The sequence below is a fragment of the Budorcas taxicolor genome, chromosome 3 (genome assembly GCF_023091745.1).
Source record: "Budorcas taxicolor isolate Tak-1 chromosome 3, Takin1.1, whole genome shotgun sequence".
Classification (NCBI taxonomy): domain Eukaryota; kingdom Metazoa; phylum Chordata; class Mammalia; order Artiodactyla; family Bovidae; genus Budorcas; species Budorcas taxicolor.
This window is the reverse complement of record NC_068912.1, coordinates 21,132,642-21,203,741: the sequence shown is the minus strand read 5'-3', so window position 1 is coordinate 21,203,741 and position 71,100 is coordinate 21,132,642. Positions and strand designations below refer to the sequence as shown.

General features: G+C 42.4%; 6 protein-coding genes and 1 pseudogene across 6 annotated transcripts; 3 read left to right on the top strand and 4 right to left on the bottom strand.

Moving 5' to 3' along the window:
- The first annotated feature begins 11,524 nt into the window (after nucleotides 1-11,524).
- On the top strand, nucleotides 11,525-19,159 carry FCGR1A (Fc gamma receptor Ia). The gene is made up of 6 exons (XM_052637719.1): nucleotides 11,525-11,555; nucleotides 11,953-11,973; nucleotides 12,743-12,997; nucleotides 16,343-16,594; nucleotides 17,700-17,984; nucleotides 18,808-19,159. Exons 1-6 carry the CDS (start codon nucleotides 11,525-11,527, stop codon nucleotides 19,011-19,013), a joined length of 1,050 nt encoding a protein of 349 aa, XP_052493679.1. The 3' UTR covers nucleotides 19,014-19,159.
- An 18,418-nt stretch (nucleotides 19,160-37,577) lies between these two features.
- LOC128044360 (histone H2B type 2-F) lies at nucleotides 37,578-46,235 on the bottom strand. The gene is made up of 2 exons (XM_052636530.1): nucleotides 45,829-46,235; nucleotides 37,578-38,298 (listed from the first exon to the last, which is right to left on the bottom strand). The coding sequence occupies exons 1-2, from the start codon at nucleotides 46,203-46,205 to the stop codon at nucleotides 38,295-38,297; spliced, it is 381 nt and encodes a 126-aa protein (XP_052492490.1). The 5' UTR covers nucleotides 46,206-46,235; the 3' UTR covers nucleotides 37,578-38,294.
- A 1,045-nt stretch (nucleotides 46,236-47,280) lies between these two features.
- On the bottom strand, nucleotides 47,281-47,691 carry LOC128044805 (histone H3). The gene has a single exon (XM_052637242.1). It carries the CDS (start codon nucleotides 47,689-47,691, stop codon nucleotides 47,281-47,283), a length of 411 nt encoding a protein of 136 aa, XP_052493202.1.
- A 9,552-nt stretch (nucleotides 47,692-57,243) lies between these two features.
- On the top strand, nucleotides 57,244-57,555 carry LOC128044948 (histone H4). The gene has a single exon (XM_052637371.1). The coding sequence runs from the start codon at nucleotides 57,244-57,246 to the stop codon at nucleotides 57,553-57,555; it is 312 nt and encodes a 103-aa protein (XP_052493331.1).
- A 7,862-nt stretch (nucleotides 57,556-65,417) lies between these two features.
- Nucleotides 65,418-65,837, bottom strand: LOC128044782 (histone H3). The gene has a single exon (XM_052637203.1). It carries the CDS (start codon nucleotides 65,826-65,828, stop codon nucleotides 65,418-65,420), a length of 411 nt encoding a protein of 136 aa, XP_052493163.1. The 5' UTR covers nucleotides 65,829-65,837.
- Nucleotides 65,838-66,789: 952 nt separating this feature from the next.
- On the bottom strand, nucleotides 66,790-67,326 carry LOC128045433 (histone H2A type 2-A). The gene has a single exon (XM_052637931.1). The coding sequence runs from the start codon at nucleotides 67,291-67,293 to the stop codon at nucleotides 66,901-66,903; it is 393 nt and encodes a 130-aa protein (XP_052493891.1). The 5' UTR covers nucleotides 67,294-67,326; the 3' UTR covers nucleotides 66,790-66,900.
- Nucleotides 67,327-67,560: 234 nt separating this feature from the next.
- Nucleotides 67,561-68,085, top strand: LOC128044391 (histone H2B type 2-E-like; annotated as a pseudogene).
- Nucleotides 68,086-71,100: the final 3,015 nt, after the last annotated feature.

The window sequence follows — 71,100 nt, the reverse complement described above, 5'->3', positions numbered from 1 at the left end:
AAGACAGAATCAAGATAGAAATAGTGAAGAGATAAATTTTGGAGTTGGTCGTCTGAGGCTTTAAAAAAATGTTTTTCCTGAAAGAGTAAAGGTCAGTGTTATGATCATTATAATAATAGTATGTGTCTGCTTTTTGAGGTTGTTGTTCAGTCATTCAGCCATGTCCGATTCTTGGCAACCCCATGGACTGTAGCAGGCCAGGCTTCTTCGTCCTTCATTATCTGTCTGAGTTTGCTCAAACTCGTGTCCATTGAGTCAGTGATGCCATCCAACCATCTTATCCTCTGTTGCCCCACCTTTCCTCTTGTCCTCCATCTTTCCCAGCCTCAGGATATTTTCCAGTGAGTCAGCTCTTAGCATCAGGTGGCCAAAGTATTGGAGCTTCAGCTTCAGTATCAGTCCTTCCAAAGAAGATTCAGGGTTGATTTCCTTTAGGATTGACTAGTTTGATCTCCTTGCAATCCAAAGGACTCTCAGGAGTCTTTTCTGAAATTAATAGGCTTTGATTTATTAGCTGTATGAGGAGTAGATGATTTTATTTTTAGTTCTTTAATCTTTAAAATTATTTATTTTTGTCCATACCAACTGGCATGCTGGGTCTTAGTTCCCTGATCAGAAGTCTAACCCACACCCCTTGCATTGGAACCATGGAGTTTTAACCTCTGGACCACCAGAGAAATCCCAAGAGTAGACTATTTAAAAGAAATATTGATCATTAAAATGTTGGCATTGTGATCTTTTAGTGAAGTTCAAGTAGTATAGAGGTTTCTTTCTTCAGTTGTCCCTGGGGAAATTAAACTGATGAAAGGAACCTGGGGAGCTCCTCACATGTCGGGATTTAGGATTTTTTGAAAGACAGGAGCTGTGACCTGTAATCAAGCTTCTTCTGCTGAGAAGCTAAGCTAGTTCCAGGCTGAGTCATAAACAAGGAAAACAATCATTACCTTGACCTTGAAGAGCTTTGGCTGCCCTCTGCCCAACACCCAAGACACACATATGCTCTGGCCCACATGTTTTCAGTTACCACCTACATCAACCAGATCTACATTTGTTCCCACATCTCTTTCTAAACTACAGACCTATACTTCCAACTCACAACTCCTAATCCACAAGTCGATGCCTCATATGTGTCTCAGAGTCACATATGTTAAAACTCAACATACCAGCGAGTTCCCTGTCAGCATCACATTCTACCCTCTGCCTCAACACTATGGTCAGACCCAGGTACAGCATGTTACATATGTCCCATGTTTCAGCTGATCGCTAAAACAATGCCCAGACCTCTTCCCATCCCTGCCTGGTACATTTACCTTCACCACCATCCAGCCTGTTGCCCATACTAGATCTTGCTATCCTTTTTGGATAAACTCTCTCATCCTCCCAGGACAGAAATTTATTTCCAGTATAATTAACGGTGCTTAAATTTATTGGATTCTCTACAGACTCACCTCTGCTTCATTACTATACCCTTCCTCTATCACCTCTTACCTCATTAGTGTAATTAGATCAAAAAATGCCCTCCCTACAGTTAGTCTAGTCTATTCATTCCCTTTGCCAAACTGCGCTCTGATTGACCATTCCATGGCATAAATCTGGACATTCCACATCAACCAGGACAGTAGCCAAGCAATAGTAGTCCCTCCTCTCTTGACCATTAGGGCCCTGGAGACTGTGGGAGGCTCTGGGAAAAGAACTGCAATAGATCAGCCTCTGGAGATAGTGGGTTCTGGGGTTATGTTGACTCTGAAATATTTACATATTGAAGAAGCACAAGTCTCTGACAGGGCTTGGGAATTAGGAAGCAAGGATAAAAATGAGTCACTGTGCTGATACACCTGACCTTCTGGTTTTTCAATTTCACTGAGTCAGTTTCCTTGCAGCAGGAATAAAGGCCACCAAAAGGCCCCTGTAATAAGTTCTCTGGAGGAAACATTCTGAAACTTGGTCTTACATGAATTCTCAGTGGTCAAGATTCAGAAGTTGTCTTAGAAGCACATAGGTCTTCCTACAGGGGTAATTTTAGGTTCCTCAGGGGAGAATTTTTATCCTCTGGGGGAGCTGGGTCACACCTACAGTTCTCTTCCATCCCAGACCCAGCTCCAGAAACAGTAGGCTGCTTAATACGCTGGAATCTGTGTGATCACTGATTCCAGGGGTGGACAGGTGGCTCCATTTCTTTGAAGAATCCTGGTAGGTGAAGTCCCAGGGCCTGCTGGGGTTGTGGGAGAATGCGTCTCATGAAGTATTGGATGTGTTATGACCTATAGAAGAACACTTTAAGAAGACTAGTGCTTCAGTAGGAAGAATCTTATCTCCCACACGAGTGACCCGGGTTTGATTGCAGGCCAAAACAATTTTTCGTCTTTCTTTCCACCACAGTGGCTTCATTTACTACCTCTACTAAGTCTTTATTGCAAAGGCAATTCTCATCTATGCAAAGATCCAACAGGCAGGGGCAACACAGTCGGCTGAGGAAAAGGAGGGAAAGAATAAATGGGCAGTGTTTGGGGAAAGAAATGACTGAACACTGTGCCTTGGGACTGGGATAGGTCTATCATCATAGAAAGATAAACGTCTGGTGTGAGTTACACAGCTGTTCCTATCGGGTGCATCTTCCAAGGCAGGAAATGAGTTCTGGTGTGTTGCTGGGACATGTAACATTTAGAGCTAAAATCCTTGCCACACTCCTGTGTATCACCTCTGACACCATTACATCACCTACTACCAAAAAAGTGGCCTAGAATATGAAGAATACTTTTACTGTATATTCTGTCTTTGGAAGCTAGCTTTGGAAGAAGATCAGAAGACTTCTCTCCCTTGTCATGCCTATAATATTCTGATTTTCTCTTGTCATGATGCATGTAAATGTACCCCTAAGAGATTTCAGGAATATAGAAGGAGGTCTCATCCTATCCTTTAGGCTGCCATTGTATAAACTTTTCTTGAACATCCTATACATTACATTGGACCAGAAAGATGAGGAGTCTGGTCTGCACAGGTCACGGCTCAGCTGGTAAAGAATCTGCGTGCAATGCGGGAGACCTGTGTTCAGTTCCTGGGTTGGGAAGATCCCCTGGAGAAGGGAACAGGTACCCACTTCAGTATTCTGGCCTGGAAAATTCCATGGACAGAGGAGCCCAGCGGGCTACAGTCCATGGAGTCACAAAGAGTCGGACACGACTGAGGGACTTTCATATAGGTCACCACAACATCTCAAATGGTTAAAATTGTACATTAATTTTTGGAACCTACTATCCAAGAAGTCAGTCGTTCATTTTGAATGCTAATTATTCACCTTTTCTAACAGTGTATCAGACAATTACAGATAACAGAGAAGTATTCAGAACTTCTGGCTAATTATTAGGTGGGGACAACAAATACAGAACAAAAGCTGTTTAGAATGAGAGAGAAACTGAAGTGTAGGAGAAGCTCTAGAAGTGCTAAAGCCAGTCGAAACCCAATCAGCTTTCATTGACAACCACTCAATTAATGACAAAACGCCCTGATTTACCACATGGCCACTCCTCATGGATGAGTCTACATCAAGTGATAATGTGGACAGTTCATCTGCCAAAACAGAGAACATGTCCTCCTCATCTCTAATCTGTCTTAATCTGCCAGCTCAGAAGGCTGAGAGAGAAAGACCTCGGCTTCTTTGATACATGTACAAGAAACACAGGATGGGAAAATGGGCACCATCAGTCTTGGTGTTCTGAAAAGACACAATTAAGAAGGAAGAAGGGATAATGTTTGAAGTTCAGTGGAGTGGTGGAAGACTGTGTTGTGTTGCTGTGTCCTGCACTCAGTCATGTCCGACTCTTTGCAACCCTTTGGACTGTAGCCCTCCAGGCTCCTCTGTCCATGGAATTTTCCAGGAAAGAATACTGGAGTGGGTTGCCATTCCTTCTCTAGTGCATCTTCCCAACCCAGGGATCGAACTTGCATCTCCTGCATTGCAGGCATATTCTTTAAGACTATTCTGGTCCAAATACCTTCTGCTGTTGGCCCAGTGATAATAAGTAAAGCAGTTGGCATCAGAGAAGCCACAAAAACAACCATTTGATTCACTATGGGAGGCAGAGACAAAAGAGCAGCTGAAAGCTGGGCAAGAGCAGGCAATAAGTTTGGCACTACCATCCATCCATTCATCTGCATGCCAGAGACAGTGTCATCCTGGGTTGTTTGTTTTGTTTTGTTTTTTTCCTACAGTCTCCCCTGACTCTGTGGCCAGGCTTAGATCACAAAATGGCTTAGGCCAAAAATGGCTTCTCTTATGTCAAGAAAGCTATGCCTGGTTTTCTTTCTCCAGGGACCTCCCTACCCTATCTGCTTACTCTGTGAAGTTTTTGCAACAGATATTGGTTCCTGGGACATGAAGTTTAAAAGCCAGCATGGCTCCACTGTAGCTTGTTGCCTTACACCTCACTCCAGCTGTCCTGGAGTAGAAAGTGAGGGGTAGAGAACCAGGATAATATATCGGGTGACTGCTGCAAGGACTATTCCCACAGAAGAATGATGCCTGAGGTTGGCTTGCAAGGAAGCTGTAGTTCTTATCTTTTATCTTTCTGAGTAGACTGATGCCATGTGTTGCCTATGAAAGTCTTAGGATTCTGAATGTTTAGTTGCAGCTAAGAACTGGCTAAGAAGGACTGATTCTGAGGCTGAATCTCCAATACTTTGGCCATGATGCAAAGAGTGACTCATTAGAAAAATCCCTGATACTGGGAAAGATTGAAGCCAGGAGGAGAAGGGGACAACACAGGACAAAGATGGTTGGATGGCATCACCAACTCAATGGACATGAGTTTGAGCAAGCTCCGGGAGATGGTGAAGGACAGGGAAGCCTGGCGTGCTGCAGTCCATGGATTCTCAAAGATTCAGACATGACTGAGCCACTGAACAACAGCTTTCCTGGTGGCTCAGCAGTAAAGAATCTGCCTATCATGCAGGAGACACAGGTTCAATCTCTGGGTCTGGAAGATCCCCTGGGGAAAGAAATGGCAACCCACTCCAGTATTTTTGCCTGGAAAAGTCCATGGACAGAGGAGCCTAGGGAGCTACAGTCCATAGGGTTGCAAGAGTTGGACACGACTTAGCAACTAAACCATCACCACTAACAAGAAAACTCCCTAAATGAGCACAATTCTTCCAAATTTTCAATGAAGACAAATTTTTATTGAGGTATAATAGACATACAACATTATATTAGTTTCAGGTGTCCAACATAATGACTCAATATTTGCATGTTGCATTATGATCACTGAAATGTCTAGTTAACATTAATCACATAATTTTTTTCTTGTGATGAGAACTTTTAAGATTTACTCTCTTAGCAACTTTCAAATATGCAATACAGTACAATTAATTGCCATGAAAGTGAAAGCTGCTCAGTTGTGTCCAACTCTTTGTGAGCCAGGCCAGAATTCTCCAAGCCTGAATACTGGAGTGGGTAGCCTTTCCCTTATCCAGAGGATCTTCCAGAACCCAGATCTCCTGCATTGCAGGTGGATTCTTTACCAGCTGAGCCACAAGGGCAGCCCAAGAATACTGGAATGGGTAGCCTATCCCTTCTCCAGTGGATCTTCCCAACCCAGGAATTGAACTGGGGTCCCCTGCATTGCAGGCAGATTCTTTACCAAGTGAGCTATGGGGGGAGCCTCATAGTTGCTGTACTGTACATTATATCCCAATGGCATGTTTCATAACTGGAAGTCTGTGCCTTTTGACCTCCTTCACCCATTCTGTTCACCCCTCACTACCCACCTCTGGTGACCACCAATCTGCTCTCTGTAACTATAAGCCCCACTTTTTTTCCTTTAAGATTTTATGTACAATCCCAAACAAACTTTTTGGCCAATCCAATACATAGAAGTGAGATCACATGGTATTTATCTTTCTCCATCAGACTTATTTCACTTAGCATAATGTCCACAAGGTCCATGCATGTTGTTGCAAAGGGCAAGATTTCATATTTTTAATGGCTGAATAATATTCCTCTGTGTATGCTGAATTTTCTTTATCCATTAATTTGTTGACAGACAGTTATAGTTTCCACATCCTAGCTATTATAAATAATGCTGCAGTGAACATGGGAATGCATGTAGTTTTTTGAGTTAGTATTTTCAGATTTTTCACTTGTTTCATGAACAATATACATGTCGTTGCTTTACAGTCTCCAATATTTCTAATATTTCAAGGGTTAGTTTTTAAAAGGCTATCTTGCTGCTGCTAAGTTGCTTCAGTCGTGTCCGACTCTGTGTGATCCCATAGACGGCAGCCCATTAGGCTCCTCTGTCCCTGGGATTCTCCAGGCAAGAATACTGGAGTGGTTTGCCATTTCCTTCTCCAATGCAGGAAAGTGAAAAGTGAAAGTGAAGTCGCTCAGTCATGCCCAACTCTTAGCGACCCCATGGAATGCAGACTACCAGGCTCCTCCGTCCATGGGATTTTCCAGGCAAGAGTACTGGAATGAGCCATTGCCTTCTCCAAAAGGCTATCTTCAGTTCAGTTCAGTTCAGTCGCTCAGTCGTGTCCAACTCTTTGTGACCCTATGAATCGCAGCACGCCAGGCCTCCCTGTCCATCACCAACTCCCAGAGTTCACTCAGATTCACGTCCATCGAGTCAGTGATGCCATCCAGCCATCTCATCCTCTGTCATCCCCTTCTCCTCCTGCCCCCAATCCCTCCCAGCATCAGATTCTTTTCCAATGAGTCAACTCTTTGCATCAGGTGGCCAAAGTATTGGAGTTTCAGCTTTACCATCATTCCCTCCAAAGAAATCCCAGGGCTGATCTCCTTCAGAATGGACTGGTTGGATATCCTTGCAGTCCAAGGGACCCTCAAAAGTCTTCTCCAACACCACACTTCAAAAGCATCAATCCTTTGGTGCTCAGCTTTCTTCACAGTCCAACTCTCACATCCATACATGACTACTGGAAAAACCATAGCCTTGACTAGACGGACCTTAGTCGGCAAAGTAATATCTTCTACTTTTGAATATGCTATCTAGGTTGGTCATAACTTTTCTTCCAAGGAGTAAGCGTCTTTTAATTTCATGGCTGCAGTCACCATCTGCAGTGATTTTGGAGACCAAAAAAAGTCTGACACTGTTTCCACTGTTTCCCCATCTATTTCCCATGAAGTGATAGGACCGGATGCCATGATCTTCATTTTCTGAATGTTGAGCTTAAAGCCAACTTTTTCACTCTTCTCTTTCACTTTCATCAAGAGGCTTTTTAATTCCTCTTCACTTTCTGCCATAAGGGTGGTGTCATCTGCATATCTGAGGTTATTGATATTTCTCCCAGAAATCTTGATTCCAGCTTGTGTTTCTTCCAGTCCAGCGTTTCTCATGATGTACTTTGCATAGAAGTTAAATAAGCAGGGTGACAATATACAGCCTTGACGTCCTCCCTTTCCTATTTGGAACCAGTCTGTTGTTCCATGTCCAGTTCTAACTGTTGCTTCCTGACCTGCATACAGATTTCTTAAGAGGCAGGTCAGGTGGTCTGGTATTCCCATCTCTTTCAGAATTTCCCACAGTTTATTGTGATCCACACAGTCAAAGGCTTTGGCATAGTCAATAAAACAGAAATAGATGTTTTTCTGGAACTCTCTTGCTTTTTCCATGATCCAGCAGATGTTGGCAATTTGATCTCTGGTTCCTCTGCCTTTTCTAAAACCAGCTTCAACATCAGGAAGTTCACGGTTTTAGGACCCAAGAAACCTAATCTCTGGCATTTCTACTTATCATAAAGCCTGTTCAGTAAGTCGTGCATTATTTAACATTGGATCTGGAAATGGTTATTACCATTGTTTCCTATTTGGATGGTTATCTCATTTCCTGCTTCAAAATATCTAGAAAGTATGGCTTAGGACCACATTCTCAATTTTTAGGTGAAAAGTAGTCTTTGAATACATCAAACACAATAAAATACTCCCTTAAATGACAGTGAAGTATATGGATTGGGAACCAGGAAAGGAAGAGTGTTCTCTTCAGTTCAGTTCAGTTCAATAGCTCAGTAGTGTCTGACTCTTTGTGACCCCATGAATTGCAGCACGCCAGGCCTCCCTGTCCATCACCAACTTCCGGAGTTCATTCAGACTCACGTCCATTGAGTCAGTGATGCCATTCTGAAGGAGATCAGCCCTGGGATTTCTTTGGAGGGAATGATGCTGAAGCTGAAACTCCAGTACTTTGGCCACCTCATGCGAAGAGCTGACTCATTGGAAAAGACTCTGATGCTGGGAGGGATTGGGGGCAGGAGGAGAAGGGGACGACAGAGGATGAGTGTTCTCTTAGGAGGTAGCAAAATTGATAGAGTTGAAATTATGCCACCTACCCCTCATGTTCTACGTAGGAGGGAAGTTCTTGCCTTATCTAACCAGTAGATGGACCTACCAAGATGAAAAATAAATTTTGGCCTGGTTCTTTTCTGACCCAGGTGCTCCTGAAAATTTGAAAACATTTCGCTCTTTTTTCTTTTTCTGTGTTTCAATGTGGATAGTTTCTTTTGATTTGTCATTAAGTCCACTTTTAAGTCAAAATCTTTCAATATTGGCAGTTTCATATGGCTCAACATAATAGATTAACCTAATGAAAAAAGTTCAAATTTGCTTATACACTGCTTAACATATATATATTTCAAACTTTTCCAATTTATTTCCATTGACACAGTGTGAAAGTATCCTTTTTCTTTCATTCTTTCCAACTTGATATCATCAATAATTTTTACGAACATGAAGAGGAGGTTGTGGGAACTCCTATTTCATAGCTGCTCAGTCAGAAGCACAGGTGAAGTGGGGGCAGTCTTGTGGGACCAAGCCCTGGCCATGTGGGTCTACCCTTTGAGTAGTTAGAATCTGAATTGCTTATTGCGGCAGTGGGGGGCGGAATTCATACATCTGGTATCAGAAGTGTCATGAGTAGGGGAAATCATTTTTTTCTTTTAGTATGTATGAAGGAAAAAGCACCCTTAAACTCACTTACCTTAGGGAAGAAGGAGAGTGCCACAAATCTGATGCTGGAAATGGCCTTTCCCCACATGAGTTTTCTGAACTGAATGAACTACCATCTATTTGAGCTAGGATAACATATTCCTAACCAAAACAGGGAGAATAATGATGTGATCCCAGGAAGTCCTTGCACTGCTAGACCTCTAATCATCTATTTCATTTGGTTTCATAGTTCATAGCTCTTGAAACTGTAGAGACAGAACTGAAGGCTGGGGCGTGTTTGGGGCAGTGATGTCTCTATGGTCGAACTAAGGCTTGGATCTAGAAGTGAGATCTAGTGGATTGAGTGTAAAGGGGAAGAATGTGGTTGTAACTAAGAACCACCTCAATCCTCCCTGAGTTAGCATTTGTCATCCTGTTACTTCAATCGCTCCTAAGAATTTTTTACAGATGTAAATTCTCCTAATGCCTCTTGTGAGCATCATGACATACATTGATCATTAAATATTAGAGACTACTCTCTGCCTTAGTTAAAATGATTGTTCTTTTTTTTTTTTTTTACATGAATTCAAATTTACATCCTCAAATTTTGGAAATTATAGATGCTTACTAGAAAAAAAGTATTTCATCCTTCCAGGTTATGGATCTCTTTCATTCCTCTTCTGTTAACAATACTTCTTCCCCCGTATTTTCCTGGTCAATGAAACACATTCACTCATTTTCAAAGCAGCAGCTGTTTTGCTAGAAAGCAGGAATTGTAAGGGATGAAGAAGATACTGTTATAATCTACTGATGAGAATGTAGAGGAAATCAAACTGCCTGGTTTTGAATCCTGATTCCACTTTTTATAACCTTGGTCAAGTTACCAAATTCCTCTCTGGCTAGTTTTGTTTATAAAATGGAGAGAACAGTGTGTCTACTCATAGTTTACAGTGAGGATTAAATGAGAAAATACATATTGAGCATATTTTCATGGCATATAATAAGCACTGTACAGTTACATGAAATGATGATGATAACAGACAACCTAACAATCTTTCCAAAGTTGGGGTGGGAAGGTGGAATGTACTGCACCTATGGAAATAACAGGCTGACTATTTAAAGATAAGATTATTCATTGCAATGCTGGTCATAACAGTAAAACATTAGAAATAACCTTCATGAAGAGACGTTAGTGAAATAAAGTATGGTACAGCTACACAATAGAAAACTTTGGAGACAAAATAGTATAATAGTTTGGAATACAGACTTTGAGAGTAAATTGGAGTGAGCTGAGGCTTCTCCCATCTCTCCCAGAACATCTTGAGTTATTCTTAGACCTTTCTTTCTTGCTTTTCATTCTATCAGTCAGCTATAGATCCATAATAATTTCAAAATCTCAGTGGCATAAAACAGTAAGCATTTATTTCTCACTAGAAATTTGCAGGGCAGATGGAGCAGCTCTACTTCAGTGCTAGGATAGCTCCGCCTCACAACAGAGCTAGTTAGCCAGAATACGTTCTTATCATGACAATCACAGAAGTATAAGAGGATGAGAAACAATATGTGAAGCTTCCTAAGGCCTAGGTTCAGAATGAACACAAGTCTGTTTCCATCCACATCTCATTGGTCACTGAAAATCACATGGATGAGCCAAAGCCAAGGATCAGAGAAATACCCCCAGCCTCTCATGAAGCTGTAGAGATGGGGTAGATTCGAGGAGCGATAAGAAATTGGAGCCAGTAATTTAATCTACAACGTTATTTGTCATCATTTTAAATTGTCTGTCAGTAAGATTACTACCCAAGTCTCTCTTTGTACTCGTTGAATTCATCCTTGTTTCTGTTTAGTTTACTTTCTCTCATAACAGAATATCTAAAAATTTCTTTGTCTCTTTGCAACTCTGACTCAGGAACCAGATCACTTTGGTGGCATAAGGGCTTCCCATCTGGACTCTGAAACTCCCTCTGAGGGATATTTCCACCCATATATATGAGTTATTTTTCTTCTCTATTGTACTCACATTAAACATTGAACTTCCTTGGATTCAGCCAAGATAAATATCCCAAATTCATATTGTCTTTTAGGGGATGGCTTTTTTAAAAACCAAAATAGGATATTAATCCTGCATGTTTTTTCCAGAGGTAGAGAGGCTGGTTTGCACAGATGAGTAACTCTTCACATGCCTCATTGACAATGATATAGATAATCTGGATTCAAATGATCAGGTTTTGAAGGCATTAGCCAGTCTTTGAACCATTTTTTAAAAATGGAGATTTGCCATAGTCTAGCCCCAAGAAACAGAATTGGTGGAGGGAGAATACAATCAGAAGAGAATGTCAAAACTTTACCCCTTCCCTTGGATTCTGTAAATTCCATAAACCCAAAATCCAGAGTGTCAAACAGGAAGATGAGCCTAGAAGTATGAAAATGAGATCATGCTTCAAGAATTAGGGATGCATTTCCCAGAAAAGGAGCGTGATGAAAAGCAGTTTCCTTCCTCTTTTCTAATCTTGACTCCAGAACCCCAAACAGAAACTCTTCAATGTCTTGTGTGTTACAGATTTCACTGTTCCTGTCAGATTGGAGATGTGGCTCATGATAGCTCTGATCCTTGGGGGTAAGTTGGGTTTAGAAGGGGGTATCTAGAAGGCTCTGGCTGTGGGAACTCAGGACTTTTTGTCTTCCTTTGGTATCGTAGGCTAGAACTCATGAGTATGGAGACAACTGTTTCTGGGCTTCCATGGTTTACTCGTGTCTATTGTATCAAAAAACTGGGGAGGGAAACTGTGAGGTAACAATAAGCCTGGAAGCAGAGTCTCAAAATAAAGCCCCACCAATAACCATCTGTAGGCTGTTCATTATCACCAGTACCTCATTTGGGAAAAGTGGGTAAAGAGAAACTCAAGAGACCTAAATTGGTCCCTCGGAGTCCGCGTTAATCCTGTCTCCTCAGTTCTCCCTTCCTTGTCATCTCCCACTGACGAACTGATGTCTCTGTTCTTTGTCTCTTACAGCTCCAGTTGCTGAGCCGGTGGGTAAGTCAACTTCCTTTTCTGTCACAGAATGGGTCCCCTTATTCTAAAGAAGAGAGTAGAGGGAGAGGACAGAAAGGAGAAAGATTGGTAAATGATGTAAAAGTCCCTATATTCAGAGTATGATTGTGACCAAATCCTGGTTTTTAAGGTTTCTCTGTAAAATTTTCCAAATGCACCCTGATCTCTTGATTAAATGTCTAAAAAGTGTTTATATAATAACAAGAAAGGACCAAACTTGCAAAAGCATAGATGTAGCTCTGCTTGCTTTCCAATAACACCCACACCTTTCCCCTTTAGACAAAAACTATTTATTTGTTCTTCTCAGAGAGAACCAAACAGGTACTGAAGGTTTCAAAGTATAGAGTTTGAACCTAGATTTCCGACACAGATGCTAATTAAAGTCTGAGGTTAGCCTTCAGAGACAGAACAGTACAGAAGATAGGAGAATCAGCTCCAGTCAGCTTGCCCTAGTTTAAAACTATGCTTCGTGCTTACCAACGAGACCTAAATTCGTCAATTATTTCTCAGGAACCCCAAATCTCCAATAGCGAGATGCAGCTTTAATAACATGAATAGAATTCTCTGCTGCAGAATCTGGATACTCTTCATGGTTAGCTTTTATAGTTTTCTAGTTGCCTATTTGTCAATCTGAGTATTGATACTGGATGTTTTTTTGTTTGTTTTCATTGTGCTAGCCACATCTTGCCAGTTGCTCAGATTTCCCTTTTATTCCACTTGATCTTCTTCTTTTCTTTTAATCCCCAAGCAGACCCCACAAAGGCAGTGATCACCTTGAAGCCTCCATGGGTCAGTGTATTCCAAGAAGAAAATGTAACCTTATTGTGTGAGGGGCCCCACCTGCCTGGGGACACCGCTACACAGTGGTTTCTCAATGGCACAGCCATCAAGACCCTGGCCCCCAGATACAGTATTAATGGTGCTACATTTGATGACAGTGGTGAATACAAGTGCCAGACAGGCCTCTCAATGCCAAGTGACCCAGTACAGCTAGAAGTCCACAGTGGTAAGTATGGCATGGTACAGGAGGGCTAGAAATCACAAGATCTTCATTGGTGTTTTCTCCTTCCTGGATGGCGTGTGTGTGTGTGTACCAATTTATCTGAGTATGCATCTCAGCTCTATGTGTCTACCAGGTAAAAGTTAAGATACTTAAAACATAACATTAGGGTTCTTAAATTGTGCCCCAACAATACCTCAACTAGGGCAGCTCTTAGGGTCTAAGTTTTAATCTAGATACCCTACTAAGACTTTATTTTTCAAAATTATCTTGTTCTGTTGAAAAAAGTTATGCCTGCACACATAGTAAATAGTACTCAGGGAAATGAACAATCACATTTCCTTCCCACCCAAACCCCAAGTCCTGCAGTTATCTTCCACAAAAACGAAACTGTTAATATACATAAACTCCCAAGTCTTGCAGTTACCTTCCACAAAAATGAAACTGTTAGTATATATACATTTGTTTTTAAAAGTGATTGATTAGAATACTCCATATACTATCTTCCACCTTTTATCACTTAAAATACTTTGGCTGTCTGTTTATATCAATAGAAATCTACTTGTAACTTGTATAATTAACTTAACCATTATATTAGTAAACTTCTACTGTGTTTCCATTCTTTTGCTTTTACAATCGGTGCCTGCAGTAAACATCTTTAAACACAGTCTGGGGCACACTTTACAGTATATTGGTAATATAATATTCTGGACATGAAATTACTGTGAGACTTTGAGGATTAAAAACTTTGGTGAATAGAAGCAGAGAAAACAATCTCCATCCACTTAAATCTGTAACAGGTTCCTACTTATCAAGAAATGGAGACTGTAGTATTTTTTAGGGCAAAATATTTCATTATTCAGGACAAATTATTCAATTGGGTGATTCAGTTATTCAAAAGCAATGTTAAAACTTGTTTGTAATTATTAATCAAAAGTTAACTCATACTGGAGGCAGAATTAGATTTATGTAGACAAGGGTGCTTTTGGAGGAAATGTGCTTTAGCCAAGGAAATGTTGAGAATGTCAGAGCAAATGCTAGGTGTTCCTTATGTGTCTCTTAAGACTCCAAGACTCAGTTCCTATGTGAGAGAGGTAAGGGAAGCTGACAGAACTGTTTTCACATGAGATTTTGTATAATTCAAGCAGAAGCAGCAACATTTCGTAGTTCAAATAACAAAAGATGAGCTAGGGCTGGGAAGGGGCCATTTTCTTTGCTTCTGCACAGACTCTTGAACTTTAAGCACTGATGACTTATTGAGAAAAATATCTTTTACATTATTTGTTACAGTATACTATATATCTTTTACATTATATTTTGGGCTTCCCTGATAGCTCAGTTGGTAAAGAATCTGCCCGCAATGCAGGAGACCTGGGTTCCATCCCTGGGTTGGGAAGATCACCTGTAGAAGGGAAAGGCTACCCACTCCAGTATTCTGGCCTGGAGAATTCCATGGACTGTAGAGTCCATGGGGTCACAAAGAGTCAGACACAACTGAGTGACTTGACATATATTATATACATTATATTTTAATGTAAAACTTTTATTGAAGTATATCATGCGTGCTTGCAAGCTAAGTCACTTCAGTCATGTCCAACTCTTTGTGACCCTATTGATCATAGCCAGAACATTTCTAGAATCACTTGTCACTACCCTCAACACTGACTTCTAATACTGTGTATGTGCTCAGTTGCTCAGTCCAACATTTTTATACATGTCTTTTACTGTTGTTTTAGTTGCCAAGTTGTGTCTGATTCATGTGATTCTTTGTATATTCTGGATATATTAGGTAGCATTTTGGTAAAAATTTGTGTTAAATCTGGTATCAGTTCCTTGATGTGTGTTGAAAATTGCTTTGTGGCCTACTATGTGCTCATTCTTTAATCACTGTTGCATGTGTCTTTGCACAGGATGTGAATTTTCTTTTTTTAAGGTACATCATTCTATAAATCCTGAAATCAAGTCTATTAATTGTATCATTCAAATATTTGTATCTTTATTAGTAGTTTTGACAGTTTCTGATGGAAGCATGTTAAAATTTCCCACTGTGTGTGTGGATGCAGAAAGCAAAAGTGTCTGTGTTTGGGCAGTGCAGCCTTTGAGCACCTTTTGGCTGGGAATGAAAATACAGGAAGAAAGAATGTTCATTCTATTTAGAAACTCTATGGCAGCATCCTGGACTGTAAAAACCATACACCATATAGCATGGAATACCTGCCTTCCATTCTTAGATATGTTCTGGAGGGAGGAAATGCACTATTATCTCTTTTCCTCTTTCATCCTTTAAGAACCTCATCCTCATTTAGCCAAGCCAACTGCCCCAAGGGAGATAAAATAAAGTAGGCCTTTCGGGGTATGTATGGAAATGAACATCAAAAGGGAGGGCCCAGTTGATTTGGAGTTTATTTTGACCAGCTATGTCACTGATTTGCACATATGTGAGTATTCCTATCAATTTAGAAGCATATATATATATATATATATATATACACATACACATACATACACACACTTACATATACTTGTTATTCTGTGTGTTTGTCTTAGTATGCGTGATACCATTAACCAATTAGTCAGGAGTTAGAATGTATTAGGTTTTTATTGCTGTGTAACAAATTGCCATAACTTTAGCAGCCTAAAACAACATACATTTATTATCTTTCCATGGGTCAGGAGTCTTGGCACAGCTTGGTTGGTGCTCTGCTGAGACTGCAGTCAGGGTGCTGACTGGGCTATGTTCCTCCCGGCAGCTCTTCCGAACTCCCATGATCATTGGCAGGATTCAGTTTCTTGCGGTTGTAGAATGAGGTTCCCGCCATTTTACTGGCTGTCAGCTGGAGGCCAGTCTCATTTCCTGAAGACCCCCTTCTTTGTGGCCGTCACACAGGCCCTCTCACAACATGTCAGCTCACTTCTTCAAGGTTGGCAGGAGTTTCCTGCAGCCCAGTCAGCTAAGACAACCTCATATAATGTAACATCATCATAGGAGAGGCATTTCAAAACCTTTGCCCTATTCTGTTGACTGGAAATAAGTCATAGGTTCCAGCCACATGCAGGAGTGTGACTCATTGGGGGCATTTTAAAATGCTGCCTACCACACAGAGTAAGCTGATTTGTCCCAACCCAACTTCTGAGACCTGGAAAGAAAAAGTAAGTAGGGGCTGCTGGTAAAGATTACTTTTCTTCCTAGCAAAGCTAAAGATATTCGAGGAACAGAAGACAGACCTTAAATTCAACAGAGTTCTAAAGTTGGAAGGTTACAAAGTGAAAAAAGATAAACCCACAGGGTCCAGCTTTGGCTTTGTGTACCTCTGCCACCATATACACACATTTTGTGCCCATATTTTCCAGATTGGCTACTACTCCAGGTCTCTAGCAGAGTCTTCTTAGAAGGGGACCCTCTGGTCTTGAGGTGTCATGCATGGAAGAATATGGAGGTGTACAAAATGCTTTTCTACAAAGATGGCAAGTCCTTTTGGTTTTCTCATCGGGATTCTGAATTCACCATTCTGAAAACCAACTTGAGTCACAACGGCATCTATCACTGCTCGGGTGAGAGAAGGCGTCGCTACACATCAGCAGGAGTATCTATCACTATAAAAGGTACTATATCTAAATAGTCATAGAGCTATTAGTTATAAGAACCAGAAGAACCATCATAAATTATCACTTCAATTTGCAAGTGAAGAAACTGAACTCCAGAGAGGTAAACTGCCTTATGAAGGCCACACAATGGTCAGTGGCTGGGTTGGGAGCAGAACTGAGGTCTTCTGGGTCCCTCTGTCCATTGCTCTTTCCAGTATACCACAGTGCCCCATCACTAATCCCAGGAGCTAACATCAAGGCCATGCCATAGTGAGAATCCACTTCACCCATTTTATTTTAGTTGCAAGGAATAGAGACGCACTCAAGGTAGGTAGGAAGATTATTAGGAAATAATTCAATGAAACTTCATAAAAATTCCATAGTGAGGAAGACATTAGGATGTGGTTATACTTTCCATCTATCTCCCAGGGACCACGTGGCCTCTCTGGTTCCACTTCCCTTTGAACATCTGCTAATTAAGTGGTTCCCTCTGTCTTAGTTTGCATGTGGCTCTTGATATAACTCTTTCATGGCCTTTATCTTAGTAGTCATAACCACTAGCAACTTCTGTGTGTCTGAAAAATAGTTCATTCCTATGGGAAAAAAATTATTGTCCCAGATTATCTCTTTCTGTCTTTTTGACTGCATCGCACAACTTGAGAGATCTTACTTCCCTGACCGGGATCAAACCCTGCCCCCACTGCAGTGGAAGCACTGAGTCTGAACCACTGGATCTCCAGGGAATTCCCCTCCAAATTATCTTTTGAGTCAGAAACACAAGTAATTAGTCACTGAACGGGCTGGGGGCTGGGGTGTCAGTGTCCACTCCCGGTTAAACATTACCAGAGGGTCCTATAATAAATGACATGGCTATTCAGTGAAGAATGAACTACGTAGAGGTATTCTCCTCAGAAAAATATGGTCAAGCTGGTAACTGCAAGTATGTCTATGAGGAAATCCTAAGAATACCTCTCTGCTGGAAGTGGGGAAACTCTTTCTTATAGATGTATTCTCTAGGGGCAGGTTTCCCAAAAGGAGTGGGAGTATATCTTCTGTTAAAAAACAAACAAAAGAACCTCGACACTGATGCAGGCCACCCTATCCCTATCAACTTTTTCTTCAGAGCTATTTCCAGCCCCTGTGCTGAGAACATCCTTCTCATCCCCTCACCAAGAGGGGAATCTGGTCAACCTGAGCTGTGAAACAAAGTTGCCCTCAGAGAAGCCTGATCTGCAGCTTTACTTCTCCTTCTATGTGGGAAACAAGACCCTAATGAGCAGGACCACATCCTCTGAATACCAGACATTCATTGCTAAAACAGAAGACCCTGGGCTATACTGGTGTGAAGCTGCCACAGAAGATGGAAATCTTATCAAGCGCAGCCCTGAGCTGGAGCTTCCAGTGCTTGGTGAGCGGGAACGAGGGGCACTGACTGATACACAAGGAGACATACCCTTCCCTCCTCTGGGACTGAGATCTCAGGACACTTTTTTCACAGCCCACCCAGGAAAAAACCATGAACAGGTTTTGCACTCTTGATTCAAAACTTCACTGTTCTCCTCATAAACTTCCTTAAATTTCCTTTCCTTTCTCTTTCTTCTCTTTCCTTCCTCCATTTACTTCCTCCCTTCTTTTCCTTTCTTTTATTCTCTCCTGCCTTCTCTCTCTCCCTCTTCTCTCTTCCTCCTTTCTTCCCTCCCTCTTTCACCAATAATCTAATAAAAAATATATTTAATTCTTCCTATCTATTTTATAGGTATGGGGATATAAAGACACTGGGGTACAGTTTTTTACTTCAGAGAGCTCACATGGTAGATCGGTGAGACGGGGGTTTTATGGATTGCACATGAATACCTGCCTGCCCAAGTGTCTACGTATGGTTGAGGTAGAGGGAATATGAGCTCCAGAACAAAGACTCTTTAGGGGAAAATGTTTATCTTCAAATTAAATTCTAATCTTTAAATGGCACAGATAGCAGTTGTTGCTGAAACTAGGAAGTAAGTGCACTGGCAAGGCCCTGGCAACTAGGCTCTTACAAGGAGCATACCCCCTGTCCAAAACCATAGAGCCCAGCTCAAGCTACCACCAGCTCCTTCCTGCCCCGCAAAGCCCCAGCGTCTCCCTCAGGCACAGACATAGCAAGTCTCAGCCAACCTTCTCTTCCAAACATAACTCAGCCAGATCCCTCTGGTTTCTAAACAGCATTTATCCTCTGTTGTTTTCTGTTACAGGCCTCCAGTCAACAACTCCTGTCTGGTTTCATTTTCTTTTCTATCTGGCAGTGGGGATAATGTTTTTGGTGGACAGTGCTTTATGTATTGTAATACATAAGGAACTACAAAGAAAGAAAATGTGGAATTTAGAAATCTATTTGGACTCTCTGGACTCTGGTCATGGGAAGAAGGTACCTCCTACCTTCAAAAACATAGACAATTAAAAGAAAGCGGAAACATCAGACACAAGAACAACTGCAAGAAAGGACACACGAGGAGAAGCCTTGAGAGGGTGGACTGTGGCAGTCATGCCATGGGTGCCCGCAGGTCCAGAGGCCCCTTCCCCTCTTCTCTGTAAGCACGGGGCACAAACACCCAAACACTGACACACATGAGAACTGCGACTCCCATGGCACCTAACTCTTCAATACAGCAAATAAATGAGGTTGACTTCAGTGGAAATAAAGTGGAAAACTTGGTAACAAGGATGATTTGAAGTGAGACTTATTCTAAAGAAAAAGTTTTTTTTAAGTTGGAAGTCAAGTCTAACCTGATTATCCTATTAAAATAATAAATTATTGTTATCAAATTATTATTTATGAGCAAGAATTTGTTTACAGAGACAGGGTGGAAAAGTAAGTATGTATATATGTAAGAGATTAAGATAAAGAAAGAGAGGGGAAGGATATGAGGGAGACAAGAGGAAACAGTATAAACAAAAAAAGGAAGAACTATATCCTACAAATGAATCTGGGCGACTGAGAATGAGAGAGTTCATACTTCTTGGTGTCTGGGTGGTCCCTTGATGACTTTTCTGTATTGCATACACCTCAACGAGATACAAGGAAGTAACTCACGATGAAAAATGGGTGTATCACTTTTGCCCTTTCCTTTGAGATTTTCTCATAACCTTTCTGTGATCAGAGACTTGCGACTTGAAGCAGATGGAAGAGCACCATAGCCCCCCTGCTTCCTTAGTCTGTGGACAATGAGAATGTCCTTCTCCCCTTCATGTTAAGAAAAAAAGTACAGTAATTGTCATCTCAACAGAAATACTTTAACTCCAACAGTTGTATTAAAAGAAATGGTCATAGATCATCATAGGAGCCTTATTGATTACCCATATTTGGTCTTATGGACTGTGGAAACAGAAATTAGAATTGCAGGGAATTAGTTCCATAGGAAAGAGGGCCAAAGACCCTCTCTGGAGAGACTGTCTGTAGAAGACTCTAGCCTGAGGAATTGGGAATTGAAGCAGGAAGTGACAGTCACACTCAAGAGGAGACAGTTACATTCTACCCTCACTAGGTGGATGGAATTTCAGGAATAGGGCTCCCTGGGGACGGAAAATTGGAGGCAGACATGGATACAGACCTAGCGGAAACTGTAATGAAGCCAATCATGGTTAACATATCCGGAAGTACTTCCTTTTTCCCCATGCTTTTCTTTTGTGCTTCCTATCCAGAGTTTCCCATGCTTGTATCTTTGCCACAGTATTTTCTCACATATACTTTAGTATACTTAAAAAATGGATCTGATTCAGTTAGTTTCTTGATTGAACAATCTGTACCTCCATGTACCCTCATTTCTAGTGTATAGCTGGAAACAGGCTCTTGGGATCCCCAAATGGAGGCACACCTGCCTGGTCCGCAAGCCTTGGTGCTGGGTCTGGTCGAGGTCTGATGCCACCTCCCTCTTTCTCCAGGTGGGTGTACAGCCCTATAGTTTCTCTACAGGGGTGGAGTGCCGTCTCCCTAGCACTTGCCCTGTCTCTCTAAGGGCTCACTCCTCTTTATTTTTATTCCATCCAGTGTGGAAACACACAGAAATCACTGGCTCCTACTGGAGAGAGAGGCCCAAAGGACCCAGATCCCTTCTTTGTTCACCATCCTCCACCCTTGCTTAAAGCCTATGTATGGGGGGACCAGGCAACCATGGGAAGGAAAGTGAAAGATTCTCTAGGTCTGCTCTAGAAACAAATCAACAGGCACCCACAGGGAAACTTGACCTCATGGTCTCATATTTTGAATCACTAAATCCAATTTGTTTCAGACATAAAGAGAAATGCACTCATCAACTTGAATCTTCACACCAGTTTTCAGTTTGCAGGGAGAGGCACAGCTGAAAAAAGTCATGAGATGGTTGCTGACTCCAGTCTCTGGAGCATGCCTGATCACTGGAAAGGAGCCATTCTGCTTCCTGTGGTTTGTGCGCCACCATGCCAGTCTCATGCCCCTCTGTACACGTGAGACGTTTCCCGCAGGCAGTTCTCCAAAATGCCTCTGATTCTTAAAGGCTCCTCTGCTGTGGGAATTAGCATGCAGGGACACCCAGAAGTGCTTTTGTAAAAGCTGTCATTAGCTTTTACTTACTGGAGGATAATAGGAAGTATGTTTTATCAATTCCCTTCAGAAAGTGCATTGAAAACTAAGTTTAGGCTCCAGATCATGTGCAACAAATTCATTTGGCCACCGTCTTGTCAACTAATAATAACTTAATGCATGGATACATATTCAAGATTTATAATCAGATGTATCTTGGTAAACAAACCTAAGTGGTCTTTTACCACCTATAAGAAGAAAAATTCTAGTAATTTTACTTAAATCTTTCAGAACTTAATATCATCAGGACAAATCAAAGTTTTACAGGTTTTTAACCCAATGCTTTTTTCAGAATAGCTAAGACTATTTATTGAATATTTAGTATCACATTATCTATTTCTAATAATTTTTTTTGTTTTTGAATATATACTCAAATCCAAAATGTACAAAAATCTCTTTCCATCTCAGACTCCAAGCCCTTTGTCTTAGTCCGTTTGTGCTATTATAAAAGAATACCATAGGCTGGGTCGCGTGTAGACAGCGGAATTTATTTTTCATAGATCAGGAGGCTGGGAAATCCAAGATCAAGGTGCTTACAGATGGATGGTCGACACTGAAATCAGATTGATTATATTCTTTGCAGCCAAAGATGGAGAAGCTCTACACAGTCAGCAAAAACAAGACCGGGAGCTGACTGTGGCTTGGATCATGAATTCCTTATTGCTAAATTTAGACTGAAATTGAAGAAAGTGGAGAAAACCAATAGACCACTCAGTATGACATAAATCAAATCCCTTACAATTATACAGTGGAAGTGAGAAATAGATTAAAGGGACTAGACCTGATAGACAGACTGCGTGATGAACTATGGATGGAGGTTCATAACACTGAACAAGGAGACAAGAATCAAGACCATCCCCAAGAAAAAGAAATGCAAAAAAGCAAAATGGCTGTCTGAGGAGGCCTTACAAATAGCTGTGAAAAAACAAAAAGCAAAAAGCACAGGAGAAAAGATATACCCATTTGAATGCAGAGTTCCAAAGAATAGCAAGGAGAGATAAGAAAGCCTTCCTCAGTGATCAATGCAAAGAAGCAGAGGAAAACAATTGAATGGGAAAGACTAGAGATTTCTTCAAGAAAATTAGAGATACCAAAGGAACATTTCATGCAAGGATGGGCTCAATAAAGGACAGAAATGGTAGGGACCTAACAGAAATTGTGGTGTTGAATAAGACTCTTGAGAGTCCCTTGGACTGCAAGGAGATCCAACCAGTCCATTCTGAAGGAGATCAGCCCTGGGTGTTCTTTGGAAGGAATGATGCCAAAGCTGAAACTCCAGTACTTTGGCCACCTCATGCAAAGAGTTGACTCACTGGAAAAGACTCTGAAGCTGGGAGGGATTGGGGGCAGGAGGAAAAGGGGACGACAGAGGATAAGACGGCTGGATGGCATCACCAACTCCATGGACATAAGTTTGACTGAACTCAGGGAGTTGGTGATGGACAGGGAGGCCTGGCATGCTGCGATTCATGTGGTCGCAGAGTTGGACACGACTAAGTGACTGAACTGAACTGAACAGAAGCAGAATATATTAAGAAGAGGTGGCAAGAATGCACAGATCTGTACAAAAAAGATCTTCATGACCCAGATAATCACTATGGTGTGATCACTCACCTAGAGCCAGACATCCTGGAATGTGAAGTCAAGTAGGCCTTAGAAAGCATCACTACGAACAAAGCTAGTGGAGGTGATGGAATTCCAGTTGAGCTATTTCAAATCCTGAAAGATGATGCTATGAAAGTGCTGCACTCAATATGTTAGCAAATTTGGAAAATTCAGCAGTGGCCACAGGACTGGAAAAGGTCAGTTTTCATTCCAATTCCAAAGAAAGGCAATGCCAAAGAATGCTCAAACTACGGCACAACTGCACTCATCTCACACACTAGTAAAGTAATGCTTAAAATTCTCCAAGCCAGGCTTCAGCAGTATGTGAACTGTGAACTTCCAGATGTTCAAACTGATTTTAGAAAAGGCAAATGAACCAGAGATCAAATTGCCAACATCTGCTGGATCATGGAAAAAGCAAGAGAGTTCCAGAAAAACATCTATTTCTGCTTTATTGACTATGCCAAAGCCTTTCACTGTGTGGATCACAATAAACTGTGGAAAATTCTGAAAGATATGAAAATACCAGACCACCTGACCTGCCTCTTGAGAAACCTGTACGCAGATCAGGAAGCAACAGTTAGAACTGGACATGCAACAACAGACTGGTTCCAAATAGGAAAAGGAATACATCAAGGCTATATATGTCACCCTGCTTATTTAACTTATAGGCAGAGTACATCATGAGAAACGCTGGGCTGGAGGAAGCAGAAGCTGGACTCAAGATTTCTGGGAGAAATATTAATAACCTCAGATATGCAGATGCCACCACCCTTATGGCAGAAAGTGAAGAAGAACTAAAGAGCCTCTGATGAAGGTGAAAGAGGAGAGTGAAAAAGTTGGCTTAAAGCTCGACATTCAGAAAACTAAGATCATGGCATCTGGTCCCATCACTTCATGGCAGATGGGGAAACAGAGGCAGACCTTTTTTTCGGGGCTCCAAAATCACTGCAGATGGTGACGGCAACCATGAAATTAAAAGGTGCTTACTCCTTGGAAGAAAAGTTATGACCAACCTAGACAGCATATTCAAAAGCAGAGACATTACTTTGCCAACAAAGGTCCATCTAGTCAAGGCTATGGTTTTTCAAGTAGTCATGTATGGATGTAAAAGTTGGACTATAAAGAAAGCTGAGCACTGATGAATTGATACTTTTGAACTGTGGTGTTGGAGAAGACTCTTGAGAGTCCCCTGGACAGCAAGGAGATCCAACCAGTCCATCCTAAAGGAGATCAGTCCTGGGTGTTCACTGGAAGGACTAATGTTGAAGCTGAAACTCCAATACTTTGGCCACCTGATGTGAAGAGCTGGCTCATTTCAAAAGACCCTGATGCTGGGAAAGATTGAGGGCAGGAGGAGAAGGGGACGACAGAGGATGAGATGGTTGGATGGCATCATCAACTCGATGGATATGGGTTTGCATGGACTCTGGGAGTTGGTGATGGACAGGGAGGCCTGGCATGCTGTGGTTCATGGGGTCGCAAAGAGTCAGACACAACTGAGCGACTGAACTGAACTGAACTGAAGAGCCCAAATCCTGATCTATAGATGACTATCTTCTTTCTGTGTCCTCATATGCAGAGGGGTGAGGGAGCTGTCTGGGGTCTCTTTCCTAAGGGCACTAATAACCACCCATGAGGACTCCACCATCATGACCCAATCACCCCTCACCCCTGGCCTAATACCATTGGCCTAACACCCCTAATACCACCCATGGCCTAATACTGTGGCCTAACACCCCTCACCTCCTAATACCATCCATCATGTTGGGAATTAGATTTCAACATATGAATTTGGGAAGAAACCCGAACACTCAGTCCATAGCACCTTCTAATGTCCTTTCCAAAGATAATTTCTATTGCTTGTTTTCTGTCATCTCAGAGATTTTCATGCTTTTGTAGGCAAATGAAAGAAGGCATCCTTTCCTCTATCTCCCTTTGTAAGCAAATGTTGGCATAATATACACCTTTGCACCTGGCCTTTTTCAAATAACTTATTAGGAGCAGCACTTGCTCCAGAGCTCCTTGGAGGGTTCATCAAAGCCAACACTGCAGTCTGATTTCCTCTTCTGCCCAATCTTATGTCCTCATTCTTCCTTTCATAAGGGTTCATCCCTAATAATCATCTTGTTGGTGGCTCAGATGGTAAAGCATCTGTCTACAATGCAGGAGACCCAGGTTTGATCCCTGGGTCGGGAAGATCCCCTGGAGAAGGAAATGGCACCCCACTCCAGTACTATTCCCTGGAAAATCCCATGGAAGGAGGAAGCCTGGTAGGCTACAGTCCATGGGGTTGCAAAGAGTCGGACACAACTGAGCAACTTCACTTCACTTTACCCCAAACACTGTCTCAGCCTCTGCTTCCAGAAAGTCCAACCTGAGCAGTTTGTAAGTCACTACAACAATTGTGAAGCCTCTGGAGTCTCATAAGATATTCAAATAACATGTTTAGGGACACACTTCTTGTAACAGAGAACAAAATATTAAAAATAATTGCACAAGACCTCCATTTTGGACAGGAGAATAAGCTTGATATTCCTGTGAATGTTCTTGGTTTAACACCTTCTCAAATTGAATTTTTTGAGCTGTCCTATGAAGCAAAAATGTTGTCTCTCCCTCTAGCTGTAAGCAAGAGAATATTTTCATTTTTTTTTTTCTGATTATACTTTTATGAGTTACACAGGCTTGCATTTTAAAGTCAGGGTATAGAATTTCACTAGTTAATATTAGATGCAAAATGCAAGCCTGGGGACTTCCCTGGTGGAGCAGTGGATAAGAATCCTCCTGCCAATGGAGGGGACATGGGTTCGATCCCTGGTCATGGATTCTACATGCTGCGGAGCAACTAAACCCCAGTGCCACGATTATTGAGCTTATGCTCTAGAGCCCAGGAGCTGCAACTAATGAGCTAACGGGCTGCAACAACTGAAACCTGTGCACCTAAAGCCTGTGCCCTGCAACAAGAAAAGCCACCACAATGAGAAGCTTTCGCACCGTATGGAAGAGTAGCCCCTACTCACCACAATTAGAGAAAGCCCTTGCAAAGCAACGAAGACCCAGTGCAGCCAAAAATAAATTAATTAAAAAGAAATGTAAGCCTACTAATTTTATTTGCAGAATCAACAAATGGCTCAATATGATTTTATTCAATACTGGTAAAACAAGCACTGTACAGCATTTCGTTCTACAGTCACCACCACTCCCTATTGTCACACACGTGGATTGCTTCACTCACCAGCATAGGTGTCCTCGAAGGCTGTACGAACTCACAGGGATATATAAAGATGTCCTAACAGGTACCTTGGCAATGATAGTTTAAGAGACTCATCCCTTGACGGAAAATTGATGGAAATCATCAACTTCTATACACACCCTTTCATTACATTTGTGCAGCCTAAGAACATGCCTGCTGTAAATGCTGAAGCTGGTTCATCCTTTTAAAGCTCTTCTTTCCCACTCATCCTTCTCCTAGTTTACAAAAGAAAAGCGGGTGAAAGATGGGTAGCTCTCACCCATCCCAAATCATGATACACTACCCCAGGGATTAAAAAAAAAAATATCCAAGTGTACCAAAGAGACAAAAGAACTATTATACAAACCAGAGGTAATTTTCATCTTTCTCTGTCTTATACTTATGGCAGTTAGGTGCCAAGTCAGATATTCAAAAACCACTGTTAGCCCATGTTGAGATGTTTTGAATCCTAGTATACTGTAGAGAGGTAGGGCAGATTTCACAACAATTGTTATTTGAAGACCTTGCTTCCTTGCATTATTATTAAAAAAAAAAAAAAGCTTGGCTCTGCGGCAAAAGTCCTCTGAGAGCAAGGCAAAGAAAGTGCAAGTAAGAAATATTTGATAATAACCTTGTGCATGCTCAGTCACTCAGTTGTGTCTGACTCTGTGACCCCATGGACTGTAATCCACTAGGCTCCTCTGTCCACAGAGTTTTCCAGGCAAGAATACTGGAGTGGGTTGCCATTTCCTACCCTAGGGGATCTTCCCAAACTCGGAGATGAAACCCAAATCTCTCGCATCTCCTGCACTGGCAGATGAATTCTTTACTACCTGATAACAACAGCAAATTATCTCATCTAGGACAACAAACATGCACAGCCTATACCTAATCTATTCATCTATGAATTAGGCTGTATTCGAATCTGTAACACGTTGTTTGGGGGTTTAAACAACTCCCAAATCCCAGCACCTTACACCAATAAAGTTCTGTTGTTCATATTTACTCTAGGGTCAACTGAGAGGGAGGGAGAAAGCCAGTTGTTTGTGCCAGAATGAAAAAGAGTTCTGGAACATCTCAAACCAGGAATTAAACGCTCTAGCCCAGAAGTCACAACCAACACTTCAACTTCCAATGCTTGGGTCAGAACTTTGCGTTACACCCCCAACCACAAAGAGGATGTGAAATCCTAAAGTAAGCAAAAACAAGAAGCTGGAAATACTGTGACAAGAGCATAAATGCAATCACAGAGTATTCAAGCTACGCCAAAAGCATGCTGGGAAACACCAGCTAATTTCAAAAGAGCCATGTCTCCCTGCATCATCTCAGTAAAGGGAAGGGGTTGATCTTCATTCATCATGACTCAGTCTTGTTTCTTAGCCGAACAGGCGGCATGATTTTAAAAACTTGAAGCCTTTCACTTCTAACAGATTCAACATTACATCTTCAAGTAAAACAAGTGTGTAGCATGTCCCCAGTCGTGTGCAATTCTGCAACCCCATGGACTGCAGCCCACCAGGCTCCTCTGTCCATGGGATTCTCCAGGCAAGAATTCTGGAGTGGGCTGCCCTGCACTTCTCCAGGGGATCTTCCCAACCAGGGATTGAACCCTGGTCTCCTGCATTGCAGGTGGATTCTTTACCACTGAGCCATTGGAGAAGTTGAAGGCAAATTGGTATTTTAAACCCTTCTCTGTTCCAGACTCATGTTTAGTACTGATGGGCCTCACTGTGCATCGGGCACGTGGATATGAGATTTCAGTAACGATTTATGGTGACTGGGGCAGGACGTCTGTGCCCATGGCAGTTTGACCCTGGCCAGGGGCAGCCCCTTCCCAAGTACCCAGCAGCTGCTGGAGTTCATTTTGCTCTGGGGAAATGGAAGGGACTCTCCCTTACAGGCTGCAGCTGCCCCAAGGCACAAGGCTATTTGGAGCAAAGAAACATCCAGAGCTATGGTCCACATTTGGTGTCGCCTGGAGTAAGTCACTCAAGCTTGCACAAGCTAGGAATTCTGTCCACTCCATTTGGGCTACTTCCTTTGCAGAAAGTGAGCCATTTTAGGTCTGTTCTCTTTTGACAGCTGGGCTACTCTGAAGACCTCTGGTAGTGGAAGTGGAATTTTAGACTCACTTTCTCTAATTATCTGTCTGTGTGACTGTAGCTTCTTTGTTGTTTGTGTTTTTGTGTGTATCATTTTGGGGTGGGCCACTCTGGTTTGTCCTTCTGTGCGTGGGACCACGTTTGTTATTTGCATATTGTATGTTTGTGATTCAGGATTTTCACTGGTTAGTTGAGATGTCTTTGAATAATGGAGCTAGCATGTGATGACACCAGGTTTCCTTCCCTATTGAGCTGGGTTTCGCCTGTGGTGGAACATTGGTTGGGATATTCCCTTTGCAATGGGTGGAAGTCTCATTTTTGTGGTGCTAGGGAACTGTGAATCTTAGAGACCATTTTGCACTGCATTTGTTTGTTTGGTATTTGATAACACCTGGCATTTGATAATAATCAGAGCTCTATTCCATCTTATAGTGACCCCCGCAGGGTTAAAAAAAAAAAGATTTTTTTTTACACTGCATGGCCACTATATTCTGGAGAAAGGGAAAATTTGGTCAAGATGAAACTTTTTAAATTTCAAAACTGGCCCTTTTTTGTATATGCAGTTGGAGAAAGCTGGCTTGATGAAATATTTTTTTCAGAATTCTGACACTGAGAAAATAAAAAATACTTCTAGCAGAAAGCATGAAGTTAACTAAGTAAAGTTAACTTATTCCTACTGTTATTTCTGGTTTTGTGTTTGTCGGGTGAATTGCCGTGACACATGCAGTCATGATCTCCTGTCTTTCAATTTGCATGTTGTTTGTTATTAATAAGAGGAATCTTGGTTTGAAAAAGTTGAGGAAGTTGTTGAACTTCACCCTTTTGTTTTTGTCCTGCAGGGATTACATTTTTGTTCTTTGTATGTGTTTGTGTTTCTTTTGTGCGTAAGTGTGCCAGCTATGGGAAACTCAAATTTGTTTCCTGAATACAGCTTATTCAGCTGCATTCTCCAGAACTGGACCATTTTTTGGTTATAATACTTCTGAGTTAATTTGTAAATGATCTTTATTTAACTGACTCAAAAGTAAGCACTTACAAATAAAATACTTCCTAATATTTAGAAACTTGGCCAAAATGAATTTCAAATCATCATGATCTGGGAAAAATATTCAGTACTGAATTGATACCTGGTATTGAAGCTAGCTTAAGTATGTTGTTTTGCTAAATGTACCTAGATTTATTAGAGGTCAAATAAGACAGTAAAGAAACTGCCTGCAATGTGGAAGACTTGGGTTTGATCCCTGGGTTGGGAAGATCCCCTGGAGGAGGGCATGGAAACTCACTCTAGTATTCTTGCCTGGAGGGCTACAGTCCATAAGTTTCCAATCAGAAAATGCTGGTATGACAAACAGTTCAAAATTACTTGCCTCTTGGTTTCACTAAAAATTAAGGTGTTTAAGAGTTGAGGATTCTGATCTAAATGTGTAATTAAAGCTACTAAGAATAAACAAAAAAAATATCAGTATATAATAGGAAAGTAGGATATATGTGCTGAGTAAAAACACATGAGGAGTTTTATGCATGGTCAGGCTGAAATTAGATTAAACTTAGGTAAATGGATTTTGCTAATATATGTGGATAACGTGCAAAAAAAAAAAATGGAGAAATACTATACTATCACTTTAAACTGAAAAAAAAAACCAGACTGTAAAATCTTTACATATTGTTAGGGACCAAAGGACGGGCTCTAGGACCTGAGTCATGTTTACCAGAAAGAGACAGGATATGCGCTCATCCTGCCTGGCCAATCACGTAACGCCAGCTACTCCTGTAGCTGAGACAAAGAACTGCCTGTATATAAGCAGCCATACTCCTTTGTTCCGGGCTCTTGTCGGATTCCCTTGTGTGGGATGAGATCTTGGTCCCTAGCGCGCTAGGAATAAACAAACTCCCTTCTTGCTTTTGCATTACTGTGGTGGACTTGCTCTCTCGGTCAGTTCGGAGATACGGGCTTGGAGCATAACACATATAATACACAAACATAATTATGCTACAATGTGCACAGAAAAATGACAAGAGGGAAATTCTCCACATCTTAATGCTGACTTTGAGTGGTAAATGATTTTTTCTTCTTTCCCATTTTTTGCATTTATAATATTTATAATAGAAAAAAGACAAATATGGTCTAGGCATCAATCTTGCAGTGACTAACAGCATGGTATGTTTAGAACTGCAAACTTGACATCAGATGCTGGTCTTTTTACGTTAGAAGGGCAGTCATTCCTAAGGATTAGATCAATTTCCTAAGGAGATCACCACCAGCTTCAGCACTGCACTTCAGTGGCTTCCTCCTGACATATCCACGTGTTATCCTCAAGATTAAGGATTATCAAAGAAAAGGGGGTAATTGCAACAGAGCAGGATGAGCACAGCCCTTAGCAGGTAGTATTGCTGTGCCTCATTACTCTGCACCCTGTTACTAGGCAACAGGTCTTGTTCAGCCATTGCTCAGTGCCTCAAGCACGGGCCCTGCCCACAAGCAACCAGCTGTCCTGCCCAAGGGTAACTGTCAATGAGGGACGACTGGGGAAGTGATTCAGTCAAGGGTCCATGGTGTGGTGGTCATCAGGTAGAGAGTGAGGTAAGAGGCAGATGCAGGCCTTCTCCTGGAGGCCCTCCAGTTTACCCAGCCTTGGACCAGCAGATGAGCTGGAGAGCCCAGGGAGCAAGGCCCTCCATTAGCTGGGGCCCAGACTTTGAGAAGCAGTGAACCTCTCCCTGTTTCTGTGACTCACTAGCAGCAGTCGTCTGTATGCGTCACAGTCTGTGAGACCTGGTCTCCCCATTTGGATGGCCTGAGGAGACTGAGGGCCACTTGGGTTGGATGCCTGGCTCCCTCAGGGATGACAGCTGGGCAGGATATGGGAACCTGGCCCTGAAGGAGCTGCCAACTGAGATCTGCCTCCTCTTAGCCAGAACCGGGACCTTGGAGGGTAAAAGTTGTGCCTTGGGACTTTGCCCTTTCTCGTCAGGACAGAGAATAACATTCATCTGGTAGAGATTTTCAGGAACATCGTTACCTGACCATGACCTGACCTTGAGAACAAAGGATCCGACACCCAGAAGTCTGCAACAGCTACCATGCCCATCCCTCACCTTTTCCTTTTAAAGGGACGTGCTGACAGCTTTCAGTAACTTTGGGGTTCTTAAGACATGAGCCACCCATCTGCTTGTATGAATCTGTAATAAACCCTTCTCTGTTCCAGACTCATGTTTAGTATTGATGGGTCTCACTGTGCATGGGGCACATGGATGTGCGATTTCGATCACAGTACTAGATACTGTAAATCCATATTCATATTTTCACTCGGTTGCAAATCTGCAATCATTTGTTTCTAACTGGTGTTAGTAGATTCCACTGTAAAACTGCTACACTAACGGTCATTAAAACACTTTTTTTTAGCTCCACACTTACTTGCTAGAACCGGGCTACCCGAAGCGGTAGCTCTGGGACTGACGCGGAGGAGTCTTCGTGCTCCGACGGTATCCCTCGGAAGACCGCTGGCGCCATCCTGTGATCTCCTGTGCACATTGCGACCTTAGCTCGCCAGAGACTGGGGCCGGGGCTCGGGGATCCGGCGGTGCAGAGGCTGGCAGGGTGCACGCTTTCTGCAACCTCTCCTCAAAATCCCATGACAAATATTTGCTTCCCCAGAGCCAGCAAGTGCAAAAAATCAGCTCTGGTCGGGTCGACGGACAGGGACTGCCTTGTCCTGCTGTTGGGCCCGGCGGCGGCGGCGGCGCCAACCCCGGGCCGCCTGTTGCGGTTTCACTCTCGGCCGCCGTCTGGCGCGGGGTTTGCCAGGAGGCGCGGGGCATGCAGGAGTTTGCCGGCGGCCACTGCCTCGGCTGAAACCTGGTCCGGGGGTCACCGGAAGAGGAGGAGCGCTAGCCATCTGGGCGAGACCTAAAGAAAAAGGCGGCTGGAATCGGCGGCGGCAGCTGGGAGGGAGCAAGTGGAGAGGACGAGGCGGCTGTCCGGTAGAGCACTGATGACTTCCCTGCTGGTTCCGTCACCATCAAGAGCCACGAAGGGACCCTCGGCCGGCAGAGTGTGCAGGCTGCTGTGCAGGGAGCCCCCAGGCTCTTCACAGGCTGCTCTGAAATACTTTTGGGAACTGTGGATCTTCTCCCTTAGGGGTCCAAGGCCTGTCTATTCCGGAAGACATTTCCGGGCCTGAGAACAAGGCCCCAGAGGGGACTGATGCAGCTAGCTGGGAGAGAGAAGGGAGGCTGGGGGTTTTTTTCCTTCGCTTTCAGTTTCAGCAGGGACAACACCTAGGACCAGTTGGATTTACCAAGGCTTCATCTGAGAAGCCCTTGGACTCTTATCTTATATTCCCCAGGGCTAGACCTAAGCACAGTTATGGAGCTGAACAGGCAACCAGGTGTGGAGAAGAGTTGTTTTTCACCTTCCAGCCTGTAGGGAGGGCCCTAAATTCATTTGGGGATCACGGGAACTTCTGCTAGAGTCCAGGCCCGCTTCAGAGCACACAGGTGGTTACTAGTCTGAGAAGGAATCTATGTACCAAAATATACATAGCATTTTAATACTTCTGTATCTAATGTTGCTGATAGTTATGTACTTTTTCTTTCAAACTTAAATTTACTAAAGGAGTAACTTTAAATTTTCTTTCAAAGAACCAGATTATGGTTTTAATTAATTGTTTTGGAGGAGTGGGGAAATCTGTTCCATTGATTTCTATCCTAATTTATTTTTTCTTTCCTCGGGTTTTATTATTCCTTTATTAGCTTTTAATAGCTTTAATTCAGTTTTTAATAGTTCTTAATTTCTCATAAAGGCATTTTAAAGCTATGAATTTTCCTCTGACCTCATCATATAGGTTTTAAAATGTAATGTTCACTTTATTTCTAAGGAGTGTATAATTTTTATTTTGATATCTTCTTTAACCATGTGCTTTTCCCCAACAGTATAGATCAAGGATAGTATTTTTAGTTATTTCATTGGATTATGATTAGCAAATATATTTTGTATGGCTTCAGTTTTTTCAGCCCTTGTTGAGTTGTCATTTGTCATCTCACACATGGTCAGTTTCTAATCAGTTTTGCATGTGAAGTTCAGTATAATGTACTCTATGGGATAAAAATGGTGCAGGTATAGTACACTTATGATTGATCTTGTTAACTTTGTCCTTCAAATCCTCTATATCTTCAAATAAGTTTTTGTTGATTTAGTCTTAATTCCTGAGAAAGATGTATCTATGCTAACCTAATTAACACTTGATTATTGACTTATTTTAAATCTTTGTGTATACACTCCTGAGGATATGCATGTGTGTGTACCTGTGTTAGATGCAAACAATTTTTTTTACATTATATAATTTAAAAGATTTGTTCTCCACCACCACCACCACACACACACAATTAGCAAATGGGTTTCATATCCAACTGGAAGTTTCTTCCTACAGTCACCTTTCAAGTGCAAACAGTTCTTGTTGTTGTTCAGTTGCTAAGTCCTGTCTCTTTGTGAAGAGCCTAAGGTACTCCATCTTGTAAAAGAGCTCCATTTTGCAAAGGTACCGGGCAAACAGACTTAGACTTTGGATATTGCCTAAACTTGCCCCACTGTGCGCGAGCCAATCAGCCCTTAGGTTAAACCTCCTGACTTTAAGTTCAAGAATTTGTGATTTACCTTGGAAGTAATGATTTACTTTTGTGATTTACCTTGGAAGTAATGAGTTACATTGTGATTACCTTGGAAGTAATGATTTACCGTGAAAGTAAAAAAACCAATTAGAAATCCACACACAACCCTATAGAAGAGGGTAACCAGTCAGTAGTCGTTCAGCCTGAACACCCCCTTTGTTACCCTTTCACCTGAATATTCCCTATATAAGCAGTGTAACCCAAAACTCGGGGCTCCTCTCCTTAGCCGCTGCGTCGGTAACGGTGGGAGCCCCAGCTCGAGCTTGGTAATAAAAACTCTCTTGCTTTTGCATCGGATCCCGTTTCCCTGGTGGTCATTGAGAGATTTCGCGACTTGGGCATAACATTTGCAACCCCGTGAACTGCAGCATGCCAGACTTCTCTATCCTTCACTATCTCCCAGAATTTGCTCAGACTCTTTTCCATTGAATCAGTGATGTCATCCAACCATTCCATCCTCTGTCGCCCCCTTCTCTTTCTGCCCCCAATCTTCCCAGCATCAGGGTCTTTTCCAATTAGTGAGCTCTTCACATCAGGTGGCCAAAGTATTGGAGCTTCACCTGTAGCATCAGTCCTTCCACTGAATTTGATTTCCTTCAGGATTAACTGGTTTGATCACTGTTTAATGGATTTCCGCTTTTCTGAATATGAAATATTGTGTACATTGTAAGTCAACTTTTATACATATACATTTTGTATGTACAGGTGTATTTAAAGTTACACTTTTCTAACTTCTAGAATAAGTATCTATATCCTCCTCCTGAGTATAACATAAATATTAGTTAGCTTGTTTTATTTCTCTTCATTCTCATCCCCCCACTATGTCAATATCATCTGGAATTTGAAGTCCAGATTTTCTTTTTAATTTTTAGGATCTAGACCAAAAGAATCTATATTTGAAGTCACTAATGGTTTTGAACTCTTGTTTTTTTTAAAATAGTAGACAAAATGTGGAGGAGACCATACATGTAAAAAACTGTATAATCACAGAGTTATCTAAACAAAAATCTTAAAATCCAAACTTAAATCAGTAATCAAAACAGAGGGAGATTTCAATACAGACATGGTGGGTAAAATAAGTTAATGCTTCTTGTGTGACCCAGGATATCACAAACAGCGTCACCTGTACCTCTAACCTCACAATTGATCCCACATGCAACTGTTTTCGACCCTACACTGTAGTCCTCCGTGCTCTGTCCATGGGATTTTCCAGGCAAGAAGACTGGAGTGGGTTGCCCTTTCCTACTCCAGGGGATCTTCCTGATCCAGGGATTGAACCCACTTCTGTGTCTCCTGCATCGCAGGGACTGTTAGGGAAGTAGTCTTTTTCAGGCTTCAGGAACAAAGAAAGCAGAGTAGACCTCAGACTTGTCCCGACTTGCCTGCCTGCATGTACACTGGCTGTTACCAGCCCCCTGGGCCGCCTCAGAGATAAGTTAGGGAGTGGGTCTTGGAATTCTCCTGAGCTCTGGAGATCCAATCTCCCAGGCCAGAGAGTATCAACACTCGCAAGATAAAACATACAGCATTGTGAAAGATTAACGTGACACCAGAGCTGCAGTTTGCTCACAGACAGATGATGTTACCAGTTTGCAGCCTGGGATTATAAGCAGGAACCCCCAAACTGCAATTTCGGAGTCTCACCCGTGGAGTGGAGACTGCCTAGGACCTTTTCCCAATTGGGGGTTTCAGATTGCTGCTGTTACATGGGACTTCCCAGTGCTGTTTGAGTCTGGATGTTGGTAAAAACCCAATTTGGTTATGTATCTGCTGTTTTGTTTCTCTTTCCTTTTAATGATTGTTTATTGAAAATAAGTTAGATAATTATCTATTAAATACTGAATTGTTTGTGTATGACAAGTGGTTTCTTTTTTTAACAAATCCTTCGAACCTGAGACGAAAGTTTAAATTTTGGGCAAAACACAGATTCTTTTACCACTGCACCACTTTGTATCTATCTTTTATAGCGTATTTCTTTTTAAAATTTTATTACAGGTAACTTGGCATATGTGTTATATTCCTTTGTTAGTTGAGCCTTTTCTGATTCATTTCATCTCTCTCTTATCACCTGATTTCTAATTTCTCAATAAAGACATTCAATAATGAAATTAGATGGATGAATAAACAGCAAGTATTCTAAGCCTTAAAGAAATTTTTCTAGAACTTAGACTTAGCAATACATTTTACTGGCATGTGGCCCCCTTCTGGTATCTCATATCTTCCTCTTAGAATCTTTTCTTATTCTTGCAGGAATACAATTCCAGAAATTCTTTCAGGGAGGGCCTGAAAAGTCAATCCACACTTAGATGGTAGTTTCGTTGGATATAAATATTTAGTTTCAAAATTATTTTCCCTAGATTTAAAAAAATACCAATTCATTGTCTTCTTATACCCAAAGTTGTCCAAATGAGAAGTCTGACATAACTTGATTTCTATTTCTTTGCAAAGAATTTTCTGTTTCTGGAATTTTCTCCTTAACTCTTGTGTTTTGACATTTTATCACCATGTCTATAGATATAGATACTTTAATTCATCTCTGCATACTCTGCATTTAATGGAAAACTTGCAGTCTGAAGATATAAATTCTGTGAAAGTCTCCTTTTCTTTACTCAGGACCACCATGTATGACACTTGGGTTGTGCACTGTACTCTACTAACACACTGTACAATGGCATATTCAGAAGATTTTAAGGCTACATTATCCTACACTGTGACTCTGACATCTCTGTGCTGCTGTCAGGCCCTGCTACATGGTAATCTGACAACTCAATCTAAAAGACTCGGTCAGGCTTGTAATCCATGTACATACTACTATTTTCTCCTGTCAGAAAAAATAGCCACAGCTGTTTTGCTTTGTTTTACTCTTATAATAGTTGGGACTTTACTATTTCCCATTATAAATGATTTACATGCACTAATCCAGAAAGATTTATCTATTATGCCCCTTCCAGCCTAAACAGATTCGACAATCATAAATACCATGAAGTTCCTTTAGCCAAATGAAAATATTTTTTTCTCTAGTCTAAGAATTGAAATTCAAATTCTGCCTTGGTTAACTTTCCTGCTAATTCTAAAATTGTGTTCTCTAGGCATACTTGTTGTTTCTGAAAAAAATTCATTTAAGAATAATTTCTGTCACCCAGTTCCTTGATATTTATGTGAAAAAATCATGAAAATAAAAATGCAGACATTTAAGAGGAATCACAGGAAAAAGCACCTATAAAACAGCTTGCATAAGCAAAATCATTCTTACTCGATTTTCATGTTGCAGCAGGGAGAAAAGTGAAAAGCCTATGAAAACAAGGATATGCTCCCTTGCTGGAAGTAGTCTTATGGTTGATATATAAACAAGTTAGTCAGTATGACTTTCTTCTGCTCATTATTCTCCATGTTACAATAAGGAGCGTAAGTGGACATGCTAAACTAGATGAAATCTACATCTCCAGAAAGAAATTCGAGTGGTTTAAGGCCCAACGCTAGAGTTGGAAATTTTGTTAAGAACACTGAACAGCCTTTGCCCTGGGTTGTGGTATGTCTGAACTCTGTTTCACATTTCCTCTTGGACTAAAGAGTTTTCCTTCCATGCATTTGAAAATGATAATCCCACTAACTGGAAACAGTCCTACACAAATCTCCAACATCATTGCCAAAAACAACAAAAAATAAAGCTGATAGCTTTAGGTATTTTGTCTTCCCCTCAATGTTAAAAACACTGATTAAAAAAAGAATGATAAGGATTTTCCCCTATCTTCTGGCAATTTAAAATTATTGCCTTTGATCCTGTAAAACAACAGAGAGAAATTGTTCTTTATTTCATTTCACAAATCTGCATCTTCCATTTTTTTGCCACAGGAATTCCTTCTTCTGGGTACCTTGTGCTACCTCAGTCCCAAGACCAGTTATCATCTTGATCTGGGTCCTCTGAGGGAAAGTGGTAAAGAACTGCTGCTGCTAACTCGCTTCAGTCGTGTCCGACTCTGTGCGACCCCATAGACGGCAGCCCACCAGGCTCCCCCGTCCCTGGGATTCTCCAGGCAAGAACACTGGAGTGGGTTGCCATTTCCTTCTCCAATGCATGAAAGTGAAAAGTGAAAGGGAAGTCGCTCAGTTGTGTCCGACTCTTAGCGACCCCATGGACTGCAGCCTACGAGGCTCCTCCCTCCATCCATGGGATTTTCCAGGCAAGAGTACTGGAGTGGGGTGCCATCGCCTTCTCTGGTAAAGAACTGCTCAAGCTCAATTAGTTCTGCTTCGCTCTCTGTTTCTGGCTTTGGCCATTCAAAGCAAAGTTCCTTGGATTGGTTGATAATGATACTGTCTAGATTCTTATGCTGCCATTTAGTAAAACCACCTGAAATATTTATTGTATAATGAGCTCTCAGTCAAAGAAAAGAAATATTGAGGTTTGGGGACTATCATCATCTTGTTTGCCACTCCTCGGACCGCAGTTTGGATAAGAAAGTCTTGCTTATATTCTTGGGGAAACTGGGTTCGGAATAGGTGACAGGAACAGGAGCTTCATCTTGAAAATGAAGAGAAGAAACACGTTAGATACTTTACCAAGCAGAAATGAAGAACTCAGAAGTCATCAACCTGACTCCACCAAGCCAATTTTTGAATTTCTAATTAAACATTTCCCAATGATTCACACATTCTCCTTTCAGTTATAAGGTTTGTCCTTCTCTGTGCTACCTGATCATTACTATTCATTTGGTTTGTTCTTGTGTTAAATCCTCCAAATTCAGAGATTTCAACTCAGAAATCAGAAATAGGAAAGAAGTATTGAGGGTATTTCATTTTTTTCTGAAAGTACTGATGGGAAGTTTCACAAACATCATCTGATTTTTCTTTTTAAAGGTATGTGTCAAAGATTATATCGGTCTTTATACAGCACTAGTAACAGACATTAGAAATAAGGTCTTTTGTTATGTCACTCATTTTTTTTTTTCCCTATTGAGACACATAGCAGATAGGTGAAGATTCTACAGAATCATAGGCCCAACAAGTAAACTGTGCCACGGCCTTCTTGGATGTTTTTAAAATAAAGAAGGTCTTATGCAAGATGCTTAGGGAGTTGACTGGCAAGTCTCTAGGAATCTCTTAAAGCACAGCTTGTTGGGAAAGAAATGTGCTCTGGAGGTACAGGAGTGCCCATGCAAGTGCCTCGCCTGCCACAACAATAATGGGAGAAACACTGATCTAGTGTCTGCCATGTTCCAGCTGCTGTAGTATGTGCATTAAGTACATTATCTCATTTCATCTTCACAACAAGCCTCGAAGGTACATTCCATTATCTTTCTCATTTCATAGAAGAAGAAATTGAGGTTCAGAGGAGCAAAGAAACTTTCCTAAGGTCGTTGAGCTCTTAGGTGGGAAGCTGGGACTCAAAGCTAATGCCCATCACTACTACAGTACACTGCCTTTCAGCCGGTGTCTTGACTTTTATAACTGGTTTGCTATAAGGGGTCCATCGCCAGAGACCACGGCGTGGACTCTGACATAATAAATGTATATTTGGTCTCTTTCGCCAGTTACTGACACAGAGTTCCTAAAACTCTTTGTGATAGTGGTGCTAAGAACATCTTTTGTTCTAATATTTGGTCTTTGGTCCCAATTCCTGACACAGAGCTCCTAAACCCCTTGGGATTTTCTGGGTAATAGGAGCCTATTTTGTTCTAATGAGATGACTCTTCATGGACTCCTGAGTAGCTTCAGGAAAGGGGCTAGTCACCAGAAAGGCTGGGTATAGATTAGAAGATTGAAACTGTTAACCATACATCCTCCAGGGAAGAGAGAGGGACTGGAGACTGAGTTAATGATCCATCATGCTTACTTGATGAAACAGCCATAAAAATCTCTAAACTGTGAGATTCAGAGAGCTTCTGGGTCAGTGTACATACCCACATGCCAGGAAGCCATGTGGATACCCCAGTTACACAGGGACAGAAGCTCCTGCACTCAGGACATTTCCAGATCTTGCCCTGTGCATGTCTTCATCTGGCTGGTAGTCTGGATCCTTTATTATATATCCTTTATAATGGTAAACATGTTTGCCTGAGTTCTGTAAACTGTTAGAGCAAATTATTGAAACAGAGGAAGGGGTTGTGGGAACTCCTGATTTGTAGCCAAGACTGACAGGGGTCTACTACTTGTGATTGGCATCTAAAGGTGGTATGTGTGTTGGGGGTGGGGGGGTAATCTCCTTGGCTGAGCACTTAATGTGTGGGGGGTCTGAGCTAACCCCATGTAATTAGTGTCAAAACTCCTTGATATGGAAAGCCCACACACTTGGTGACCAGAAGGATTGAAAGTAAGTAAGTAGAGGAAACAAAAGTTTTCCTTTTATGCTCTTATGGCTTCTGAGTTAACTGTAGATAAGTATCCTTAAATGCCTGACAATGTACATTATGAAGCTTCTAAAGTGATTTCTGGACCATGGTGGCTGCAACTTCACCTAGACTTTCACTCTGCATTGTGCCATTCCCCATTCAGAGGGCAAAAGATTCTGAAAATAATTTTTGTTAAATCCAACTCTTAAGACTTCTGCACCTCATAAATGCAATTCCTCTGCCCTCCCTTCTCAACTACTCCTTCCCTCATCAATCCATTCATCCCATCAATATTTACGAGCACCCACTCTATTCCAGATATAGCTTGAGCAGATAGGGATAACAGTGGCAGTGGGCACAGGACTGGAAAGGTCTGTTTTCATTCCAATCCCATAGAAAGGCAATGATAAAGAATCTTCAAACTACCCCAACAAGCTGGGGTAATTTGACACTAATTACACACTAGCAAAGTAATGCTGAAAATTCTCCAAGCCAGGCTCCAACAGAACCAAGAACTTTCAGATGTTCAAGCTGGATTTAGAAAAGACAGAGGAACCAGAGATTACATTGCCCACATCCATTGGATCATCAAAAAAGCAAGAGAGTTCCAGAAAAACGTCTACTTCTGCTTTATTGACTATGCCAAAGCCTTTGACTGTGTGGATCACAACAAACTGTGGAAAATTCTTCAAGAGATGGGAATACCAGATCACCAGACCTGCCTCCTGAGAAATCTGTATGGTATGCAGTACAAGCAGCAGCAGTTAGAACAGGACATGGAACAACACACTGGTTCCAAATTGGGAAAGGAACAGGTCAAGGCTGTATACTGTCACCCTGCTTATTTAACTTCTATGCAGAGTACATCATGTGAAATGCCAGGCTGGATGAAGCACAAACTGGAAGCAAGATTGCCGGGAGAAATATCAATAACCTCAGATATGCAGAGGATACCACCCTTATGGCAGAAAGCAAAGAGGAACTGAAGAACCTCTTGATGAAAGTGAAAAAGGAGAGTTGAAAAAGTTGGCTTAAAATTCAACATTCAGAAAACTAAGATCATGGCATCCAGTCCCATCACTTCATGGCAAATAGATGAAAAACAATGGAAACAGTAGGAGACTTTATTTTTCTGGGCTCCAAAATCACTGCAGATGGTGACTGCAGGCATGAAATTAAAAGACACTTGCTCCTTAAAAGAAAAGCCGTGACCAACCTAAACAGCATATTAAAAAGCAGAGACATTACTTTGTCCATAAAGGTCTGTCTAGTCAAAGCTATGGTTTTTCCAGTAGTCACGTATGGATGTGAGAGTTTGACTGTAAAGAAAGCTGAGCACTGAAGAACTGATGCTTTTGAACTGTGGTGTTGGAGAAGACTCTTGAGAGTCCCTTGGACTGCAAGGAGATCCAACCAGTCCATCCTAAAGGAAATCAGTCCTGAATATTCATTGGAAAAACTGATACTAGAGCTGAAACTCCAATACTTCGGCCACCTGATGTGAAGAACTGACTCACTGGAAAAGACTCTGATGCTGGGAAAGACTGAATGCAGGAGGAGAAGGGGAGAACAGAGGATGAGATAGTTGGATGGCATCACCAACTCAAGGGACATGAGTTTGAGCAAGCTTCAGTAGTTGGTGATGGACAAGGAAGCCTGGTGTGCTGCAGTCCACGGGGTCACAAAGAGTCGGACACAACTGCGCGACTGAACTCAACTGATAGGGTTAGAGCAGTGACTAAAACAAAATACCTACATTCATAGGACTTACTCTGAGAAGGTAGCAGGAGAGTCAGACAACGTTTTGGTCACAAAGCAGCCTAAATTATTGTACCAAATATTTTAAAAAACGATGGCTTATTTAAACAGGATACAGATTTATTCATCTCTCGTGTGATAGTCCAGGGCCAGTAGCCAAGTTCTGCCATTCTCATCACATGGCTTCCATTTCTGGGCCCTGAGTGGTTGACGTAGTTCCTGCCATCATGTCTGCAACCCAGCCAGAGGAGAGGGTAAAAGGGCAAGGGCAGCACATATTTATTCATTTTTAGGGCACAAACTAGAAATAATATGTATCACTTTTATTCATATCTCATTGGCTCAGAACTTTGTCTTATGGACAAACCCAGATGCAAAAAAAGCTGGTAAAGTAGCCTTTAATTAAGAAGCTATGCACCCATAAAGCAGGGAGTGAAAGTAAGCAGGGAAGAATAGCTTTTATGGGTAATGGTCTCTGATTCAATAATAAATAAGTAAATATATTAATATTCAGATGGTACATGGAAGGAAATTAAGCACATTTTTTCATCTCTGGAATGCAACTTCCACCTCCTTACTTGTTTGAAACACTGGAAAAGCAGTACATCAAGCCAGGCTAAAAAAACTTAAACCTCATCATTTTGGTCACAAAGACACATTCATCAGCTGAAGGGAAGGTATCAAGTGCAGTACTTTATCTCCTCTTTTAGGATTTTTAAATCTCTAACAGTCATTTTAACTGGGTCAGTAATTAGCAAGAGCAATTAAAAAGCATCCAGGTTAAAGGAGCAAGGAAAAAAAAATAGGAAAAAGTAGAGAGAAAAAAAATCTCATGGGAGCACCTGAATCTACCATCCTTGCATCATTTTCTAGTGTTCTACAGTCTGGGCAACAAACTTTGAGGAGCTATTTTCTATCAGGCACTGGGATAGCCCTTGTGGAAGAAGACAAGTAGTATTAAAAAATGATAGATCCTACCCTCTAGCAGAAGACAAACACATGAAAAGGTAAAAGCAATGAAAAAAATTTAAGGACAATGCTACAACAGTTCACAAAGCTACACAGTTAATTGTAAATCCACTGTGCAAGGAATAGAGTCTTAAGAGTCAAAAGGAAGAAAACCTCCCCGTGAAATAAAATAGGATGGGGAGGCTTCACAGAGTGAGATCTAAATAAGAGTTCAAAGAACTGGTATAATGATAGGTTTGCGTAGTCTAGAGAATGACAGAGTACTTACTACAACTTAGAAGAGTGATACCACAAAAGCAAAAATGAAGAAAAATTTAAGATGCATTAAGTGAAGAAGAACTAAAGGGCCTCTTGATGAAAGTGAAAGAGGAGAGTGAAAAAGTTGGCTTAAAGCTCAACATTCAGAAAACTAAGATCATGGCATCCGGTCCCATCACTTCATGGCAAATAGATGGGGAAACAGTGGAAACAGTGTCCGACTTTATTTTTCTGGGCTCCAAAATCACTGCAGATGGTGATTACAGCCATGAAATTAAAAGACGCTTACTCCTTGGAAGGAAAGTTATGACCAACCTAGATAGCATATTAAAAAGCAGAGACATTACTTTGTCAATAAAGGTCCGTCTAGTTAAGGCTATGGTTTTTCCAGTGGTCATGTATGGATGTGAGAGTTGGACTATAAAGAAAGCTGAGCGCCAAAGAATTGATGTTTTTGAACTGCAGTGTTGGAGAAGACGCTTGAGAGTCCCTTGGACTGCAAGATCCAACCAGTCCATCCTAAAGGAGATCAGTCCTGGGTGTTCATTGGAAGGACCAATGCTGAAGCTGAAACTCTAATACTTTGGCCACCTGATGCGAAGAGCTGACTGACTTGAAAAGACCCTGATGCTGGGAAAGATTGAGGGCAAGAGGAGAAGGAGACAACAGAGGATGAGATGGTTGGATGGCATCATCGACTCAATGGACATAGGTTTGGGTGGACTGCAGGAGTTGGCGATGGACAGGGAGGCCTGGCGTGCTGCGGTTCATGGGATTGCAGAGTTGGACACAACTGAGCAACTCAACTGAACTGAAAGGATAGTGAGTAGAACATTTTACCTAACCTGGAGGACTGGGGGAAGCAAGTAATTGAAGAAGGTAGCTTTCGGCAAGATGATAGAAGGCCTTTAGTTTCAGGATAAGGAATTGGGGTTTAATCTTTTAGTCACTGGATAAATGATGGCTTTTGATTAGGTGAGCCAACTGCCAACGCTTTAACAACTTCAAAAGACCATAAGAAACATGGTCCCTAGTCCTCAGGTATGAGAGCCCCTGAACTTAAGGATTCTAGTTGAGGAGAAGAACAGATATACTATCTGATGGCTTGTTTGGGTAGAAGATAGACAACCCTGGCCTTTAAACGTACAGTGATTTTTCCTACCATAAAGTGTATTGTATAATGATTTTTTTTCTTTCAACTGAAAATTTTAGATTCTCAGTTGAGTCATCTTTCCCTGGCCTCTTTGTCTGAGAGTCTCTGGGGAAAAGATGACTCACTGAGAATCTTTATTTCCACGTGAAAGAGAGAAATCAGATACAGCCCACAATTCAACTTTTAATTAGATGTAAATTTGAACTCCTACATTATAAATTAATACAATTCATTATAAGCACAGTCATGTAAATTCTCCCAAGTTTGATTATTATCAAAACTTGACTGTCAAGTGAATTGGAAACTAAGATTTTGTCCTTTTGCCTCAAGGGTGTATTTTATTTGGTAAAATATCCAGCCTTTGTCAGGATTAGTCTTGAGTTTTGCAAATTTTGCAAGAGCCTTAGAAATTCATCCCACGTTAACTGTGCCCTTTTATATATCATGCCCCCAAAATCTATTAAAAAAAGATACCCAAGAATACTAAAATCCACCTCCCCAGTCCCCACCCCCAACCTGACTTTATCAGGGAACTTCAGGACAGGCACCTGGATGTTGTTTAGCAGGCTGGTAAATGGTTGTTGTAACCAGGGAAGTTTGTTACAAAACTAAGACAAGGTCCTTGCCCTGGAAGAGATTATTTTCCTGTGAAGGAGTGCAGACAACCACAGTAAATTATGTACTGCTCAGTTTTCACCAAAAGCACAGGACAGGGGAAAATGTTTGACCTAAATGAGAACTAAATCCTAAAAGGGGCGGGGGGCAGGAAATCCCTGAAAGAAAGAAATCTTTGGGCACTGGGTCTCTCAACCTTATCACAAGGATCAACGTTAGGCACCAAACAGACAACTCTTAGTTGTGGGGGCTGTAAGCTGTCCTATACATTGTAGGATGTATCCACTAAATGCCAGTAGCACCCCCTCCCAAGTGATGACAATCAAAAATGTCTCCAGATATTGCCAAATGTCCCATGGTTGGGGGCCTGGGGGAGGAAGGTAGTGCGAAAATTTATCTGGTTGAAGGTCACTGGGCTAAAAAGAAGTTAGGGGAGGATGGCTAAGTTGGGATTTGCTGACAGGCCAACATACTAAAGCACCTGGCTATGTTGGTAAAAGCTTGTGACACATACCCAGAGGTATACGATTAAAAAAAGACTAAGATATTAGTAAACAGCGGGGACTGGGGAACTCAAGGCTATCTGTACGTTGAAAGTATAATCCCAGCTCGTTTACTAGATAAAAGAACAAATGAATTTAGTAGGTTAGCTCCCCTTCCCCCCTGTACCTAAACTCCACTGAGGACTCAGACTAGGCAGGTAGGGACCATCTTGAACACCCTGTTACCAGCAAAACATTTACCATTAGGTGGCACCACTGGATCATGGGACGTTTCGAATTTTAACTGCTAGGGCAACTTTTACCATTGTCCCGATATAGCCCCACATGTAAGTGCGATCCTAATTACGGACCCAGCCAACGCATTTAATTAAGTGTTTACAGCCGCTTTCTCTGGTAACGTAAGTGGCTCTGAAAAGAGCCTTTGTGTATAACGTAGATGTTCAATTTCGTCCCTTGCGCGCCCTTACTTTGAACTGGTGTACTTGGTGACCGCCTTGGTGCCCTCGGACACGGCGTGCTTGGCCAGCTCACCAGGAAGCAGCAGGCGCACCGCCGTCTGGATCTCTCGAGAAGTAATGGTTGAGCGCTTGTTGTAATGCGCCAGACGCGACGCTTCGCCGGCAATGCGCTCGAAGATGTCATTGACGAAGGAATTCATGATGCCCATGGCCTTGGACGAGATGCCGGTGTCCGGGTGTACCTGTTTCAGCACCTTATACACGTAAACGGAATAGCTCTCCTTGCGGCTGCGCTTGCGCTTCTTGCCATCCTTCTTCTGCACTTTCGTGACAGCTTTCTTAGAACCTTTTTTAGGAGCAGGAGCGGATTTTGCTGGATCCGGCATTTTTGAAGGAAGACACACCACACGCCTGTACTAAACGATCCCGACTACCTCAAACCTGGCCACTTACACGCTATTTATAGAGCCTGTATGCAAATGAAGGCTAACAGAGTACTGCATTTTTATTGGTTAAGATACAATAGTGTCGTCATAGAGAGGCAGAGTCCATGTAAATGAGGTCCTGCTCGCGCTTTCTTAGTGGTTCTTACAACAAACATCTTGTTAACCAATCAAAATGTTCTGTTTCACATTAAATTAAGTAAATATAGTTTCACCTGTTTGGGGTCTTTTGTTAAATGATTTTCACTTTTTCTCATTGACTTGTATATAGTAGAGATCTGAAGCGCGTGCTAAAGACAAGCTAACTTTCTCTTATTTTTGCATCGTTTTACTCCTCTGTACTATTTTGGGTAAGTTTGGTTCTGGTTTTCGCAACAATACCTTAGCCGCCTACCCCCTCCCCCGCCTTTTTTTTTTTTAGTTTGCGCCTTCTGTCTCACGCAGTTAGGAAGATGGGATCCTACGTATCTCTGGATTCTTGTCCCCATTCTTAACAGTTGAAGTACCGAGAAACTACTTGGGGACCGAGGATTTTATCTAATATCTGGCCTAATTCTAGTAACTGTAGAATTGAGCTGAAACCGATTACAGTTATCACATAATGACGGCCTTCTTCAGTATTCAGATTTGTGCTAACGTTTTGTACTAGCAGCTTGGAAAGCGCTAAAAACGACTAGCAGAGAATTTAGCTTCTTGCAAAGTTTTCTCAGAAATGGCTAGGTTCTCCAAAAAAAAAAAAAAAGGCTAGGTTGGAGCTCTGCATTAAGAAAGAAAACCAGCTTGTAAGCGCAGTTAAAAACGACCCAGACCTTGCTTCTGGGGCTCCCTCTAGTGTCTGTCAGCTTTAATTCCATAACCTCACCACTCAACGCGTGTTAAACTCTCCTACCCGCTTTGCCCGTAACACTCGTGCATTAAGAGTTCACCGACTAAAGTGAAAGCTGGTACAGCTGCTTTTTAAGAAAACGTGGGTGGCTCTGAAAAGAGCCTTTAGATCGTCTGTTTTTAAAAGTACGCCTTAAGCCCGCTCCCCGCGGATGCGACGAGCCAGCTGGATGTCTTTGGGCATGATGGTCACGCGCTTGGCGTGGATGGCGCACAGGTTCGTGTCTTCAAACAGCCCCACCAGGTAGGCCTCGCTCGCCTCCTGCAGCGCCATCACGGCCGAGCTCTGGAAGCGCAAGTCGGTCTTAAAGTCCTGCGCGATCTCGCGCACCAGCCGCTGGAACGGCAGCTTGCGGATCAGCAGCTCGGTCGACTTCTGGTAGCGCCGGATCTCCCGCAGGGCCACGGTGCCCGGCCGGTAACGATGCGGCTTCTTGACGCCGCCCGTGGCCGGCGCGCTCTTGCGAGCCGCCTTGGTGGCCAGCTGCTTCCGCGGGGCCTTGCCACCGGTCGACTTGCGGGCAGTCTGCTTCGTACGCGCCATAGTATCTCACAGGTTTTATTCACCGACCCCCTAAGGCAGTCTCATTTATAGACATAGCCTAGTCTTGATTGGGCCAGAAAAGCTAGCAATTTCCGAAATTGTAATCTCATTGGTTAGAATTCAATCCTATTTGGGCAGAAGATTGTAATGCTAGTTTCTTTACTTAGAACCTCCATTTCCAGTCCTTTTCTATAATCTTATCACAGATTTTTTTTAAGCCCTTTTCTTTATATTGCTGTTAACTTTCGTAAGAACAATTTATGAAGTATTTTTGCACGCTTGGGATTTATATTTTAGCAAGTTCTTTAAAAATACAAGCACGCCCTAGGTTTCAGCCTGCATTTCCACTTACTAGTTATTGTAACTCCTCTCCCGTAACTAACAAATTTATTTAGCTCCTGACATTGAGCTAAGCGAGAGTTACATTACGACTGAGGTTCAACAAAACAATATGTAGTTGAAGGAACCGGAAATTAAACTTAACCTTTACCCGGTTCGGAACTACACCAAAATTGTGTGCTGATGCTTACCGACTCAGAGCCATCTGCCTCCCCTCATCCCCCGAGTGCGGTTTTCTCCTCAATCCATCAATGCATAATTAGGTCCTATGGACAAAACGCTTTAAGTAAGGGAAGATAACACCGGAAATATTAATTTCTCCCTTACAATAGTGAATAGTTTAAAAGTCAAGTTGCTTATTAGTCATTTAACATGAAAGGATCAAAGCACATAAATTATTCGTTGATTACTGAGTTGCTAGCATATTTTCAATAAAGTGTTTCCGAATGCTTACAGTTTCAAATCTTTTATATTCTTTATACATAAATTTAAGATCTTTTGCCTTTTGTTTCCTGTGCTTTGAAGAATTTCTCAGAAAATTGCATATAATGAAACAAAAGTTATGTAAGGTTACCAATGCTTAAAATTTTAATAACTAACAAATACCTTTAATGATATGCTTATTTGATTGGAACAACATCCCATATAAAAACTCAAACCTGAGAATAAAATTAGGCCCAAGAGGCTCAAAACATAGCTCCAAGGTATGATGATCACTTTCCTGACGTTAAAAGTGATTTTGAGAGTTTTTCCTGAACGTTAAACACAAGGTAGAGACTATCTGTGATGTATGGTTGCCTTAGAAGCCCCCTTTAATAACAGAATGCTGATTCATATTAGACATCTCCTTAGGCAGCACCAATCTCCTGCTATAGGGAGAAGATCTAAAATGTCAGTGAGAAAGTGTTGGTGATATGAACAACTGTTACCATATCCTGTGGTTATTTTGTAATAACGTCTTGTAGATACAGAGCACCGCTCAGTATTTTAAAATTTTCTATGTATATTATTTAATTCCAACTCTGTGAAATAGATGTTATTTAACTCATTTTACAGATAAAGAAACTGAGTCTCAGATGTTATGGCTCATCCTGGATAAGTGACAAGGCCTACATAATATTCTAAAGCACAAGAATGAAATTACAACAGATCTCCAGTTTTTTCAGGCTTGGGGTATATTTTAAAGCACTAAAGAATTTCCCCAACATACAATCGAATTACTCCACTCAGTTGTTCCCATCAGAAGAAGAAACTACCCCACAGCAGGTGTCTGGGTTACAGCCCAAAGCTGTCCACCCAAGTGTCACGTTTCTTTGAAAAAAAGATTTTTTTAATTTGTTTTGATGTATCCACTCTTGGCCAGGCTGTATGGGATGTGCTCATTTAAACAAGAAAAAGATTCTCAAGCTGTCTGTTTATATAGAATCCAACAGTAATGGGACTTGTATTACCTTTGTCAGCCAAAATTGGCACTTGCCACAGGGGCTTGCTGTCTACCTCTACAAGGATTAAGTCATGGGGTGCTGCAGCTGCTGACCTCCAACACTCCTTGAAGGAGTTCAGGGTGGAGAGCAGAAATTAGGCACTCTGTGCTCCGGAAAACTTGCAGGATGGGTCTTTAGATAGTTAGATATTCTCAGGAGCTGATTTCATGAGCCCAGTTCTTATAAGAAAATGCAGATATAAGATATCTAGAAAAACACTAAAATCCTTCATGGTGGTAATTGTTTCTCGTGACTAGCAGAAGTCTCATAACGCCAGCAGAAACTTCTATAAGAAAATATGTGCTTGATTGTATGTGCTCCTTTTGCCAAAATCAAGTATATATTGTCTTTTCCTTCTGCCTCTTTGGAAGTTTCTCAGAGCTGTCAGAGGTGCTGTCTCCCAGGCTGCAGTCCTCATAGTGCCCCAAATAAAACTTAACTCACAACTCTCATGTTGTGCTTTTTTTTTTTTTCAGTTGGTATCTTTATAACAGAGAATGAGAAAATTCTGAGAGTCTTCCTCTGGCTTAATAAGGAAGCTGAGTAAGAATTTCTACTTCTCCGAAAACAGTGATGCCAACTTAAATGTTAACTCTGAGACAACAAATCAAATAAGATAATCAGAATCATATATTATTAAGGGTCATAAGTAACATTTCTCTGAATATACCAATCTGTAATACATAGTCACCTTAGAAGTCATCTTTAATATGATATATGATTGTCTTAGATGTCACCTTTAATAAGAGAATTCTGATTTAGTTCAATTTCACCTAGTCTCCACATTGGACAATAGAGTAATAATCCTGTCAATGTTCTCAATATACCACTTTATCAAAAGCAAGTTTATAACAGAAGAATCTGTGCTTTGCTACAGCTGTGAGGAAGAGGCAATCTTTTTCTCTTTTAATATTTCTGAAGTTTTTTCATTAGAAATAACAAAAATCTGCAGTTTTAAGACTGAGCACTAAAATTTCATTATTTAGTATTGAGCGGGGGAAGAAAACAGGCATGAGAAGCTTAAATTTTACCATAGGAAATAAGCAGGCAAAACATATAATGTTTTGTGTGTGCATGTGTTTGTTTTTAATACAAAAGTAATGAACTAAATTATAAGTTCTAGGAAGACAGTTTGTGTCTTGTTTTTTACTTCAAGTACCCCCAAGGTTTCAAGTATCGCAATTTTGAGACTAAATCTTCAGCCTGTGGGTTTCAGGCCACATGCCTCCTTCTTTTCATTTTGAATGGCTTCAGCCCTGGACCAAATGGAGAGAAGGCCAAGGATTTTGAGTTTCCTTTCTTACTCCATTCTGAGCTAAACTCATTCCCCCAACACTCTACTTATTGGATAAACACTTCCCCTTTCCTGCCTGACCTTAACACTACTACCTGTAAGATACAGTGAGGGATTGTGTCTGGGAGGAAAAATTTCCCTTGACCCACTTAGGGTCCCTGGCTGAGTCTGAAAATTAAACAAAGACAGATTAACAGGAAAAAAGCACACACAGGTATTTAAGTTTTACATGATGCAGGAACATTCATAAGGAAATGAAGATCTGAAGAAACAAGCCTAAGCATTTTTATGCTAGATTTAATGAAGAGCAGGTGTTGTGTAGAAATATGAGAGGTTAATGAGTATGAGGTAAGCGTACTAAACTGGGGGAACAGCAAGGCCTGTTTGTTAGGATTCTTCTGTGTGTCCCTTTGTCTTCAGAGATAAGGGTGCTCTTTTTCTCTGGGAATGGGGACAGCACCTCTCACAGAAGAGTTTTATGATGTCTTTCAGGTGAGAAAGTCTGGGGAAGGTCATAGTGACCCTCCCGCTTCTGTCATTTTCTCAAAATTTCTTCAGCTTACTCAATATGCTGAGGTGCCGTATTTTGGAGTAGCACGTCTTGAACCCCATCAGTGGCAATATACGCCACCCCTAAAATATGTCACTTTAATATAAGGATTGTTTTAAAGTAGGGGACTCCTCTGGTGACTCAGATGATAAAGAATCCACGTGCAGTGCAGGAGAGCTGGATTTGATACCTGGTTCGGGAATATCCCCTGGAGAAGGGAATGGCAACCCACTCCAGTAGAATTCTACTCCAGTAGAATCCACTCTAGAGAATTGCATGGACAGAGGAGCCTGGCACGGGCTACATCCAAGGGGTGACAAAGGCAGACACGGCTGAGCAACTTTCACTTTCATTTTTCGCTTTTTAAACTAAAGGCACTTGAAAAACAGCTGATGCAAGAAGGGCCCTCTGACAACCCCTTTTCTTCCTTAAAAAAGGAGATTAACGCCCCTGCCCCGTATGCTAGATGTCTTCCCTGTACAGGAGCGTGTTCCAAGACAGGGAATCCTGGAAAGCCGAGAGGAATCTGCTTAAACAAACCTTATTAAACTAACCCGTATCCTCCTAGTTACTTCTCTACCTAGTTAACTCCTGCAGTTAACTTCAAATGTTAGCTACCTTTGTCCAAACCCTTTGGTCTTGTCACATCTCTAGACTTCATCGGGTTTTTTAATTGTTTTAAAAGTTATAGATAAGCTCACGGCCTACCTAGGTCTTCATGTTCCTTTTGAAGACTCTGTATATACATGGAAATACGAAATTACATTCTTTTTTCCCTTTGACTGGATTTATGTCAGTTTAATTCTCAGGCCCAGTCACAGAATCTAAGATGTAAAAGAAAGTTTTCCCTCTGCTATAAATTTATACAATTTCTGTCTTTCCAGTATAACATGTCCTTGTGGACTGTAGTAGGTTCAAGTAAAGTTACACACAGTATTTTAAAGCTATTCAAACAAGAACTTATTTTGCTTCATTAACCATCCTCATGAAACTTGAGCTATATATTGCAGGGATTTTAAGGGCTATAGATATTATTTTTAACATTTATTTGACTGTGTGGATCACAACAAACTGTGGAAACTTCTGAAAGAGATGGGAATACTAGACCACCTGACCTGCCTGCTGAGAAATCTGTATGGAGGACAAGAAGCAACAGTTAGAACTGGACATGGAACAGCAGACTGGTTCCAAATCGGGAATGGAGTATATCAAGGCTGTATATTGTCACCCTGCTGATTTAACTTACATGAAGAGTACATCATGCGAAATGCCAAGCTGGATGAAGCACAAGCTGGAATCAAGCTGCTGGGAGAAATATCAATAACCTCAGACACCCAGATGGCACCACCCTTATGGCAGAAAGTGAAGAAGAACTAAAGAGCCTCTTGATGAAAGTGAAAGAGGAGAGTGAAAAGTTGGCTTAAAGCTCAACATTCAGAAAATTAAGATCATGGCATCTGGTCCCGTCACTGCATGGCAAATAGATGGGGAAACAATGGAAACAGTGGGAGACTTTATTTTTCTGGGCTCCAAAATCACTGCAGATGGTGACTGCAGCCATGAGATTAAAGGACACTTGCTCCTTGGAAGAAAAGCTATGACCAGCCTAGAGAGCATATTAAAAAGCAGAGATATTACTTTGCCAACAAAGGTCACTCTAGTCAAGGCTATGGTTTTTCCAGTAGTCATGTATGGATGTGAGAGTTGAATTGTGAAGAAAGCTGAGCACCGAAGAATTGATGCTTTTGAACTGTGGTGTTGGAGAAGACTCTTGAGAGTCCCTTGGACTGCAAGGAGATCCAACCAGTCCATCCTAAAGGAAATCAGTCCTGCATATTCATTGGAAGTACTGATGCTGAAGCTGAAGCTCCAAAACTTTGGCCACCTGATTCGAAGAACTGACTCATTTGAAAAGATCCTGACGCTGGGAAAGATTGAAGGTAGGAGGAGAAGGGGACAACAGAGGATGAGATGGTTGGATGGCATCACCAATGTGATGGACATGAGTTTGAGTAAACTCCAGGTGTTGATGATGGACAGAGAAGCCTGGAAGTCCACGGGGTCACAAAAGAGTCAGACACAACTGAGAGACTGAACTGAACTGCAACTTAGAAAAAAAATTCAGGCCACAATTGTTAGCAGGACACTTAGTACTTCTGGTCTGTGGGGAAAATTAGAACAGAATGCTCACAACTCAACCTACATATAGCCCGTCCGGAAAAAAAAAAAAGTATTTTTTAAACATATCCTCTTCCTCAACATTCCTTTCATTTAATTTTTGTAACAACAGTGTACATATGTTATTTCATTTAATACAGCTGCACATGGATTGCTTTCTCAATCTGAATTTACTTGCAACAGGGAAAAGGAGAATTTATTTTGGAGATAATTTTGTTTAGGTAATGAGTGATTAGTCGCTTCACAGGCAGATGAAGCATGCTGAAAGTTTGTAGATACTCTCTCTGAATCTGCCTAGGGCCCTGTTCTGTCTGACATCAAAAATCATCACTTCTGTCAGCCTGGGGAAGGAGAGACATGGACCCTAGGCCGAACAGTTTCTTTCAGGAGGCTGGGCTCTGCCCCGATAAGAGATAAAAGACCACATATTTCTCATTCATGAAGTTAAGGAGACCTCCCTGACTACATATATGCAGAAAGGCTCCTTGGAGGTCAAAAAGGGAGGGGGCATCACCTCATAGTAATTAATGTCAACAACCCATAAGCCTCTTCACTAGAATCCATCTTGGCTAAGAGATGCATGTGAGCACATGGAAAGATCCTGAGATATACCAAATACAGACTCAGAACCAGGCAAATCGAAATGATTGGCCAAAGGAAACCTGGAAGCAATGCCCCATAAAAGTGATTCAAACCACCACGAGAGTGCTACTCTCTCTCAGCCTGCCCGTGTGTCTGTCTGCACATACTGGACTCTTTTTCCTCCTAACAAATACTGGTTTCACTATCTTCCATCTTTGTGCAAATTCTTTTCTGCAAAGCCAGAGAGCCAGGGCCTTGTCACTGACCTCTGGTTTAGTGGCTAGGATTTGGTGCTCTCGCCACCATGACCCCAGCCTCAGCCTGGCCAGGAACCAAAGCCCTGCTTCAAGCTGCTGCAGGCCGAGAGCACTTGAGATCAAACCTTGGCTTGCAGTTGTTTCATCATGTTACACTTTGGTTGTGTCTTTCTTTCCTAGTAGCGTTTGAAGCAGTCAAATGGAGAAACTGTTCATTTTATAAACAATTATTGAGCTTGTGCTGCATACTGAATAACATGTTGGTTTACAAAGAAAAATAAGAACCACTGCCAGGCACTCAAAGCTGGGGGAGGGGATATATAAGATGCAAAAGATACATAAAATAATGTGATAGATTCTGTAAGAGCGGCTAAAGAGTCAGAAAAAAGCATGTGTTTCTCTGCCCTGAAGCAGCAAATGGAAAGGAGGATATTACAGGGAAGGAAAAATAATTTTCCCTGCTCCCTTCTGAGTTCTCACTGAGACCTCTATAATAAAAGACAGATTAACAAGAGAAAAACAAATTTATTAATAGATATACCTCAGGTTTATGTGAGAGATACAGGGGGAAATGAATAACTCCCTCAAATGGTTTAGAGTATAGACTTAAATACCATCTTAATAGGAAAGAGTGGTCAGGTAGGCCTTTAAGGGAGAGTAAATGATATTTAGGAATGATGAATTGTTTGTGATGTTTGTCTGAGTGTGGTGGTGACGTCCAGTTTCCTCTCCTGTGTTGAGCCAATCTTCCCTGATTGATAGAAATCCCATTTCCATGGGATTTCCACTGAGTTCCTTTCTGAGGATCTGTCTTAGGTAGGTAGAGGAGTTCAAAGAAAGTCTATCCCTACATTAGCTGTTTTTCAAAGTATTACAGCTCAAAATAATCAATACACCAATGCCACATATTTTGAGATAGCATGTCCAGAACTCTGTCATATTCTGAGGTGGCATATGCTACCATTCAAGATCTACTGTGAATTCCAGGGTGTTCATTTAGGCTTGTGATTTATGATAGCACCATCCAATGAGCGGAGTTGTTCAGTCACTCAGTTGTGTCCGACTCTTTGCAACCCCATGGACTGTAGCCAGCCAGGCCCCTCTGTCCATGGGATTCTCCAGACACAAATACTGGGATGGGTTGGCATTTCCTTCTCCAAATGAGCAGAGAGAGAACCTCAATTTTTATAGGGTGGAAGGAGGAGAATATATTTCCTCAGCCCCCACAAGAGTCACACCTTGGAGAGTTTAAACATTTTGATTTGGGGAGATTTTGAGTTTAAAATGACTAAAGAATAACCAGGAGAACCTTTGTGCCTGGAGCCTAGAAGTTTAGATATAGATTTAAGATTCATTAACACACAGAAGATAGAATTAAAAGAGAGATGAAGGCAGGCAGATAAGTTGTTTATTCTTTTGTTGTTTTTTAGGTCTGTTATGACTTATTTCCCACCAGTGACCAGGCTAATACAACATAACTTGCAAATATATTAGTTAAAATTATAATTTCTAATATTCTGGATATAAATTTTTTGCATCTTATTTAACATTGCTCCATTTAGCCCATAGCTTTTTTTTTCAAGTTTGTATGTTTTAGATATTAAAATAATAATAAACATATATCTGAAAAAAAGATAATTCTTTCTGAGGTAGAAACCACATCTCTTCCTATATTCTACAGAAGACCCTGGTAATGAATGTGCTATCAGTAGAAACCAAATCAATTTCATAAGAGAGTTTCTGATAATGACTCTCAATATGGAGCAGATGTCCTCTTGTGTGAAACCCAATTCAGCAAACTTTGCTAGCTCCATGTGGGGTCTCAATTTAGGCACTGAATTCTCGCTGAAATTAAGGGTCAGATGGAGAGGATCTGTAGAAACTGAGGTACAGAAACCCCTTCCGTCTTCTTTTTGTATGTATTGCTTCTTTCTGCAGAGTTTAGGATGACAGTGCGTTGGATTCACTGACCTGCACGTTAGAAGCCTGGCAGTATAGAGACCAATTTTCCTAGGATCTGATTTCTCCTGGGTGAGGTGAAATTCCATGCCTCATACACACAAAATAGAGACGAGACTCGGGAATTACTGCGCGCTGTCTCTTCCCCCTCCCCACGCATGCCAGGTGCAGCTGCCCTAGGGATCGCCGCCTGGGTCTGTCAGTCTAATTGTGGAAACCGTGTCTGCTGTTTTATGTAACCGTGGTTTCGAAGCCTAGGATCTCTCTGTCGAGGTTAGATCCGGGGCGGAGCTCTCTAACTCCTGTCTCTGGATTCCATCTGCCCTTCCTCTGGTTTTTCTCCCCATTCCTTTCTTCTTAGTCTAAATTTAATGTCTTCTGGGACCTCACAGTCGGAGCGAGACAGAGGCGAAAACAGCGGCAGGATCCGGAAAGTTGGATCCGAATTCTCCCGGGAATTCTGGCAAATAGATCTTTGAAAAGAGTAGTCCGAGAGGAGAGGGGCAAGATAGGGGCAGAGGATTAAAGAATACAAAGTACTATGCATAAAATAAATAAACTAAAAGGGCATATTCTACAGCACAGATAATGTAGCCAATATTTTATAATAACTAAATGCAATCTGATTTATAAAAATATTGAATCGTTGGTACACCTGAAACTAATATAAAATTGTAAATCAACTTCAAAAATAAATTAATAAAAGTGAAAGGAGAGGATCCATTAGAGGGATCTGTGGAGGGTGGAGGAAGATAGGGAAACAGCAGAAATGAAGAACAGTCGAGTGGGCGGGGACAATTGGGACCGCTTCCCGCCCGCGCGCTTTCGGTTTTCAATCAGGTCCGCTGCTCTTGTATATCTGGGGGAAAGGCAGCTCTTTCTGTCTCAGACTTTCCGACCAGCTCAGTCATGTCTGGACGAGGGAAGGGTGGCAAAGGCTTAGGCAAAGGTGGCGCCAAGCGCCACCGCAAAGTCTTGAGAGATAACATCCAAGGCATCACTAAGCCCGCCATTCGACGCCTTGCTCGGCGTGGGGGAGTCAAGCGCATTTCCGGCCTCATTTACGAGGAGACCCGAGGCGTGTTGAAGGTGTTTCTGGAGAATGTTATTCGGGACGCAGTCACCTACACGGAGCACGCCAAGCGCAAGACGGTCACTGCCATGGACGTGGTCTACGCGCTAAAGCGGCAGGGACGCACCCTGTACGGCTTCGGAGGTTGAGCTGCTGCCCCTGTGCTCTGTGTGACAATCTCAAAGGCCCTTTTTAGGGCCAACCACACGGTCATCTGAAGAGCTGGATACTTAAAAGTATGGGTAACTTTGTGTCTGGCTAGAGTGGGGTCAGAAGTAGCGAATCCTAAAAGTGTCAACAGCTCAGAAGACAAGTCATTTACCAAAAGTTGCTCTTCACTTGCTTGCTTTTGGGCTCGCTATCAATTGTAGTCGTTGGACCAGGCTGTGGAAAGTAGTTTGTGCGGGCTTCACTTCACAGCTCTAGGGATCACACTGGGTGGTGGTAATTGCCATTACAATCTTCTCACCTGGGAAGGTGCAAGAGCACTAGCAAAGAAATCAATCCAGTAACCGACCATTCAAAAATGAAGCAAATAAGGGGTTGTTAGGTCAGAGGTGGGCTCATTGAGTTTTAAACACATTTGGAAATTATCTGACCAGTGTATGGAAGGTATTTTTGGTGTCCTGTGCTTTTTATGCTAAAGGCCCCCTCACAATTAGCTGCTGAGAGTAGTGTGTGTGTACAACATTCAAGGAAGAATTTACTTAAAGATTTAAGAGACTTGTCTTTGGTGATAATATCACAAAGATAAAATGCAGAAACATACGAATTTTCAATAAAAGCTGAGCAGAGTATATAACTTTAATGTGAAAGCACATCTTCAAGAAACAGAAAATTCTGGTATGTGACTTTTCCATTAAGGCCTGTTGCAGCTTAGAGTAAGAGACTGTCAGAAACATACCATCAATACACAAAGCACAGTTTAATTTTTAACAAGGCAAAAGCAAATTCTTATATATAGATAGAGATACATAGTCTTTCTCTATACACTACCACTGCTAAATTGCCCTAATTTGAATTGAAGTATTGGTCCACACCTCTTGTCCTTAAACCTAATTATAGTTTTGCAGGTATTATATTTTCAAGTAAAAGGTTTTTTTTTTTTTTTTTAATGTTCCAGGCCTATAATTTTACAGCTAAATTTGGCCTGTCTGTAGCCCCCAAGAAAATCCTACAGAAGAAATTCTGTCAATTCCCAAAAGATATTGAGAATTGGTCTCCACACTTGGCTGCTCTCATTAGCATCGAACACTTGGTCAACTGGTTTAAAACGAGGTGCTTAGCAATGGAGATGCCAGAAAGTCAAAGCATGGGAAACCTGCCCTAAAGAGGTTATTATCAGAATGAGTGAATGAATGTTCAGTCGCTCAGCGGTTTCCAACTCTTTGCAGCCCCCACGAACTAGGGGAGAAAAATAATACATAAAATACATACACAGCCCAAAAGCACATGGTGTCACATATTTGGGATGATGCAAAATGTAAATGATGATTATTACAGGAGTCCTAACAGCAGAGGTCACTGGCTGCTGGAAAATGATCAGGCTTGGCTGTAGAGGTGGGGCTTGTATCAGGCTGTTAAGGAGCAGAATGCCTGGCATCCTGATAAGATATACAGCAAAGGGGAGGGGGAGGATCAGGGAGGGAAACTCAAGAATAACATTTGTGAAGATGTCCAAGGACAAAAGGATTCAATGTTCAAGATGTTTCATCTTCCCTTCAAAATTAAAATCTCAACAGCAACTGATGACATTTCTATTTCAAACATCTCTATGATTTTTTTTTTCATTTTTAAAGGTAATGCAGATTGAATATATCTGATCCTCGCTGAGATCCTCTGAAGGAGATTATCAAAAATTTGAAGAGAAATCAAAGAATAAAGGAAGGAGGGTGCAACATATCCATTATCTAAACTGCTGCTGCTGCTGCTGCTAAGTCACTTCAGTGTGTCCAACTCTGTGTGACCCCATAGACGGCAGCCCACTAGGCTCACCCATCCCTGGGATTCTCCAGGCAAGAATACTGGAGTGGGTTGCCATTTCCTTCTCCAATGCATGAAAGTGAAAAGTGAAAGTGAAGTCGCTCAGTCGTGTCTGACTCTTAGCAACCCCATGGACTGCAGCCTACCAGGCTCCTCCATCCATGGGATTTCCCAAAGTGTGGTATCTAGTCTAGGAGCATCAGCTTACCTGGGAATTGCTAGAAATCCAAAATCTTGGACCCTGATTTTGCAAAACCCCAGACCTGTTGCCTGAGAAACTCTGGGAAGTGAGATCTAGCAATTCATATTTTAACAAACCCTCCAGTTGATTCTGAAACACGTTAAAGTTTGAGAACAACTGGTTAAATAACAGTTTTTCTTTAAATCAAACAAAAATATTTAGAATCTGAGTATGTGTTGCTCTAATTTGTTTCAGTTCAGTTCAGTTCAGTCACTCAATCGTGTCCGACTCTTTGTGACCCCATGAATCGCAACACACCAGGCCTCCCTGTCCATCACCAACTCCTGCTGTTCACTCAGATTCACGTCCATCAAGGCAGTGATGCCATCCAGCCATCTCATCCTCTGTCGTCCCCTTCTCCTCCTGCCCCCAATCCCTCCCAGCATCAAAGTCTTTTCCAATGAGTCAACTCTTTGCATGAGGTGGCCAAAGTACTGGAGTTTCAGCTTCAGCATCATTCCTTCCAAAGAAATCCCAGGGCTGATCTCCTTTAGAATGGACTGGTTGGATCTCCTTGCAGTCCAAGGAACTCTCAAGAGTCTTCTCCAACACCACAGTTCAAAAGCATCAATTCTTCGGCGCTCAGCCTTCTTCACAGTCCAACTCTCAGATCCATACATGACTATGTTAAATTTTGCGTTCTTTGATACCAAAAAAAAAAAAAAGAAAAGAAAACTTTAGGTGAAAGATTCTAATAAAAAAATTTTAGGACAAAATATTACAGGAGGAAAAGGTAGAGTTGCTTATTTCCTTAAAGCATTTGGGGCAAAAAAAAAATGTATGAATAAAAAATGTAGTCAGCTTGTTTTATTAAATATCATTGGTTTGTGTTTTAACAGTACTTAATTTTGTTATCAAGGGATATATATTTTTTTTGTTCTTAAGCTTCTTTAAGATCTTACTGTTTAACTATAAATTATACGTCTTCTTTATAGTGATTTTAATAGTGATCCCTCTTCCCACCTTGTCTACTCCACTGAATACTATTAAAACAAGGCATGACTGAATCTTCTGTTAGCCATATCCAGCCTCTGAATTTTGTCAAATTACAGAGTATACATTATGCATAGTTTCATGTTAATAAATGGTTTTGTTTTTGTCATTCTTAACCATCTGTAACAGTGAGGAATATAATGCTATTTCACTTCTAATTTGGTAACAAAATAATTTCCTTTCCATTTCTACCTCCTGAGTGGCTCAAGTACTCTTTAAGCCAGCCCTGGCTGTCAGCTTGTTCCTCCCATGGGTGATTCAGGCCTTTCAGTACAATACATGCATACAAATGATTGTTTAGTCTGCATGTCTACTTCCATTACCATGATGATAGAGGCACTCAAGTGTCACTGGCTAATCAGACATCACACTGGACCAGTTCAAAGACTTATCTTACCTTTCCAGACTCCCAACTTCTTTGAATAGCAGCATTATCCTCCTGAAGGCTAGATGTGCCTGTCATCTTTCACAACATTCTTCCTCTGAAACATTCAACTCCAAACTTTATATTGTAGCTATTGATGTACATGTTATTTCTCTATGTGAGCCAAAAGTATAGAATCATCATTAATACAGAACATTACCAGTACATATAAATATGTATGGATATATAGAAAACTATCGGGAAAAATGTTCACAGAAATTTGAGTGATTTATAGGTGTTGGTTTTTGTTATAATCATTGAACGTTTTGAATTGTTCCAATATCTTAAATAAGCATGTACAATTCCAGCCCTCACCCCTACCCAGACATCAGAAGATGTAGGGTGGATGGGGAATGAAGGAGAAAGAAAGAGAGATTCTGGGCTATATGGCCCATGGCAAATCTTAACTTTGCCACAGTCCCATTTTCTCATTGTAATGTTGCTGAGAACTCCCAACTTTCTTACAGAAATGATTCAAGGATCAAATGAGAAGATCTCTGAAAGATTAAAGTGAAATCTTTCTATGTGAAAGTCTTGTAATGAAATAGAAACCTAAATTGGTGTATTTACTGCCTATTTCACTCAATGTAGGTCTTCTATGCTCCATAATAACTGGGGAAGCGGGAGTCAGTGTAGTCAAAATTTAAAGAGCAAAGAAGACAGTGGGTAAAGGTGGGTATAAACAAGTTGGCAGGTCCAGATTTTTCAGAATTAGAGCAGAAAAATGTGAAATCTTCTTAAAGAATCAAACTTGCCAGCTGACTTGACTGTTAAAATGTGTATAAAGAGTAGGAAGTTATAACATGTAGGTAACATAGCCTGTGAGAAATGTTAAATATAAATAAATAGAGCATCTTCCTACATAGGTATAGGAAAGGATAGAAGTACCAAGTAAGCACCATATCAAATATTTATGAGATACATGAAGTGCCCAGTATTCGTGGCTTCTATCAGCTGTCCACTGGTGACAGCCATTGTTGCCCAATGTCCTCTGCATGCTAAACACAGAGAAATCCATAGCTACTCAGCAAGTTATTGGTGAATACAATGACGGCCAGGAACACTTGCCCCTGTATCTCTTTGACTGAGCCAGCTTAAATTAGGATCAAGGACCTTCTGTCTGAGGAGTCCCCTTGTCCACTCTCATCTCTAGTCCTTTTAACTGCAGCATCAGCAGGGAAGGCTGATGCCACAGAGCAAGACAGGACAGAAAACTGTAACTCAGCATTGGATACAGTGTTGTACTTCCCCCATCATTGAACCCTATGCTATTAATATGTATGTTAATTTACCCTTGCTTGTCATTTTCCCTTGCTCTTTGTTTCATGTTTTAAATGGATTCAATTAACTGTGATTTGAACATCTTTATTTGGCCTTTCTGTTCAGTGAACTCTGGGATTTATCTGGTAGTAGAGTAGAAGACTATGATTACAACAAAGTAATTTTTTACCACAACCTTATTAGAGAAGAGGGCTGGAAATGAGGGAGGAGAGGAGGGAACAAGAGGGTTGCAATCATCAAAGTACCCTCCAAGGCAGACGTACCCTGACTCTCTAGTGAGCATTTCCAGTCCAGTTCTTGTAATGAGGCAGCCTTTAGAGTGAAATGGTACCCTGGTTGAGTAATGGCAGCCACTGAAGTCATCTGCCTCCAGGCTCTTCCAATCTTTATGATTGTAGTTTGGCTTCCCATATAGATTTGCCTTCAGGGAGCTAATGGACTGATCAGTTACACTTCTTGTTGGAAATTGAGAGCATGAACTCTGGAACTAGATTATTCAAGTTAGGATCTTTCCTTTTGTTGTTGTATAACCCGCCAGAAATGCAAAAAAGGGAAATGCTGTCTGAGGAGGCCTTAGAAATAGCTGAGAAAAGAAAAGAAGCTAAAGGCAAAGGAGAAAAGGAACGATATACCCATCTGAATGCAGAGTTCCAAAGGATAGCAAGGAGAGATAAAAAAGCCTTCCTCAGTGATCAATGCAAAGAAATAGAGGAAAACAATAGACTGGGAAAGACTAGAGACCTCTTCAAGAAAATTGGAAATACCAAGGGAATATTTCATGCAAAGATGGGCACAATAAAGGATAAAAACAGTATGGACCTAACAGAAGCAGAAGATATTAGGAAGAGGTGGCAAGAATATACAGAAGAATTAGACAAAAAAGATCTTAATGATCCAGATAACCATGATGGTGTGATCACTTACCTCGAGCCAAACATCCTGGAGTGCCAAGTCAAATGGGCCTTAGGAAGCATCACTACAAACATCACTACACTAACTAAGCATCCCTAGCTTAGTGGAGGTGATAGAATTCCAGCTGAGCTATTTCAAATCCTAAAAGATGATACTGTGAAAGTGCTGCACTCAATATGCCAGCAAATCAAGTCACTCAACTGAGAACCTCAAGCTGTACCTCAGAAAGCCCTATGTCTGTTTGTCCCTGAAAGTTTTACCATGAGGATGGATGAGATGATACATGCAAAGGTGGTGCCCCACCACACCTTAAAAGTTACTACTTGTTAACTCAGAGTACTGATACAGGTCCTGGATCCACCCTGCATTGAGGGCCTAAGCAGGTAATCAGGGTCTAGGCAGAGACCTGGAGGCATGCTCCGGAAATTGCTGTGACCCTGGAGCTTGGACTTCAAGGAGATCCAACCAGTCCATTCTAAAGGAGATCAGTCCTGGCTGTTCATTGGAAGGACTGATGCTGAAGCTGAAACTCCAGTACTTTGGCCACCTCATGCGAACAGTTGACTCATTTGGGAAAAACTCTGACGCTGGGAGGGATTGGGGGCAGGAGAAGGGGACGACAGAGGATGAGATGGCTGGATGGCATCACTGACTCAATGGACATGAGTTTGAGAGAACTGCGGGAGTTGGTGATGGACAGGGAGGCCTGGCGTGCTGCAATTCATGGGGTCGCAGAGTCGGACATGACTGAGCAACTGAACTGAACTGAATTAAAGCTTAAGAAAAAAAGAAGAAAAAAAAAGTATCTTTTCTTTTCCCTCCTCTGTATTCTCACTGACTTCTATAACAAATGCTTTTAACCTGTCACTGTGCTGAGACAAAACGGAAAACAGGCTTTGGCCTGGTCCAAGTTCAGATAGATGACTGAGAAGGTTAAGATGATGTGTCACATAAGACCTGTACAGCCTTTGTGTCTGAGATCTGTGGAGAAGGGCTGAGCAAGACCTTGCCCCCACTCTGCTGCCCATTAGAGGCCTTGCACTTCTACCTCCCCTCACCCCCTTCAACCTCTGCCCAAATGGTACAAGAATCATCTCAGGTCTCCACCCTCACTATTTCCTAACGGGGGGTGGGGGGAGATCGGTGGGGGAAGGGGCGGGGGGCGGGGGCAGTAAGGACTTCATTTCCCCAAAAGAAGACCATGCTCTGCCTGTTTGATCTCTTCCCCAAACTTGAGCTCACAGCCCCATTTCTTTCCTTTCACTGAGTAGTAACCCAAAACCTGAGAAGAGACTTCCCACATGTCTGAATGAAACAGATACAGACACTACCAGAGATTGAAGCGATAGCCCCACGGAGTCTCTTTGTGGACCTGGGCAGGAAAGCAATCCCTTTAAGACCGAGCTCACCAAAGTGGCTTTAGGATCTGTACAAGCACCCTGTCATTCATCCCCGGGTTTTGAGAAGTAGAGGGTGGGAGTGAGGCCTCAAATTACTGACACCTGAAGCGATGAAATGCCGCACTTTACTCGGCAGAAGTGGGCCAGGACCCGGGTGGCGGTATCCCTCCGGAGCGGGGGAGCCAAGCGCCCAGAGACCTTTCGGGCACCGGTGAGAAGGTCTAATCTGTGCGCGGGTCTCAGCCGCCTAAAAGCCCTTTGACCCGCGAATCCCGAGCGTCTCCAAGTGACTCCGCCTTCTCTCAACCCATCTCCCCACACCACCAGTCGCCCCGCACCTAATCACAGCACACCTTGCTCCCGGGACAATTACAATCGTGGGCCACAGTGGAGCACAAAGACGCTGGAAAAGAGCCTCAACCTACAAGAGAACACACCTCTAAGCAGCCAAGTTGGACGTTCTAGGGCGCCCAAGGAAGCAGCGGTAACCCACCAGCCCAGACAAGCACACTGACCCAATTCTTAAGTTACTTACATCTGGGAAGGCAGCAGCGAGCAAGGGTTTAGGCTGGATAACTGGCCTTTAGCCTGTCTGTTGGGAGTCCAATGCTTTGCGCGCTCTAAGGTCCTCCCATCTCGAGCGCGCCCAACCCTCCCGGAGTATGCGAACGCCTACCAAAGAGTGGACAAGCGACACAGCTGCTTTCAAGTGTAGTCGTGGGTGGCTCTGAAAAGAGCCTTTGGATTTGATGGAACCTCGAGCAGAGCGCACACTTCTTAAGCCCGCTCCCCGCGGATACGACGAGCCAGCTGGATGTCTTTGGGCATGATGGTCACGCGCTTGGCGTGGATGGCGCACAGGTTCGTGTCTTCAAACAGCCCCACCAGGTAGGCCTCGCTCGCCTCCTGCAGCGCCATCACGGCCGAGCTCTGGAAGCGCAGGTCCGTCTTGAAGTCCTGCGCGATCTCGCGCACCAGCCGCTGGAACGGCAGCTTGCGGATCAGCAGCTCGGTCGACTTCTGGTAGCGCCGGATCTCCCGCAGGGCCACGGTGCCCGGCCGGTAGCGATGCGGCTTCTTGACGCCGCCCGTGGCCGGCGCGCTCTTGCGAGCCGCCTTGGTGGCCAGCTGCTTCCGCGGGGCCTTGCCACCGGTCGACTTGCGGGCAGTCTGCTTTGTACGAGCCATAGCGAACCAAGACGCGAACTTACGTGAGCAGCGCCGCGCAGGGAGAGTAACCAGGGGTGCGGCCGCTGCAGCAGTCTTTATAGGCAGTCTTTTCCCAGTTGGGCGGGACAATACTTGAAAGTCCCGCGCTGGCTATCCATTGGCTGGGACGTCATCCTCTTTAGCGCCACTGATTGGCTTGAGCCGACTCCTCCCTACCCCGCGCCCCGCCGCCCCGCCGCCCCGCCGCCCATCGGCCTCCCTTTCGACTTTCCAGTTTGCCTAGTTTTTCCCCTCCTCGGTTTTCATTTATTTCAGGGTGAGGATCATATTTGAAAGCAGCTGTGACAATGTTCCTTCTCAGTCCCTTAGAACACACTACTTACGATACCCTCTTCCTTTCTACGCTAACTCCCAAACTGAACCTCGACCTTCTGTTTGCGCCACCCCCGCCCCCAGCACCCTGAACGCAGTTACCTTTCCAGAGGTCCCCTAGCCTACCTAGTTGGCTGGACGGATCTTGCTTTGCTTTCCGCCTTTCGGTGCTTTAAAGATCGTTCTCTCTCCCCCGCAGCAGGGCGCGAGATCCCGTTTCCGAAAGCCGAACTGGGGACCTGTATCTCCACCGCTAAACCATTTTATCCCTTTAGGACAGTAGACTGAAATCAAAAACCCAGGTCCGCCATCCTCTTCAAATCTTGTCCGCTTCCTTAACAGACGGGGGTGTCCGAGATGTATGCGTGTGAGGGAACATCCCGCTGGTACTTAAGACCTCAAGTTGGGCAAAGGCCTGGGGAACAACTGGTGTTGAGCACTAGACATCCGACTCCCAAACATAAACCATCGCGGAGCACTTAGAACTGAAGCGACTGTGGCGCGCTCGAGTTTGCTACCTTCACCTGGCTCAAGTCCTAGGTTTTACGATCCACCACAACTCAGGCTGGGCTCCCCCTTTACTACCGACAAGGTTGGAATCGAGAAGTTACTGTTAACAACTCTTTACTTGAAAGCGTGGGTGGCTCTGAAAAGAGCCTTTTGATTTTACAGATGCCCCTTCTACAGGAGAGCTGGGTAGGGCTGCCGGAGACCGGCCTCACTTGCCCTTTGCCTTGTGGTGGCTCTCAGTCTTCTTCGGGAGCAACACGGCCTGGATGTTGGGCAAAACGCCGCCCTGGGCGATGGTGACCTTGCCCAACAGCTTGTTCAGCTCCTCGTCGTTGCGGATGGCCAGCTGCAGGTGACGAGGGATGATGCGCGTCTTCTTGTTGTCTCGCGCCGCATTGCCCGCCAGCTCCAGGATTTCGGCGGTCAGGTACTCCAAGACCGCCGCCATGTAGACGGGCGCGCCGGCCCCCACCCGCTCAGCGTAGTTGCCTTTGCGCAGCAGGCGGTGCACCCGCCCTACCGGGAACTGCAAGCCTGCGCGAGACGAGCGCGACTTGGCCTTGGCGCGGGCCTTGCCGCCTTGCTTGCCACGACCAGACATGACAGCGACACCCACTAACAAACGCTCCCGCCAAACGCCCGACAAACTTCACCCTCCACGGCCCCACTTCACCCTTTTATAGGCAGAACGGCGATTGCCTAGAAGGCACTTTGATTGGCTACAGCACATCTTCGGCCTCGTGACCAATAGGATAGCGCAGTCAGAATCCACTCATTTACATAACCTCGTCTCCCTCGCGAGAGAGCCACTGAAATCTCGCCAATCGCAACGGGGCGTGATCAGAACCTTAATTTGCCTATAGTCTCTGTAAGTACTGAGTCGTGGCGGCCAGCCCGGGTGCTGCCTGTTGTCGTCGGCGTTCCCGGTAGGCTCTATAGCTTGTGCTTGACGTTATGCCTGAGCCGGCAAAATCTGCTCCCGCGCCCAAGAAGGGCTCCAAGAAGGCCGTGACCAAAGCCCAGAAAAAGGACGGCAAGAAGCGCAAGCGCAGCCGCAAGGAGAGCTATTCCATCTACGTGTACAAAGTGTTGAAACAGGTGCACCCGGACACCGGCATCTCGTCCAAAGCCATGGGCATCATGAACTCATTTGTCAACGACATCTTCGAGCGCATCGCGCTTAGCCCATTACAACAAACGCTCAACCATCACGTCCCGGGAGATCCAAACGGCCGTGCGACTGCTGTTGCCCGGCGAGCTAGCCAAGCACGCCGTGTCCGAGGGCACCAAGGCGGTCACCAAGTACACCAGCTCCAAGTGAGTCCCTGTGGGGACTCGGCGCTCGCACGAGTTGCCCAGCCACTTGACGTTCTAAAGGTTCTTTTCAGAGCCACCCACCTTCTCAGTGGAAGAAACTCACCTTTTTACTTTACTTTTGTTGTCTGTTATGGTACTTTTCTGTACCGCCGATTTTTTTTCTAGTAAGAACTGGCCTTTCTCTTAGGATGAAGAGGAAGTACTCCACAAAAGACCAAGTTTTGTGGATCAGTCCAGAACTAGCTAGGATAACTGTTCACTCATGCAAGTAACTTACCTTTTCCAGTAAGACCGTGAGAGATGGGTTGTCAGTGTAAATCTACTCAGGAGGATGGGGAGGGAGGGTGGAAAGTTAAGCAGATAGAGTGGGTCAACTCAAGTCCATTTTTCTTGCGCTCAAAACCAAATTAATATTTTGATACCATGCCCCAGCATGAATAGAAAACATAGTGCGCCTGGTTATCTTGATTCCACTTGTCCACTCAAAAATCCACAACCTGAGTTAAGAATTGTGTTTTATTCAATAATTTGTTGTGGACCTAAGCCAAGCAGATGGACTTCCCTTGTGGCTTAGATGGTAAAGAATCCGCCTGCAGTGCAGAAGACCTGTGTTTGATCCCTGGGTTAGGAAGATCCCCTGGAGAAGGGGATGTCTACCCACTCCAGTATTCTTTCTTGCAGAATTCTGTGGACAGAGGAGGCTGGCAGACTCCAGCCCATGGTGTGGCAAAGGCTCTGACATAACTGAGTGACTGACACTTCTAAGCCCGGGAGACAGCCTTTCAAATAGCACTGAGGGGCTGTTTTGAGGAGGTAAGGGAGGAACCAGAATATATAGCAGTTTTGCAAAAACAAACCAGATAGTTGAATAGTCATCAAAAGATTTCTGCTAAAGGAGAAATCTCAATGAATTTAGCACTTCTTTATTTTGTGTATGGAAATTTGGAAGAGCAGGCTGACTGACATCATTCCTTGATACATATTTTAACTATCTAGGACCAGGATCCTGTTTTTCTCCATCCTGAATCCCAGGATGACTAGGGTGGCTGCAGTGGCTGATGGCTTGATGGCCACATCCTTTGATTACAGGTATGGCAGGTGACATTTTTCATCCACACATAGGTAAAGTAATTTGTAATCTACACATACTTCTTGTCTCACTTTGCTATTCCTTTCAGGTGCCTACACTGAAGTCAATGTTTTGCCCAAATTCTAGATATTAAGCAACACTGTTAGAAAAAGGTTATACAAAAGCCATTGTTATCCATAGTAAATTTTTCCCCCCAGATATTGATACCAACATAATTCCCTATAGTTGTAGTTTTGCTGTTTTATAATTTGAGTAAAGAAGCAAGAAGGACAGAGGCTATAAAGCCTATAAAGTCAGGGATTTCAAGAACCTGGGCCTGCCAATCATAAAATGTGCTCCGGAGACTATCCAGCAGCTTTTTTGTTGTTGTTAAACCTACCTTAAAAATACTTTCCCCTTCCCTGGAACAATTCCCTCCTCTGAAAACAGAGACACCAAAAATGAGAGAATAAAGGCCCTCACCTTTTTTTTAGACTAGATGGTTAAAAAGCAGTGTTTCCTACAAACAATTCAAAGGCCATTGGATCTTCAATTTATCTATCTACCCTTCAAACCCTACATACTTCCACTGAATCCAAATCACCAGGCCGCAGTGGGGGGGCGGGGTGGGGGGTGGGGGGTAGGGGGTGGGGCAAGGATGAACAGTCTATGGAACAAGTCAAGTAAGTCAAATGTTTGATAACCACTAACAAGATTAGTTACGAGATTCCCATAGTGCTTGGGAAGAACTTCTTCAGTTTGCAGTTCCCACCCTAGATATTTTCTTTCTTTTTTCCTAATTGTCCTTTCCCAGAACTGTTTGTAAAGCAACATGAAATGCTAGTTTCATTTATTCCCTTATTAATACAGAGTACCAAATATTGCATAGAACTTAACATTTTCTGCCTTTACTAGGATTTAAAAATACATTTTAAGAAGGTAAAATGAGAACAGAAGATAAAGTACTGCAAGGTATAAAGGTGAAACTTCCTAGGAAAAAAAAATGTTAAGCTCACTACAAGCACCCTTTTATTCATTTTTTCTTATGTATGTACATAGAATCCCAAATATTATCTTCCAGCATTATTTTCATTACTTCTCATCTGTCCCACCCAATCAAAAACAGGTAACTTGTCTCCTAGTTATTGTACTAAATCCATACTTTCTTCGATCCCAGAAAACATTTCCTTGCTTTTGACCTGCCTTGCTTGGATCTGCTGAGAGATGAGACAGGTTGCTTGGAGCTTGAAAAGTTCAGGTAAAGCACGGCAATGTGGAGGAAAGACAGAAAGATGATAGGGGAAAGTTTGAGTTTACAGGACAAAAATAAAACAAACATATTCTAAGAGGCACGCAGGATGTTGGGTAGATAACCTAATTATAAGTGGGTGAGATAATGGTCAGTATTTGGTTCTGAGGACTCAAAATATGAATAGGAAAGCAGAATACAACTGGTCTGAAAGACGGAGAAATCCAAGACTCAATGCAACTTTATTACCCATCAATCAATAGTTCCCTTTAGCACCAGCATTACACTTACAAGTGTGAAAGCAAAACTGACACATTGTCTACGTTCCTTTATGAGTATTCATACATATCACTTCTCACAATATGGGAGAGGGGAAAAAATTCATACTGAGATAAATATTAATAAAATAGCAATAAACAGAAAAAAATCCCTGTCTATGTAAAACTACATTCTAGTTGATGGATGCTGAGAATAAGTAAAAGAAGGAAAAGAATAATAGTATATTTAAGAGGTGATCTGTACAGCAGAATATTGAGTGTGGATGACAGATCTGATCAATTAATATTTGAACAGAGGCCTGAATGGAAAATGTGAGCCATAGGATAACTTAGAGAAGTGCATTCTAAGAACAAAGGCCCTGAGGTATGTATAAGTTTGAGAAGTTCAAAGAATGAGCAAGGCCACTGAGGCTGGAGCACAGTGAGCAAAGGAAAGATGTGCAGGGAGATAGGATCAGAAAGGTAGTTGAGAGTCAGATCGTGTGTGCCTTTGAG

Coding starts and splice junctions, on each gene's coding strand:
- LOC128045433 (XM_052637931.1), bottom strand. CDS start 67,293: ATGTCTGGTCGTGGCAAGCAAGGCGGCAAGGCCCGCGCCAAGGCCAAG.
- LOC128044360 (XM_052636530.1), bottom strand. CDS start 46,205: ATGCCGGATCCAGCAAAATCCGCTCCTGCTCCTAAAAAAGGTTCTAAG.
- LOC128044782 (XM_052637203.1), bottom strand. CDS start 65,828: ATGGCTCGTACAAAGCAGACTGCCCGCAAGTCGACCGGTGGCAAGGCC.
- LOC128044948 (XM_052637371.1), top strand. CDS start 57,244: ATGTCTGGACGAGGGAAGGGTGGCAAAGGCTTAGGCAAAGGTGGCGCC.
- FCGR1A (XM_052637719.1), top strand. CDS start 11,525: ATGTGGCTCATGATAGCTCTGATCCTTGGGG. Junction 11,556..11,952: donor GATAGCTCTGATCCTTGGGG/GTAAGTTGGGTT, acceptor TGTCTCTTACAG/CTCCAGTTGCTGAGCCGGTG. Junction 16,595..17,699: donor AGTATCTATCACTATAAAAG/GTACTATATCTA, acceptor CTTTTTCTTCAG/AGCTATTTCCAGCCCCTGTG.
- LOC128044805 (XM_052637242.1), bottom strand. CDS start 47,691: ATGGCGCGTACGAAGCAGACTGCCCGCAAGTCGACCGGTGGCAAGGCC.